Below are 57,367 nucleotides of genomic sequence, written 5' to 3'. Positions count from 1 at the left end.
CTGTCAGTGCCAGCATTTGGAACAAAGGTTACTTACTTCAAGTAAGTAACACAGTCTATAACAGCCACCAAACCTGAGGCTTCTGCTTTCGTCCTCTAGTGCAGTGTTAAGAGCCTGATATCAAGGAAACACTTGAGGTCCAACACTTTAGAGCCAGGCTCACCGAATTTCACTCCTTTTGTACCACTGCATAAATGAACCCAATTGCAGGAAATGAATAGTAGGTAGAAGTTGCCTAATTCCTGTTGAGTGACTGAGAAAACAGTCCTTCCTTCAATATAAGGGGTTGACTTAGCATGTAATGGGTTCCTTATCCTGGGATTTTTAAGCATGAGTGAAAATCACAGGGCTAGGATGTTGCAGAAAATTTAAATCTTACTGCCAGCCCACAGACCAACCAGGGCCGGCAAACACTTTAAGCCTAACTTTTAAAATTTTTCTTAATTTCAGATTAGTTGCTAACAATTTGAAAATTGCGAAATTGCACAAAAATCCAAAGACTAACACAGGCCTATAGTCAAATGGAGCTGAGTAGCCGCTTTCCTTGGCATTTAGAAAATTTTGTTCTAGTTGAAACAATCCCTACCAAATTACATCTTCCTTTTATATTGCCTACCTGATCCCTGTGGGCAACTTAGTTTATACCCTCTGCTGTGTGTATAAAACAAATAAAAGCAGAGTGGTTCCAAGTTAAAAGAGGACGGGGAGTGGGCAATGGTGACACAGTGGCAGAGTTCTTGCCTGTCATGCCTGAGACCCGGGTTTGATTCCTGGTGCCTACCCATGCCAAAAAAAAAAAGAGGATAGGGGCCCTGAGACCTCCCCTTCACCAGGGTCCTTGAGGCAGTTTAAAGGAGCCCTAGAGCTCCAATAAATGGTAAATTCACTCTTTGACCTACAGGACTCCTGGATTTTCCAGAGGCCCATACTTGGAGCTTCCATTGAAAGAATTCCTGGAGGTAGGATAAGTTATCAATATGATGAACTAGTACTTGATGCATGCATATATGTGTATGAGAGAAAGGATGTCACCTAAGTATCTTTTTTATGCAGCATCAGACATAACGTTTTGCTTGATAGGATTAATGCCTGCATTTCCACCAAAGCAGGAACTTAGGTCCACAATTGAAAAAAAAAAGATGTTATGACACCTACACATGCACAGGCTCTGATAAGTGCTTTCCTTTTCTAAATTTACACAAGATGACAATTGTTGACCCATACCTAAAATGCAGCAGGGCACATCAGTTCTCAACATTTTAACAGTGGATAATTCATGTGGCTTCTGAAATAGTGAGACACTGGAGGGAGGTTCGATCAGAATTGGGGAGATATATTGAGCTCCCACTTAAAGAGAGCCTGGGATCCAATTTGCTTTGACTAAGGTATCCTCTTCCTTTCTTCTCCAAGGTTTTGCATTTTCCCAGCCCTTAAGCATCCTTGCCTCCCTTGCCTATCTGACAGGCTTCCCCCATCCCCCACCCTGGTAACCTGCATTTCTTGTCTTCTACACAATTTTTTTTCTCTTTACACAGAATATATTTAATTCCATCATATGAACTAAGAGCAACTTTACCAACAGAAAATGTGACTGTAAGGGAAATACAATAAAAGATCAAGTACTTATCCTTGGAAAAAGTATACCAATTAAATATGTTCAGCATCTTCATTACTATTATTAGAATGCTACTTTGCCATCATCTTTCCCTTACTTGATACTGGGGTCTGTGTAGTTGGCATTTTCTGATCTTCAGGTATTGGATACAGAGGACATAAACATACCCTTGGCACCAAGACACCCAAGAAAAGCCAAGGTCCATCTGCAAATTTTCAGTGCCCATAAGTACATGTTATGTCACAATATACCAAGAGCCATCAGGATGGAGACAGATGAAGATCTCCAAGGATACATTTCTTCAAATCAGATACAAAGGTCACATTAGTAAATTCAAAGGGCCCCTACCCCTCGGGCCCTTCTTAACAAAACCCCAACTGATTGTCCAGAATGAGGGTTTTTATGGTGGACAGAAGAGAAAGGGACAAGATGAAGCCTAAATTGGAAGGAGATTTAAAGTATTTGTGATGGGGATAGTAATGTAATTTTTTAAATTTATACAAGCACTGTTGGCCAAAACATGTGCCATAGGGCAAGGCTTGAAATATTCATAATCTGCTGCCAAGATGCTTGAGGGCACTGAGAGGTCATCCATGAACCAACATAGTTTCTAACTTATCTCGGCTGTACCTAAACTCCAGGGGGCCAAGCTACTGAAATGGAGAAGAGAGTATTCTGAGAAGAATAGTAGGCATTCTATAGTTTTTTATGATACTGGCAGACACCTCAGGATAGATGGCAAAAGGTTACAAAAAGATTTAAAGAGTGCTGTAAGGTGAGGAATTTTACTTATTTCCTGAGTGATGTGACAGGGATGATTTTAGGAGCTGAGATGCCCTCATCTGAAGTCCAGAACTCAGACACCAGAACATAAAAGTTTGAACACACTACCCAGTTTTCCCCTGGGAAACCTCTCACAGGTTGAAGAAGGTCAAGGTTGAAGCCTCCCCTGGAATCCAAAGCATTTATTCCTATTGCCATGCTTTTTATACTTTTTACTTGACCGACTCCATCACTAGGAAGTGCAATCTTACGGTCCTAAGTGCCTGCTGCTAGGTGCTTGGTGCATATAGAGGGAATGAGCAAATACCTTGCCAAACCAGAAGGTCTGCAGCACCACTGCCTTGAGTTCAACACCAAGCCATATTTTGTACATCTACCCGGTGCCCCATATCTTGCTAATAACATTCACTGGGCACTTAAAACTGTGTGCCAAGCACTGGGTTAATTTGATTAAGCTGGTTGCATGCCTCTGCTGGGGCGGACACTCCTAACATCTCGAACCTACTCATTCACCACCTCCCCGTGAGGGGGAAGTGACTACCTAATGAAATTGACAGATAAAAGGAAAACCCTGCTTGAATCAGAGCTATCTGGCATGTCTTGCAGAGCTGCCTGTTCACAAGAGTGTTCCCCAGCATGAAGGAAGCCGAGTGGGGCAACTCTGTCCCTACAGAGGAGGCCTGTGGCTATCTGGTTCAGTCTGGGACTAAATGGGTATAATGCAGGGAAATAAAAGGAAACACATTTTTGTCCCTGATACTCCGTGATTCATTTATCAAAGATGTATATTTTACACATCTTAACATCTCTGAAATTGTGATGCATTTTCTGATCAGATGGTATAATACAGCTTTATTGCTTGCAATTTTGTTTTCTTCGTGTTGTATCTTATATTCACTGACATCTTAGATTCGAAGAAACATGGTAGGCAACCATTCTCCTTATCAAAAAGCTGGCATTTTGATATCCATCTGTTTCCAGTGAGTTAGTACTCAACTGGTTTTATGCATAGGAGGGGAGGAAGGTGTTATTTATTGCCAGCTCCACAATCCAATCCCGGGCACCAAGCACTTCCCATGACCTGGATGTGACAGTTGAATAAGGCACTTACCCCACTCCATGACCATGAAGGGGCCACTAGCAAGTGAAAAGAGAATGGGGGGGGGGTGCGTGTGGTGTGTGTGTGCACATGCCTGTGTTCCAGCCCAGACTGTCCCACACCTCACTCCATCTCTGTCTTATCCCACTCATTTTGTTACAGCCACATTCCACAAAAGATTCCCAGCCTCCATTCCTCAATCTTCTTATCTGGCTTGTGCTGCCCGCTATTAAGGTCACTGATGGCATCTGTCCTGATGGCCATTCATCTATCCTCTTCCCACTTAGCTCTGTAAATAGTTTGCTCCTATTTAACACCAAAACTCACACTTCCTTTGACTTTGATGACATGACTCCTTAATGGCTGTTTCTCCACTGCTCCTCGGATTGTCTCCTGCTCATCATGATGGAGTTTCCTGAAGCTCCACCCTCTTCTTCTCACTCCCCATTCTGGGTGCAGATGGCCCCCAGAGCTCTGTCTCTGGCCCACATGTCTTTCCAGACCAAGTGCCTCCTAGTGCCAACCCCAAAAGCGAAGTCAGTATCTCCTGCCACCCACCCAGCCCCGCCCCCTCACATCCCTACCCCACCTGCTCCTCATGTGTTCTCTCATCCAGTTCTTGCCTCCTCTGGAAAGCTTTCCTTGATTCACTCCTCCCAAGAATGAATGACACACTTCTCTGCACTCCCAGGGTCCTGACTGCATGACTGTCCTGATCACATTGCCCTAACATCTGTTACCTAAATGCGCCTCCCAAAGGACAGGGAACTCTCTGCAGGGCAGGGCCGGTGCCCCATTGTCTCTATGCAAAAAGATCTCTGACATTCACTCTGGAACTCCCTACCCTGGGGAGTGGGGGGCAGAACCCCTCCAACACAAGCTGCTTAAAGGTTAAGCAATTGTCCCTGAGAAAGGAACCATATCACAGACAAGATTTTATTTTCTCCTGTATATAGAACCCAAGAAATATAAAAACATCTCCAGAATTAGCCAAAGGAACCACCTCCCCAACCAGCCCCCTCCCTCCCTGTCTAGGCTTAGATGGGATGATGGATGTCCAGTGAACAAGTTGTATATAAAAATAGATCTGTAGAGGGCTCCCAGAGAGCTCCCAGCCGGCACCTGTGTAGGGCTGAGGCCTGGGACCCCCTGGGATTCTAGGACCTCGCTCCTCAATGGAGGGGAGATCTACCCTGGACACCGAAGTCCTGCCAACCCACCAGGGCCTCTGCAGAAATGCTGGGGCGAGACAGAGGGGATTGGGGACTGTAAGAGAATGAATGATGTAGTTGGAGATGGGAGTGAGGCTCCCTCCACCCAAGATGGAGATGCTGGCCCCCAGTCCACGTCCTTTCCAGGTTTTCCAAGAGGGAGGAGAGAACCTGGAGAACACCTGCAGGGGACCACTCTCCAAACCCTATAAAACGTGGAAGCAATATCTCAGTGTTCCCCCAGTACCCCAAAAGTAACCAAGTTGAAGCAGGTGCTCAGTAGATGGGGAAGCAGGGGGGAGGAGGGATTCCAAGGAGAGGAAAGGGCCAAAGGCACTGCTGTGAGTCACCATCCCCCCCCATGGGGTGCTCCCCAAGGATGTGCTGCACCTTCCAGCCTCCACCCTCTCTCTCAGCCCCTGTGCTTGGATACCTCTTGTCCTGGGCCCTCCATTTGGTTTGCTGAAAAGTCCACCCACTGTATGAAAAGAAACCCCCTGCACCTCCACCTACCCTCAGAACCTCCACACACCTTCAAGGCCCTGTTCAACTTGCACCTCAGCCAAGAAGCTTTTCCAGATACACACCCCCTACATACACCCTAAGTGTGTTACGTGGCCCTTCCAGGCCCCCTACATCCCCTAGGTCTCCCTGGACCCTTGGGATCCTGTTAGAAGACACCCTTCTATTAATTCTTGGTGTCTAGACCTATCCCCCTCCCAATCTGAGTCTTGCAAGGGCAGGCTCTGTGTTCCTGTCCTCCATCCCTCATCTCTTTCCTACACCATCCCACCTACTCCCAAACAGCCAAATCCAGAACAAGCATCTATCGGGGATGACTGGACTGACTGAGCCCCTGTGTCCCTATCCAGGCCCAGCTGCCTCCTGCTGTCCACTGAAAGGCCTGGCCCACGAGCACCACTGCTTCCAGGGAGCCGTTCTGGGTAAGGGAACTTCAGGGTCAGCTCAGTGGGACTTGTGCCAGGCTCTTCAGAAGCCAAAGGGAGCAGGCACTCCATCAGAGACAAGGGCTTGCTCTCCAGGGCTGGCCTCATCCCTGCATTGAGATTTTGGTAAGCTGAGTTTAACCCAAGCTCTGGGGCACTGGCTCCTCACTGGGCCCTGGTTTTCCCATCTGTATAGTGGGGGGTTGGACCAGCCTGTTAGAGAAAGAAGTTCTCGTTCTGAGAATCTCTTCTTCACCATCCCCAAAGGTTGGTGAACAAAGCTCTTGGGTCTCCAGGGAGAAAACATCTTCCTCTCAAGCTCTTCCCAGGATACCCTGGCCATTGAGTTTATAGAAGAAAGGCAAGTGGAAGACCTGGTGGGGTCCCTGGTGAGCTGCCAGGCCTTAAGTTACCTAGCTGGGATCCTTGCCTTCACTCTGAACTGTCAACCCAAGGTGGGGGGTGGGTAACAGAAATCAGCTCCTGGGTCTACGACCCTTGGAGTCCCACCCCTGAGCTCAGCACCACCTTTGCCCACCAAGGCCTCCAGGACCAGCGTCCAGGTGGACCCCAGCCCAGACATAGGAAACTGAGGACCTTGCCCCTCAGGCCCAGGCTCCAGCCTGGCCACCAGGCAACTGTGCTCACCACCAGGCCTAACGGGAGCCCCATAGGCCAATGGGTTTGTGGAGAAAAAGGGTACCCACTGGGGTGTGGAACACAGAAGAGCATGAGCTGGAGCAGTTGGAACCTACCATCTTCTCTCCCCAGCCCTGCCCCACCTCTGGCTCTGAGATCCTGAATTTCCCCTGCTGGTCAGGGGCCCTCCCAGGGATTTGAACCTGTATTCTAGAGGTACTCAAACTGGGGAGAATGGGAGGAGCAGGGAGTGAAATGGGGGGAAAGCTGTGGTCCCAAACCGGCTGTGTGCCCAGGCAGAGGAAGAGAACGCTCACTCCCACGTGGGTCCTGTGCAGCTTGCCAGGGTCCTTGGGCAGAGCTGGGTGTTTGGCCCCCCATCCAGGTCCTGGCCTGGCAGAGTAGGGGGCCCGCTCACACCTGTACCCCCTGGCCCTGCAGCTGGAGCACTCGTGCCCGCAGGGCGCTGATCCCGCTCAGCAGGGCCTCTCGGTGTTCAGCCGACGTGATGCCCAGGCTCACCAGGTCCCTGCAAACAAGGGCTGCTCAGACCCAGCCGGCTCGGCCCCGCCTTCTGCTCCTCCCGGGAGGGCCTCTCTGCAGGAGCCCTCCCTCCTCTTTTCCAGCCAGGGAAGGGCATAGGAGGAGGACATGGGATGTCTTGGGTCTACAGGGGGTTCCTCATACAGGCAGGGGCAGGGCCCCTGGGTTCCTCAGACTCACTGGGCAGTCATCGCGGCCACAGCCTCCAGGCTCCTGTAGTCGGCTGCAGCAAAGCTGTCCTTGTAGCGACCCAGGTCCAGGGCCTCCAGCCATGCGCCCACAGAGCCAAAGGAAGGGAAGGCGGAGAAGGTCCGGTCTGCCAGGGGCGTGGGGGGCCTGGGGGCGGGCAGAGGAGCTGTGCTCAGTCAACAACAGGGATCTGGTCCCCAGACCTGGTAGCTCTCCTGAGGAGAGGCCAGCTGAGAAGGAAGAGGAGAAGGGCAGGGAAACCAAGGCCCAGGGAAATACCTGCTCACACAGGGGCACTAGGCATCCTCAGAACAGGTGAGGGTTTCTAGAAAGTCAGTCAGGTGAGGAGTACCTGAGGCAGCTAACCTACGCCAGTTAAGGATACTGGGAGTATGTGGAACAGTCTGGGGGTAGGACATACCTAGGACAGGTGGGGGGACGACCCATAAGTGGTCCAACCAATGTTAATTCACTTATTTTATTTCTTGGAAGTACAAATTGGTTAGGACTATGATCACAGACATTTATCCATTTGTGGTCATTTGTCCCTGGGATATATGGGGCATTAGCCAGGACAAGCAAAAGTGACTAGGATGGATACGAGGCTGGATATATACCTAAGGCAGCTGGGAGTATGAGGTCTATATGGGACAATTAGGTAAGCGGTCATACTTGGATGGGGGGGGGCAGCCATTCATGGTCAGGTGAGAGGCTGGCTATACCTGGTTTGGTTGGGGACAGATGAGAATGTACCTGAGACAAATGAGGTGTCAGCTGTACCTGGGACAGGAAGTTGCAGCACACTGCGGGGATTCTGGGTCCTGCACCATCTTGCTCAGGATGCTGTGGATCTGGGAGAACCTGGGCCGCTCCCCTGGGTCCGCCTGCCAGCAGTCGAGCATCAGTCGGTGCAGGGGGGAGGGGCAATTCCTGGGAGGGGGCAGCCGGAAGCCGTCCTCCACGGCCTTGATCACCTGGGAGGCCGGCAGAAGGCCTACGTCCTCCACCAACTCCCACGCACACATATCCCACCCCCAGGAAGGCTCAGGCAGTGGCCGAAAAGGAGGGAGTGGCTAATGGAGGGGAAGCCGGCGGAGGAGAGAGACCTATAGCAAAGAGGTTAAGGGCCAGTGGGCAGAGGACATCAAGAAGCTGCAGTCCCAGGTTACTCACATCCTGGCCAGACATGTCCCAGTAGGGCCGCTCCCCAAAGGCCATCACCTCCCACATGACGACACCAAAGCTCCACACGTCACTGGCAGAGCTGAAGTGACCAAACTGAAGCGTCTCGGGGGCAGCCCACAGTGCTGGGCTCCGGCCACTCTGTGGACAGGCAGGAAGGTGAGGGCAGAAAGGAACTGAGTCACAGGCCAGTTTCCTGACCCCACAGAGCCCTGGATCCAGCCTCACCTGCCCTCCTCTCAGGCGATTCCTCCCGGCCCCCAGCCCATCGCTTCACACCTGAACACAGCACATGAGCTGAACACAAGGTGGTGGCCACACTGGCATATATTCCAGACCAACTGGGTGGAGGGTCAGGGTGGGGCCAGGGACGGCGACACGGCAGGGAGGGAGGGAGGGGTGCTCACCATGGTGGTGTAAACAGCCTCTGCTCGGTCCCGGGGGCCCCGCCCAAAGCCGGAGATCTTGCAGGCGAGGCCGCTGCTAACCAGCACGCGGCGGGCCGCCAGGCCCCGGTGAACGTAGCCCATCTCTGACAGGTATTTCATGGCCGATGCCAGCCCGGGCAGTAACCCCATGAGCTGCCCAGCCACCAGCTGCCCCTCGTGCCGCTGTTGAGGAGAAGAAGCCCAAGGCCCAGGCTGTGTACTCAGACCCCCTTGGTGCTGTGTGACCCTGGGGACTCACTTCACTCTCCCTGGGCTTCAGTATACCCTGGTGACCCACCAGGTCAACCTGGCCAGCAGGCACCTTCTTAAGCAATGATGCCAACTGCAAGCCCCACCAAAGAGAGAAGTGAGAAAGCAGGGTGACAGGGTCATCGGTAACCAACTCCAGGGCCCAGGCCACTCACCCTGAGGAAGCCGTCCAGGGCTCCGTGGCTCATATACTCTGTGACAATCATCAAGGTGTTTCCTGTGCCCAGGGAAGGGGGACACACACATGCTGGGTTGCGTGCTCACGTGCACGTGTCCCCCCTTACCCAGACCCCAGGCTGGGCCAAGACAGCCAGAGCCAAGGCCAAGCTTTCCTAATCTTTCCACCCCCCTGCCTGGTCCAGTGCCCTCTATGCCAAGGAGGACAAAGGTCAAGGTCAGGAACTGTAACAGGTTGCTAAGAAAGATCAGCCAAGGTCAATGATTTTCCGCCCCCATCAGCATGACACCCCAAGTCAGAAAGATCATGCGGAGTCCAAGTGGCCACTCCTGGTCAGAGGGGCCACCCTGAATCAGTAAAAGGATGTTGGGGCCCCTAGGCAGGGATCCATGCTGGGCAGTTTAGGGGTTCCCTTCCACTGCTGAGGGAAGCCACAGGAGCACCCCAGCTCCCACCCTGCCAAGTCCCGGGCTGGGCAGTGGGAAGTGGAACACTGGACCCCACCTCGGGTGACAACGCCCTCCAGCCGCACGATGTGGCTATGGTCAAACTGGCCCAGCGTGAGGGCCTCGGCCAGGAAGCTGAGCTTCTGCGCGTCCGAGCAGCCATCCCTCAGTGTGTGCACAGCCACAGAGAGCTCGTGGCGGCCGGGGAGCTGCAGGCAGCCGCAGCACAGCTCCCCGAACCGCCCTGTGGGGAAACAGCACCTCAGAAACCTCCCTGGAGGTGACCAGCCTGCCCAAGCCAAGCAGGATGAGCAGAGAAGAAAGAAAGCAGCTTCTGGGTCATGGGCTGGTTCTGGCCTGGGACTCGGCACTCCTGGGTTCAAATCCCAGTAAACTGAGTACCAGCAGTAGGAACATGGGCTTCCTCTCTATTTCCCTCTCTCCACCTGGACTTCCTCCTGCTGTGAAATGCCCTTTGAAATGCCTCTGTGAAACTGCTCCCTGCTTCACAGGGAAGTCTCAAAGCCTCAAAGAGAGGACACTGCACATGCCAGCACTTCAAAAGCCATTCAGCCCAGTGCCCGCAGGGGGTTGACCTTGTCATCCCTTGTGCTGCCAGTCCCTTTCTGGCTTCTGTCCATCAGGTCTGGCGTGGGCAAGCTCCTGGTGAGAGTTCCTGCCTTCTCTGAGCTCAGGGGTTGAGGGTTGGTAGACAGGAAGAAAGGAAGGCCGGGACCTGGCTCAGTGCCTGGGGGAGAGGGGGAGGCACTGGGAAGCTCCCACATCTACCGCATGTCAGGCACATGTCGCACCCCTTTTATAGGAGAGAAACGGAGGTTGGCCCTGGTCACACAGCTGGTCAATGGGAGAGCCAGGTCTAGAACCTCGGTTGTCTCATCCTGGGGCCTGGCCAGGGTTCCACTCCACAGCCCCAGTAAAGCCAGGGACTAAACTGCCAGTGGCAGTGCACAGGGGCCAACTCTGAAAGGAGAGGTCCTTGCAGAGAAGGACCCTTGCAGAGAAGGGAGTCACCTTGCAGAGAAGGAGAGGATAGGAAGGTATGGCCACAGACCCCCTGCCCCCATTCCCCTCCTTCCTTGCTGGGGGGGGGGGGGTGTTCTTTCCAAAAGGTGAGGCCTGGGCTTTGTGCAGAGGCAGGACGGGTCTGCAGATGTGGAGTGGAAGTGGGGCTTCAAGAGTGGGTGGAACTCGGGGGGAGGCAGGTTTTCCCTGATGGGGCCCCAGCTTCCAGGACGCCCAGCTTGCCTGCTCCAAGGCTTCTCTCCAGCGTAACGTTTTTCGCGTCCAGCTCCTTGGCAAACAGATGCACAGCCTGCAGTGGGTCCCCGCAGCTCTGGGGGTCCACGAATGTGCGGCGAGTCGGGACTTTGACTGAGAAGGCAGGGGGAGGGAGACAGGCTTGAGGAAAGGGGCATCCACCGTGGATGGGGCTAGCACAGTAGCAGAGACAAAAAGGCCTGGGGAGCAAGGTAAGGTCGGGGGTAGGGCCCACCCTGCTCCCAGTCAGACCCAGGCGACTCACAGTGGAAATAGAGCTCCTCCTCATCGTGGGCATCCCGACCTCCTTTGCCATAGCTGCAAGGCCTGGGGGAGGGGGTGGGGAGGGGGTGGGCAGGGGGAGGCAGGGTCACTCTTCAAGCCAGGCCACCCCAGCCCTTCCCATTTCACCAGCACTGAGCCTGGCACTTTTTGATTCAAAAGGACAAGATCTGTGCCTTAGGTGCTCCAGCCGCTTCCAGGCTAGCCTGGAAAACAAGCACTGATAGTTAACCACAAGCCCGTTCACAGGTGAAAGACGAAAGTGGTGGACTATGGGAACTTGACCTGGTTGGCGATCAAGGAAGGCTTCTTGAGACGGAGGCAGCTGTGCAACAGATTCATAAAGCCACAGGCTGGCAGGCGAGAAGGGAGTGGGGGAGTGTGGATGCTACGGCAGGGCCTTGCTGGCCTGAGATAAGAGGACTTTGGCTTTTATTCTAGGAGCAGAGGAGTGCCCCTTGGGAGTTTTAAGCAGAGGAGTGCCATGATTCAATTTGCATTTTAGAAAGATCAAGCTATGAAATGGAGGCTGCTGCTGCTGTCCCTGCAGGGGATGGTGATGGCTTAAACTTCCGTGGTGACTACTGATAGGGAGAGGACCGGACTTGAAGCTTGCTGACAGGCACAAGGGAGAGGAAGAAGTTAGGAATGACCACTGGGCTCTGGCTGGCCCAACAGAGTTTATGATGGTACCATTTACCAAGAGGGGAAAAGTCAGGTTTGGTGGCAATGATATGCTCACATTTTGACATTTGAGTTTGTAGGACCTCTGGGATAAGCAGGGAGGATTCATGAGAGAGTTAGCTGTACGTGTCAAGCTTGGAAGAGAGGTCTGCTCTGAAGTTACGAATTTGGGAGCCATTAGCATGGACCAAGGAGAGGATGGAGCCTGAAAAGAGGGCCTGGGAACACGTCTGAGGAATCCCATGTTTAGAGGTTGGGAAGAGGGAAAGGAAGCCATGGAAGAGACTATGCAAGAACTGCCAAACAAGTAGATGGAAAATTGGGGGTGGCATTGTCATGGGAAACAAAGAAAGGGAAAGAGCGGGGGATGGGGGTGTGTGAAGACTCAAGGAGGGAGACTTAAGGGAGGAATTTTCAAAAGGTAGGAGAAGCTTGATCGCATTTAGGTACCAACACGAAGGAGACCAAGGGCCAGAAAGGCCCCAGCATGGGCTCTGGATGGAGTCCAACCACACAGACCTGCTTCCCAACTCCTCCACTGGTAGCTGCAAGACTCTTTAATACAATGGGAATAAAGTCAGCCCCACCTGGTACCACTGTTGCAAGGGGCTTAGTAAGTTCTCAATAAATGTAAGCTCTTATGCCCAAGAGAAGGGGATATTATAAGTAATCGTGAAATGGTAAGAAAGAGTGGGATTCATGTCACCTGTGGAAGGGCTGATCTTGGCTTGGAGGAAGGGTACCACCTCTACAGAAGAAGGAGGAAGTGGATGGCCACAGAGGCAGACAAGTCTGTAGATTTGGTGGTGAGAAGTCAAGGGGCCCGTGGACTGATGAAGATGAAGAAGAGGTGTCACAGGGCTGTGAAAGGGAGATGGAGGGACAGGGTTTGCCAGCCAAGAGTAGAAGAGATGGTTTAAGTGTCTTAGAGGTTGAGTGGTCCAGGGCGACAGTCCACATCAGGATATGGGAGAGGGAGACCAAGGCAGAACAGAAAAGAAGGGCCATGGGGATGAGTAAGTCAAAGAATCCAAAGGCCAAGAGGTGGGGTATGTTGTCTTTTGGATACTGAAGCCATCCAGAGTGATGGCAGGAGCTCTGTGACCGAGGGGGAACATCCAGGAGTTGGGTAGTGATGAAGGGGATAGGGCTGAGTGAATGGAGGAGTGACAGCGGCAAATGGGAAAAGAAGATGAGAAGCTTCCCCGGGGCAACACACTCTAGTGAGAAGTGGGGTGAGCCTGCATGGACTGGAGAGTAGGGGCTGGAAGTGAGGAGACCATGGCACAGATCAAGTACCACAAGAATACGGAGAGGAGGGCACTGGTGAGAGAGATGTTAGAGAGTCTGCAAAGCTGAGACACCCATACTACAGAATCTCTCTAAACCCATCAGTACGAGACTGGGCTGATTCTCCCCACTTCAGTGCAGGTTGATTCTGGGCAAGTTTTGGAATCCAGCGCTGGCTTACTCCGTCTGCTGTAGCCCATGTGTTTTTGAGGTATTCCTGGGAAGCTGTTCCTGTCCTGTAGTCTCTGCTTCAGACTGACCCACAAGAAGAGACGCTCTTCGCTCATTATTCTCCCCTATCCTGCCTGTCTCCCAGAGACCCCAAGCTCAAAGTCAGGACAAGCTGCTCTTGGCTCCTCTCTGCTCCAACAGGTCCAGTATACGGACCTTTAAGCCCCATGAAAAAGGGACTCCTCACTCCATTCCTGCCCTCCTCACTCACCTGCTGTGGTAGCTTGGAGTCACATACCCCAGCAAAACCTGTTCTTAATCCACTCCTGTGAGCATGAACCCATGGTAAGTAAGACCTTTTGATGAAGTAACTTCAGTGAAAGTGCAGCCCAACTTAAGGAGGGGTGGGGGTCTTAATCCTATTACTGGAAGTCTTATAGACAAGGCCACAGAGAGAGAAGCCAGCAGCTGAATGTCAACACAACGCTGGAAGAGAGAGGAGAAGACATCGCCATGTGCATTGCCGTGTGATGGAAAACCAAGGTACCCCAAAGATTGCTGGCCAGCCAGAAGATACCGACTAACCCGGGGAGGAAGCTAGCCCTCTAGCCTCTGAGGCCATGAGTCACTGAATTCCTGCTGTTAATCCAGCCCACTGTATAGTATTTGTTTTAGCAGCCAAGAAACTAAGACACCTGTTTAAGCAAAGCTGGTTCCCAGATCGCCTGGAAAAGGTCCTCTCCCCCTTATTTCCTTTCAGTGCCTCACTCAAGGCCAAGCAGACAGTGTTAAATGAATACGCACTGCCCTGCCAGCCCACAGGCAATTCCAGGATGCTGAGATGTGGCTCCCCAGCCAGCCCATTTCTCCCCTTGGCTCCCCCCTTCAGCTCCCAGCCCATCTCATGCAGACTTGCCAACCTCCCCAGTCTGCTGACCTCAGGCTCAACCTGGAACCCACTGGGCTGCCTCTGCATGCAGCAGAGGGTGGCCCCTTGGGAGAACAGAGAATGAAGACCACGAGGACGCTAAAGGCTCTGCTGTATACAAAAAGGCTGGAATCTTCTGAGTGTAACTCAGGCTCTATTACCTCTGTTCCTCCTCCTACCCCCCTTCTCTGCCCACTCTCCTGCAAGCTCCTTTCTGTTGGGTGGCAGGGGGTGGGATGGGGGAGGTCCTGGCTCATGAATTCCCCTCCCTGTCCTCCCCCCTGCCCACACAAATTCACAGGCACAATTTCTGCCTTTCTTTCCTTTGCCTCTGCTCAAGGGTCTCAAGATCCCTTGGGGGCAGGGTCTGTGGACCTCTGGATATTGCAGGAGAATCCTAATCATGCTGGAGCAGCTGGAGCTTGATTCCATCTTCAGTGATGCCTTCTGACATTTAATGAGTTAGGGAGCTAAATCCCTTTCATCCTGGGGTGGCTGAGCTAGCTGCAGTGCTGGCTGCCGCCTGAGCAGTAAGTGGGGGCAGGGGTGGGGACAAGCGCGAATCTAAGCTGCAGTGTGCCTGCACGTGCAAACCTATATATATGCAAATGCATGTACAGAAACAGGTGCCAGTGAGCACCTGTTAATGTGCACGGGGACATGACCCACCAGGGGTCACCTACCTCCTCCAAATGGCCAGCACGCTCATCACAGAGCCCAGGACGAGGAGGGCCGAGATGGTCACCACAGTGACGACGACTGCAGGGCTCTGGTCCCTGGACCCTGAGGCAGCTGGGAGGAAAACCACGAGGTTGAGGCAGGCAGAGGACTGGGCTCCTGCATAAGACCCAGGACAGACTCTGTCCTTACCCTACAGCAGGAGTCCCAGCAGCAGGCAGACCAAGGCAGGCCCCACTGACCCACGGGCGCACCTGGAGTCCCAGGTCAGTATACTTCCACTGCAGCCCAGCTCTGAGAAGGACGAGCAGGGCTCCAGGCAGGCACGGCTGAGCCTCCCTTTTTGCCTTTTAGATGGGCTAGGTGTGAAGTGGCTCTGCAGGAGGAATGCACTCTGGTCTGTACTCCCACAATAATAATAAGAGCCAATATTTAATGCATAGTTAACTCATTTGAGCTACTACTATATGCCTTAAATATATGCTCTTGCTTCATCATTACCACAATCCAATAAAGAATTACTGTTTTCATTTTACAGCCGAGGAAACTGAAATAGAGAAAAGTTATGTCACGTCCTCAAGGTCATAAAGCTAATAAGCAGTGAACCCAAGATTTGAACCTGACTCCAAAGAGAGGGGCCCAGAGGACTCTAGGCTCTTGGCACCAGCCCACCAGTCATCTGTCTGTCAGTCTGTTCATCTGTCCATCCAGCCAATATGTTCACGATGCCCACCATGGTGCTAGAGCTAGGGAGACAGCGATGACACAGAGCCCCTGCCCAGGAAGAGCGCACAGATAGGGTGAAGACAGAAACACAAAACTGTAGAGTGAAAAGAGAAACAAGGAAATGAGCAGAGCTGAGCCAAGGCATGAAAGTTCTTCCTAAAGCCAGTGAGGAAGACTTCACAGAACAGCTGCCATGTGACTGGACCTGGAACTGAACAGGGTTTTTGATGATGCTTGCTGTCCACGCTGGGGCTGGAAAATGGCGAGTCAACCCGTGTGGCTGGAAAGCAGATTGTATGGAGGCAGAGAAGCAAGCCGTGAAGCTGGAGTGGGGGAGAAGGCAGGGAGAGAAGTGGGAAGGAAGCAGAACCTGGAGGGTCTTGAATGCTAGCTAGGCTTTATCCTGAGGGCAACAGGGAACCAGGGAGCAATGGGCAGAGTTCCTGCCAAGAGGAAATGGAAGGAGGATGTCTGCTGAGTTGGGGGCTGGGGCTGGAGGGGAGAGATGAAAATTTAGAGGAACTTGGGAGAGATGAAAATTTAGAGTAACTATTGAGAATAGGGAAAATCCTGACCAGCCCTGAAGACTGAATTGAGATTGGAAAAATATACTTCCAATAGGAATAGGAGGAAAAGAATGGCCCAAGTTTAGGGACTGGTAATGGTAGATGCAGCAAGATATTCAGGGAGTGAGGGCTGGCAGAGCTGGTGATTATTTCTAAAGTGAGAATCTGTGGTGGCAGAGTAGAGATGGGTATGGGGCCAGCAGGGGCTGAGGGCCTGGGAGATGAGGTAGGACCCAGAAGGCTAAATTTCTAGGATGTCACAGAGCAAGCGAAGAGGGACAGAAGAAGGGGAAGCGAGAGGTCAGTGAGACTAGGGTCAAAGAAGGGATTTCAGCATCCAAGTCTCCAGACCTAGAGAACAGGGTCCAGGCTGAGGCGGGTGAAGGACAGCAGAGAGGCCAAGGACTGCTGGAAATGGTGAGTAGAGATGAAAGTGACTGAGGCAGGCCGAGCCTCTGCGATGGCCCTCCTGGACCCTCACTCCTGGCAGCCACTCCCCTGGAGGGTGGGTGTCTCTAGTGAGAGCCTTCTAGTGAACAGACTATGGAAAAGCGGTGGGACCATGGCTGACGGCATTCCTGTCTTCACCATCACCAAGAAGAGAGTCCAGAGAGACTGCAGCTTCCCTCTCGGGCGCCACCTCACCCTCTCACCGGCTCATGTTCTCTGAAAAACAATCTCGCTGCCGTGATATGAGTCACCCTGTAAAGAGGCCCCTGGAGCCAGAAACTGTATTTCTCTAAGAACAGCCAGTGAGGACTAAGCAGGAAGCAGATCCTCCCCTAGTTAAATCTCGAGATGAACGCAGCCTAGAAGACGCCTTGGCTGCAGCCTGTGAGAGACCCTAAGCCAGAGGCACCCAGCTAAACTGCATCCAGATTCTTGACCCACAGAAACTATGAGGTAATAAATGTGTGTTGGTTTAAGTCACTAAATTTTGGAATCGTTGGTGACACAGCAATAGATAATGATAGCAGCAAAGCATGATCCTTCATTATGATCCCGATTTGGGGGTCACTGCTCACTGGGAGACCCCTTCCCCCCATAGCCAGGGCCGCAACAAGCCAGGCTGAGATCTGAGAAGTCTCTCCTAACTGGGAAGCACTAAATGAATGGAAAGCGTCAGTCCTTTTCAGCCAACGCCTCCCCAGCTCCTGCTGCTCCCCCTCCCTCCATACACACACTACTCCAGCCAAGCCCATGAGCCTTTCTTCAGATGGCTTCCTCTAATGGAAATTTTTTTCTCTACCCATCTGCACATATCCAAATGTACTCCTCACCCTTCAAGATACAGCTCTAATCTCCCCTTTTCAGCACCTGGCCGGGGTCTGGCACAAGCAGGCATTCAAGCAAGAAGTGCTGTCTTCCTTCCCAGAACTCAAACTCCCTCCACATTTTATCTTCACCTCCCTTCGGGCTCAGAGCTCTTACTATCTTGGATTAGAGTCATGTAGCAGGTTAGAAGGAATTATCATCTTGACAGCTGGTGCCAGAATGCCTCTTAGGGGGAACTGTCTTTGTTCGGGAAAATACTTTCATGAGCTGCTCACAGTAGATAGAGGTGAGATCCTGAGGGCTGGGTCAGCAGCAGGCAGAACAACAAAAGAGACAGCAAAACTGTGCTGCCCGCATCATGAAAGGGAACTTGGGGATGGATGGAGGACAAGGGGAACCAGAGGAGGAAAGTGACGCCAGGATTGGGGGGGAAGGGGGACAGCACAATACCATGAACAGGACAGAGGTGCTAAAGATCAGAATAGCTAATGTTCAGCTTCTGTTCTTTTTATAACAGCTTTACTGAGATAGAAGTCACACACCATACAATTCACCCATTTAAAGTGTACAATTCTCATTTTGCCCTGTTTTGTGTATTGCTGCAGTACAACCCTTGTTTATGTCCCTCAACCTTCTGCTTCACACTCGGAGGACTCATGGGAAAAGGGACAGTGTGCCTTGTTTGGGTCTATATCATGGCAGAGAGAAAGAAGAGAACAAGAATTAAGCAGTCAGGGCCAGAGGTGACTATGAGACCATAAGCCCCTTCCAGAAAAGTGGCAGGAACCTTGGAGAAGGCACAGATGGTTCCACGAGGCACAGGCTAGGTCCTAAGAGGCAGGGAGCCCCCGCTGAGTCATGGGCTATGGTGGCTCATGAGCACCGCCCCCCACCCCCCAGAAGCTCCTCCAGGACAGATACCCAATCTAATTCGTGTCAATATATGGGGACTAGTCAGAGGATTTCAAAATAACTAAGTAATCAGGTTGCAATTAAACCGTCTTGCAGGCTCCCTGAATTGGACTACGCACAGATAATTCCCTGGTCTCTGTATGTCTCCCTGGCCCAACCCACTTCAGGTTCCCTCTACCCAGGTCTCCCTCCACTTGCACATACCACTTACCCTCCCCTGGGGTCTGCACTTCAATGCTGGGGTGGAAGCTCTGGGCCTCCCATGAAGGCCCTGGGGAAGCTGCCCGGATCTGAAAGACGTAGCGGGTGGCCGGCTTCAGGTTGGTGACAGTGACTGCAGGGGCTCCTGTCTTCACCATGGAGTAAGTCTGCTCACTCTGACCCTGGGGAAGGAATGGAGAGATGAGGGCCAGACACAGTCTCCTAGGAGACCACTGGGGGAAGGAGCAGGGAGATGGGAGAAGAGAGTCCTTAGGCAGACATGGGCTGGGTAGGAGATCTTGATCCCAAATATCTTGGGAGGATTCCATGATTTGGTCCAGTGGATCCCCATGCCTCTCCCCACAAACTCCTGGCTCTGCCCCACAGATGGTGGTGTCTGCAGCTGAGACACACCCACCTCCAGGAGTGAGCTGCCCAGCGTCCTGGTGGGCCTGATGCCACAGAGGAAAGGATAAGAAAATGAGCCCCACACCTGCCCAGCCCCTGATGGCTTGAGATTTCCCAAGCCTCTCATCATCTGATTTTTTTATACATGTTTTGCAGGGCCTGGAAGACAGAAAGTATCATCTTGTTTATTTGTTTTGTTTTGTTTAGCAGACAAAGAAACTGGGCTTAGAGGATGAAGAGGCTCCAAGGTCCCCACCTGGAGAGTGGTAGCAGCAGCACTGTGTGAGCGCCTACCCATTGCCAGCTACCGTACTAGACCCTTTACAAGCCCTGCCTCCTTCAGTCCTCACAACAGTCCAAGAGAGCCAGTATTTGTATCCCCCTTTTATAGGTGAAGTTCAGAGAAGTGAAGCAACTTACCCAAAGTCATACATCTAGGAAGTATCAGGGTGATACCTTTTGAATTCCTTCCAGTCTGGTGCTTTTTCCTCTATATCATATTGTCCCCCAGCCCCACCCCAACACACCTGATATGGGCATATACTACAGATGTTCCCATCACTACTTCTCTGCCCACACCCTCTTATTAGAGCCCTTGCCCCATCCACAGCCCCCATTCTGGGGCCCCAGTTCTTTGGCCATGGCATTCAGGAATAGGAACAGACTTTGGTGCAGGCAGGGCCAATCAGAATCTCCCTTCAGGGTATTGGAACAAGCTATTGGAAGAAAGAGAGGCAATGGCTGCAGTGCTATGGGGGTAGATTGGGCAGCAGGGGAGAAAGGAGCAAAGCTGTCAACCTGGGGCAGCCATGATGTGCTCTGAGCAAGCAGTTCTGCAAAGGATGGCGCTGGTACGCAGAGAAATATGAAGTTGAAAAGCTCTATGGCTCCAGAGAGGTGACCCACTGGGTGCCATGAGATTTCCCTGAAGCCTTGCACACATAACCTCCTTTGTATTTGCTCCTCTTTTAAAAAAAGTTTTTGTTCCCTGCAAATCCAGGCTCTCTTAAAGGCCTGATATTCTATGCCTGGGAAAAAGAAGGCAAGGCTGACAGATGAGGATATAGTGAGTTGGGGAACGGGAACAGCCACCCAGCTCAGTCTTGGGGCTCAGTCTATGCTCTGATTCCCAAGCGTCAATTCTGTCAGCCCTTTTTAAGCACCTACTGCATGCCTAGCCTAAGCTCCTTCCCAGTATCCTTCACTGCCATTTCCTAAATGTCTTTCCTGGACACTCTTCTCGTATTCCCGTCCTAGGTCATCTTCTCCAGAGCTCTGGCTTCAGCTATCATTTCTAACTTGGCCCCTCTCCCTCCCTCCCTCCCCTTCTCCCCCCACGCCCCATCCTGTCCTGCAGTCCAAACCTGTCCCTTGAGCTCAGACCTGCAAGTCCACGTGGATATCCCACGGGCTCCTTGGATGCCCCAGGAACAAAACCCAGTTAGTTCTTCCTCCTCAATGGTTCTCCATCTCAGCTGGTGGCACCCCCATCCTCTAGGTCACACGGGTTATTCTGCTGGCAGGGACTCAGCAGTTCCTCCCCCTCCCTATTCACCCTCTGCTCGTTTCCTCTTCACTCACAGGCTCACCAGACTTCTAGTACTCAAGACCTACTGTCTGATTCAGCAAAGAAGTCCCACATGTCACTGGGAATGAGTGAAGTTCTGACACATGTAATGCTGAAGTTAAAAGAGGTTTCACTTTAATGAATATAATCTGCACCAAGGTGGGAAATCAAACATCAGGTTACCTGTCAGCTTTAAACACAATAAATTCATGGGAAAGAGTTAGTAGATTGCGATGTAATTCCGTTTGTCAAATCATCGTTGAACTGTAGCCATAGATTATGGACATAAGAGACCGGCAAAAATTAATGAAAGTATTCCATGAGAATCAATCAGCCATATGGAGTTTACAACAAGGAGTTCTGGATATTTTTTTATTATTTACAAGTTGCATGCTATATATCCTCTATATCAGAAACGTTTATAATAATAATTTATATACTTATTTTCCTGGACAGCTGGTTGTTAAACATCTACCAGCATACCACTGAGTCCCAACACACCACAGACCTAACAATGCGGTCACATAGTCACACATTTTTGTAAAATTCAAAAAAAATAAGATGTTTTTGTATTCTTTCCCTTGATGAAGGTTCTGCAAAATGTGTGTATAAGATTCAGCCACATCAAACCTAGATTAGCCCCAGAGAAAGCCAACCGTACGCGAGGCAGAGTGGCGAAAACGGAGATGCTGATGGGTGATGAAAGCAAAGGAGAAGAGAAGAGCAAGCAGCATCAACACACAGAGAGAAGGCCTGGAAGAGCCGCATTGGAGCCTGGTGGGTCCATGCAGAAAAAAAAGAAGGCAGGACTTTTGCTGGGAGGAGGGTGTGGAGAAAAGGAAGCCCCCTGGTGAGTAACCCAGGAACCAGGTCCCTCCCAGGCCTGGACTTACCTTCTCATAGTAGCGGATCTCGTATTCGGTGCCATTGGCCCCAGGGGCTCCAGCAGGGATGGGCTCTCGCCAGGAGAGGGACACACTCTGGGGCTCCACTCGATCTCTGCGGATCTCATCCTCTTCCCAGGGAGCTGAAAGTAAGTAACTGGGATTACTGTCTGTGGGACAAGACTAAGTGGGTGGAAAGGGTGAGGCGTATGGGGACGGGGCTAAGGGGGGGACTATGGTGGCCTGGGGCAGTGCTAAGGGCTATGGGTGGGGCCAGAGGAGCTCAAAGTTTGGGCCTACGGGGCTGAGGTGAGGGTCTCCGGGAGTGGGGACAGAGTCTTTGTGAGACCAGAACTGAGGGAAGCCCCTCTCCCATGGCTCTCTCCTTCCATGGCTCCTACCGGGAGAAGTGCCAGCCTCCTGCTACTAGCCCATCCCGTGGGCCCCAGCTTCTCTCCTGGTGGTTGGATCTAATTCTCCCGGATCTTTCCACACTCACTTTCTGTGGTCTAGTTGAAATAGGAGAGGATTTAGAGGCAGGGAGACCAGTTACTTGACAATTTTAATGGTCTGGTCAAGAGGTGATAATGCCTGACATAACTCAGGGACCAACAGGAACTGGGAGGAAAGGTTATGATTTCAGATGTGAGTCAGAGGCGTTTCCAAGAAAAGATGCCTGAAAGGCAGGTGGTTAAGGGTTCCGGGAGTTGGATACTGGGGAGCCATCAGAAGGTGCCTGGATAAGATTGCCAGGGGAAGCTGCAAAGAAAGATAGTGGAAAAGCTTTCAGGAAATAAGCCCAAGAAACACCAATATCTAAGACACAGGCAAAGGAAGAGAAGCCTGGAAAGGAGGGGCCAGAGAAGTAAGAGGAAAATCAGGGGTAAACCCAGTCATAGAAGGCCAGGGAAGAGAGCATTTAGGGAGGCTCCTTCTGGACCCTTGCCGTTAAAAGTCCATGGGCAAGTGATTTCCTCTCTGAGCCTCAATTTCCTCATGTGTAAAATGGAAACACTAATGACACCTCATGGGCTTGCTGTGAGACTGTGATGAAATAATACATGTGATGAGCTTGGCACGATAACTTGAACACAGAGCAAGCACGTAATACGAGTCGACCTGCAAGAGGAAGCAGTGCTCGGCAGTGCTATATGCTAAGACACAGGTAAGAAAATGGTTCAAAGTGCCCAGGGGTTTGGACAATGTGGAAATTTCCAGGGACTTGATGGCATGGGTCAAGAAAGTGGAGACAGAACATATATAGCTCAGTCTTTAAAAGATATCTGAATGAGTGGCTCCCAGTTTTAAATGGTATCCACCTAGCAGACCCTTCCTCCAGTCTCCCAAATTCCAGTTAAAGCATAGGGATACAAAAATATCACCATAAACTAGTCCTGACAGCTGACTGCCAGAATGGTGGGTAGAGAGGCTATTTCTACCTATGATAAGGCCCATGGAACTAGATTGAAGGTCCAATTGTATGAACCCCCAGGCTATGAGGCCCACAGAGTGACATTGCCTTCCATCCTAAAAATAACTTGAAAGATCCTTCATCCTCCCTCACCTTCTAGCCCTGAAAAAACGCAAAGTCTTTGTCAACTAGACAATGCAAATCATTCTACTGCATGGTTGCTTTTTGAGGCATAGTACTCTTCCCTCTCCCTGGGCATGTCTCTCGCCTAAATGTACTCAGAGACAGCAGTTCCCAGGAAAGACCCGGACACAAAGGGGGAGGTGACTGATGAAGCATCCTGGGAGATGGTATAGTCTCTATAGATATTGATGGGAGCACAGATAGAAAGAAGCTTGGACTGTCCTCCCCCTGCCGCCCCATTTTTCTTGAACTTCACTCACTGAAAGCATCACAGGATAGAGAGATAGGAGAGGGTTCCATTTCAACCTGTCAGAAATACATTAGATGAATGCCTGATAAATCCTGAGAATGGAGCTAAAAACTGAGCCCAAGCACATGTTCTCCAGCTATAGGAGAATCAGCCAGCAAACAGGTAAGGCCAAGAGTGAAGCAGACACTATTGGAAACCTACCCGATATTCCCCTTCCCTGTTGACTTAGCCCAGTTTTGATTCAGGGTCAACTCTCTTCCTCAGATGACTCAGGCAAATTCTGATGTTTTAAGACATTTGTGCACATCATCCCCCTTGCCAGTGATTGGTTTAGGGGTGAGTTTATAATCTAGTTATGTCCAACAAAAGAAGTCTGCTGGGGGTGAGGGGAGTTTTAGGAAAGGGTTCTTGTGCTCAGAAAGCTACCTACAAGAAAAAAGTTCTTTTCTGCCTCTGGATAATCTGGATGTGATGTCTGGAGCTGCTACAGCCACCTTGCTACCATGAGGGAGTCACCCTATGCATTAAGGATGGCAGAATGGAAAGAAGAGAACCTGGGTTGTGATGAGCTGCTGAATTAACCAGCTCTATTTCTAGTCTTCTTATGTGAGTTAAGTCATCCTTTTAGTTCAAGCCTTGAGATTTATTATTTGTAGCTGAACACAAACTTAAACACAAACTATCTCCTTGTTTAAGAACAAGTAAGCATAAAACACCAAGAAAGAGGGTATATGAAAAAATATTTTCATATTTTTTTAAATATATTTTTTGAATGAGGCAACGGGAATGTTAATCTGAAGACTCAGAAGGAGCAAGATGTTTAAAAGTGATTTACTATGACAGAGTAACAAGAAGACTGTTTGGCATCTTATGTAAGATAAAGGAAAACAGCGCCGCCACAAAATAGGATCAGAGGCCATAAGAAATAGCAGGTAGAGAAGAAAAAGAAACAAGATGAGGTGAGATAAAAATGGAGAAGGTGAAAAAGGCTTCTAGGGACACTAAAAGCATTAACAAAATTAAAATATTCAAAATTCAGTACAAATTGTGGCAGTTTGGAGCTATATATACCCCAGAAAAACAGGTTCTTAGACTTAATTCCTTCCTTGAGTATGAATCCTCAACTCCGTCAAGACGGGTCTTAATCCTATTACTAGATCCTTTATAAGGATCTAGTCTAATAAAATTTAGACAGAGAGAAAGCCAAGGGAAGCCAGAAGCTGAAGGTCAAAGGAACCCAGAAGAGAAGGGAGAGGCCAGGAGAGGCTGTTGTGGGCACTGCCATGTGCATTGCCATGTGACAGAGGAGCCCAGGACCACCAGAATACCAGTCTTCAGGGAGAAGGCACCATCTCGATTCTCCATTTATATTTTTTCTTGGCCTCAAAACCATGATCCATTAAATTCTCATTCTAGAAGCCAATCCATTGCATTTTTGTTTGAGCAGCCAAGGAATGTAAAACACAAACACAAGGAATTTTAACAAAACCACAGGCAGAATAGTAGAATTAAACCCTTCTCAGTACTTGGAACATTGAGTAGATAGAATGCAAGCAATAGAAGAATTGAATAATATAATTTATATATAGATATAAGGCTAGAGAGAGAGATCGAGAATTAAACTACAAAAAAAATGACAAAATAAAAACAAAAACTGTTTTAAAGGAATCACAGACATTTAAAATGTTTATCGTATCTTAGACCTACAAAGGAAACTGTAATAATTACCAAAATAGTAAAAATTGTACAGACCTCTTTCTCTAACAATGAGGTGGTAAATTCAAAAACAGAAAGATGAATAAAATAAAGATCAAGTCACCTGGAAATGAAAACACATGCTAAAAAACAATGAGCCAAAACTACAATTCTAGAAGAATACACAGGTATAAATCTTGGTAACCTTGGATCAGATAATGGGCTCTTGGCTATGACACCAAAAGTACAAGCAATGAAATAAAAAGATCTAAATTGGACTTCATCAAAATTAAAAACTTTTGTACTTCAAAGAACACTATCAAGAAAGTGAAAACACAACCCACAGAATTGGAGAAAATATCGTCAGATCATATGTCAGATAAGGATTTAGTATTCAGAATATATAAATAATTCTTATAACTCAACAATAAAAAGACCAATAACTCATTTTTTTAACAAGCAAAGGACTTGAATAGACATTTTTCTAAAGAAGATAAACAAATGTTATTGACTCTGGACATTAGACATGATGCCCAATGGATGGAGGTAGCTGAAGGATATACTGACTGAGAAGTAGAATGGCGAGCTGTGGTGTATGCATATGATGGAATATTGTGCAGCTACAGAAAGGAGTAAAGTCATGAGGCAGGCAATGAGGTGAATGAACCTTGGGGACAAAATAAGCCAGACAGAAGAACAAATATTATATGGTTTATTTTAGAAAATACCTGTCAGGAAATTTGGGCCTAGACTGTAAGCTCTTATGGCAGTCACATTTAGTCTGGAGCTGTAAATGTTATTTCTAGATTCTGAGATGCTGTGCTATATGTATATACCTGGTATCTCCCTGGAACTTTGGCTACCTGTGTGACACCTAAGACTCAGAGTTGGAGTTCTTCCGCTCTGAAAGTCAGCATTGCTCCATACAACAACTCTTAAAGAAACCTAAAAAGAGATCAGCCTTCAATTATAGACAAGAAGTCAACTTGGTCAGGACTAAGGTAAATTAGAATATAGGGGTAAGGATGATATTGTCTGTAGTTTAGAACTCCACCTACTGTATGACACCAAAGGAAGAGAGGTTTATGTTGTCCAAAATCTAAATTTTCTACAGTACATAATCTAACTCAACCTGTTTGGATAGCTTATTTAAAAAACCAAACACATGGAGCCCAGAATGGGAATGAGGGCTTGTAATTCTGTATAGCTTAATGTAATACTCGGATACATCCCAGAGTATGTCAGACAGATTAAAATGTATTGGCAAAGTCCCTCAAGGGATGGGAAAAAATATGGAATTATTAAGCTTTACCACTGGGGAAATCCCTGATACTGTTTCAACCATCAGGGACTCCAAAGTCAGCAAGCCAAGCCCTTGATCTGGAGGCTTGCTCTTGCAAAGCTCATTTCTATAGTGAAGTAAAGCCTACCTATAGTTATACCAAAGAGTTACTTCCAGAAAACCTCTTTTGCTACTCAGATGTAGTCTCTCTCTCTCTCTCTCTCTCTCTCTCTCTAAGCCCAACTCTGCAAGGAAAATCATTACCCTCTGTTCTTGTTTGCTAGCTGCCGAATGCAACACACGAGAGATGGATTGGCTTTTAATAAAAGGGGATTTATTTTGTTAGCTCTTCAGAGGAAAGACAGCTAACTTTCCACTGAGGTTCTTTCTTACGTGGAAGGCACAGGATGGTCTCTGCTAGTCTTCTATCCAGGCCCCTGGGTTCCAACAACTTTCCCCCGGGGTGACTTCTTTCTGCATCTCCAAAGGCCTGGGCTGAGCTGCAAATGCTGAGATGAGGAATGCCGGGCTGCTTAGCTGTGCTACATTGCGCTCTCTCATTTAAGCACCAGCCAATGAAGTCAAACGTCACTCATTGCAGCAGACATGCCTCCTAGTCGACTGCAGATGTAATTAGCAACAGATGAGGTTCACATACCATTGGCTTATGTCCGCAGCAACAAGACTAGGTATGCTCACCTGGCCAAGCTGACAACTGAATCTAACTAATACACCCTCCACCCTACATGGGATATGACATCCAGGGGTGAAAGCCTCCCTGGCTACCTAATTTAAATTGTATGGTCAGTTTAGTTGGACACCATAAGTACATGGAATCTTGAACAGGGCGTGAGATTTTGTTGGTTTGTCCAGGTTAGTGTCATGTCCCGAAATATCCGAGAGTAATTTGGGCAGTGAATACAGAAATATTTGCAAAGTCCCATTGGGGGGCGGGGGGGCTGGGGAGAAAGGAGGAAATATTTAACGTCCCCATTTGGAGAATTTCTGATATTCCCACATGCAGTCAGACAACCAAATCAATAGGCTGAGCCCTCAATCTTGGCGTTTGCCCCTATGAAACTTATTTCTGCAAAGGATAGGCTAAGACTACTTAAAATTATGCCTAAGAGCCACCCCCCAGGAACCTCTTTTGTTGCTCAGATATGGCCACTCCCTCTAGGCCAATTTGATAGGTGAACTCACTGACCTTCCCCCTACATGGGACATGACTTCCAGGAGTGTAAATCTCCCTGGCAACATGTGACAGAACTCCTGGGATAAGTCGAGACCCAGCATCAAGGGACTGAGAAAACCTTTTTGAGCAAAAGGGGGTATAGAGAAATGAGGCAAAATAAAGTTTCAGTGGCCGAGAGATTTCAAATAGAGTCAAGAGGTTATCCTAGAGGATATTCTTACACATTATACAGATATCCCTTTTTGGTTTATGGTGTACTGGAGTGGCTGGAGGGAAGTACACGAAACTGTTGAGCTCTGTTCCAGTGGCTTTGATTCTTGAAGACAACTATATAAAGATATAACTTTTACAGTGTGAATGCGTAATTGTAAAAACCTTGTGTCTGATGCTCCTTTTATCCAGAGTATTGTTAGATAAGTAAAAAAAAATAAAGATAATAAATAAATAAATAATAGGGGGGATAAGGGATAAATTAATTGGGTAGATGGAAATACTAGTGGTCAATGAGAGGGAGGGGTAAACGGTATAGTTTATATGAGTTTTTTCCTTTCTTCCTTTTTCTTGAGTGATGAAAATATTCTTAAAAATGATCATGGTGATGAATACACAACTATGTGATGATATTGTAAGCCACTGATTGTACACCATGTATGGAATGTATGTGTGTGGAGATTTCTCAATAAAAATATTTTAAAAATAAAGAAAAGAAAGTCTCGCTGGCAACATGGGATATGACTCCCAGAGATGAGCCTGGCTCTAGCACCATGGGCTCGACAATGCCTTCCTGACCAAAAGGGGGAAAAAGAAATGTAACAAAATAAGGTATCAGTGGCTAAAAGAGTTCAAATAGAGTCGAGAGGCTATTCTGGGGGCTACTCTTATGCAAGCTTCAGCTAGATAGTGCTAATTACCATGGTTTGCCAAACCCCAACCAAAACCATTCCTATTAACTCTAAAGGACACCTTGGGCTCTAGCCGAGGTTCTACAAAAGTTTCACATACTAAGATTACTTTCCAGAAACCTACAAACTCCAGATGGGTTTCTAGAACAGGTAAGTCTTGAAACCCAGAGGGGCCAGCCTCTCCAGACATCAACTAGTTCCATCCCCCTATCCCACATTATTGACACCCTTCTCCAACAAGAAAAGTCAGAATGGGCAAAGCCCAAATACCCCTCATTATTGGGAGAAAGATCAAAGGGAAATGAGGATTTATTACAGGAAAGACAGAATTTAACAAATGAGTACAACTGCTAAATCATTATATTGATATTTAGTCTCCAATATCTTGGAGCAACTAGAAGGAAAAACCTGAAATTGTGGAACTGTAACCCATGCCAAAGTCTGAAATCAGTTCTATAACTGCTTGTTACAATATACTTTGAAATGTATTGCTTTTTGTATATGTTTTATTTCACAATAAAACATGTTTTTTATAAAAAGAAGATCTATAAATGGCCCTAAGCACATGAAAAGATGGTCTCCATTGTCAGTAATTAGGAAACTACAAATCAAAACCACCATGAGGTACCACTTCACACCTGCTAGGGTGGCTATAATAATAACAAACAAAACAGACAATAACAAGATGCGGAGAAACTGGAACCCTCGCACATTGCTGATCCAATTGCAAAACAGTGCAGGTGCTTTTTTTTTTTTAATAGTTTGACAATTGCTTAAAAAGTTAAAAAAAATTCCATATGACCCAGATATTCCACTCCTAAGTATATACCCAAGAGAAATAAAAACATTTCATGCAAAAAATTGTACATGAATGTACATAGCAGCATTATTCATAATAGCCATAAAATGGAAATATCCCAATGTCCATCAGCTAATGTATGGAAAAACAAAATGTGATATATACATTTTGTTAAGTCATTGTATATTGTTAAGTCATAAAAAGGAATTGTTCTAGTTTCCCAGCTCTAAGTACAAGTATCATGCAATGGGTTGGCTTAAACAATGGGAATTTATTGACTCATGGTTTTGAGGCTAGGAGAAAATTGAAGTATCAGCAAGGTGATGCTTTCTTCCTGAAGAACATGGCATTCTGGGGTTGGCTGTCAGCAATCCTTAGTCCTTGGCTTTTCTGTCACAGAGCAATGCATATGGTAGCCTCTCCTGGCTTCTCGGTGCCACTGACTTCTGGCTTTTGGATGCTCTTTCCTTTTTTTCCTGACTTTTCACTTTGCTTATAAAAGAATCCAGTAATCTCTTTAAAACCCAACCTGATTCATTTGGGCCACTACTTACTTGAAGTAACATCTTGCAGAGATCTTATTTACAATGGATCCACATCCACCAAAAATGGATTAAGTTTAAGAACATGTTTCTTTGGTACATAGCTCCAAGTCACTACGATCCACCCTCTCGACTCAAAAAAGACATGTTCTTCCCACATGCAAAATACATTTATTCCATGACAACATTCCAAAAACCTTAATGTCATTTCAGTAAAAATGCTAAGTACAAAGTCTCATCAAAATCGGATATGGTTGCGGTTTGTCCTGGGGCACAACTCTTCTGTCTGTGGACCTATGAAAACTAGAATACAAGTTATCTGCATCTAATATACAATGGTGGTACAGGCATTGGACAGACATTTTCATTCCAAAAGGGAGAAACTGGAAAGAAAACAGGGGTCACAGGTCCCAAACAATTCCAAAACTCAGCAGGCAAACTCCATTAGATTTTAAGGTCTAAGAGTCATCTTTGGATCAATACTTTGTTCTCCAGGCCTGAAGACTGGAGCACCCCTTCCAAGGGCTTGCATAAGAGCCATGCTCTCGCTGAACACTGGGATGAAGGACCCATCCTCTCCAAGCATCAGAATGGAGATCAGTATCTCCACTAATGCCTCAACACACGTCCCACCCTCTCAGAGCACTTGGGTGGTGGACAAACTTCCAAGAAACAGTGGGCACAGGCCCACCATCTCTGAGTACTGGAGTGGCAGTGATATCCCTGAAAAATAGGGCACAAGCCCAACCCTACCTAAACGCCAGCATGAAACTGCCCTTTCAACACACCTGGATGGGTCCATTCTCTTGGCCCAAGGATATCTCTTCTGTCTAGACCTTGGCTTCTCTGACTCTGCCCTTGAAGTTATTCTTCCTTCAATCTGTCTCTTCTTAATCCCTTTCAGTTCAGGCTGGCAGTGCTTCTGTTCATACACAGTTCTCAAAAAACTTCTCAACTTTGCATGCAGTTCACAGAGGTCCAAACCACCAGACAATAAAACTTTTCACAGATTCTTCCTGCATAACTGCATTTCCAATCCTCAACTCCAATAAAATGGCTGCCTGGAGTCATGTTCCATTAAACACTCACAGAGAGCCCTGTCCTCTGGAGAGACACTTTCTGAAAGCCCGGGGAAGTCCCTACTGCAGCCACTTCTGGCCCTAGCCTCAGAGCACACTATATAGAAAGGCTCCAAATTTTCCAAACCATCATTTGCTAGATTTTTTGTGATTAAAGGCTCAATTCTCAGCTTATCTTTCATTTTGCATTTTGCTATAAACTTCAAGGAGAAATCAGGCTGCACCTTCACACTTAGCTTGGAAATCTACTCAGCTAAATAGCCAAATTCATCACCTTCAAGTTTTGCCTTCCAGCCAACATCAGAACTCAGTTTTGCCAAATTCTCTGCCACTTTATAACAGTGACTTTCTTCCAGGTTCCAAAAACACATTCATCATTTCCTTCTAAGGACTCATGAGAAGTACTTTTAACATCCATATTTCTTCCACCAATCTCATCAAAGCAATGTAGGACTCTTTTATCAAGCACCTCACAATCCTTCCAGTCTCTACTCACCTAATTCCAAAGCCATTTCCACATTTTAGGTATTTGTAATGAGAGCATCTTACTTCACAGTACAAAAAGCTCTTTCAGTTTCCTGGCTGCTAAACATAAATACGATGCAATTGGTTGGTTCAAACAACAGGAATTAACTGGCTCACAGTTTTGAGGCTGGGAGAAGTCCAAACTTGAGGCATCAGCAAGGTGATGCTTTCTCCCTGAAGACCATGGCATTCTGTGGCTGGCTGATAGCGGTCCTGGGTTCTTGGCTTTTCTGTCATATGGCAACTCACATGGTGTCCTCTTCTGGAAGTTCCATTGACTTCCAGATTCCAGACTCTCCCTCTGGCTTTTTCCCTCTCTGACTTTCACTCTGCTTATAAAAGACTCTAGTAATCTGGATTAAAGCCCAACCTGATTCACTGGGCCACACCTTAATTGAAATAGCATCTGGAAGAGATTTTATTTACAATGTGTCCACACCCACAGGTATAGATTAAGCTTAAGAACATATTTTTTCTGGGGTATAGTGCTCCAAGCCACCACAGGAATGAAGTACTGATACATGCTACAATGAGTATTAACCTTGAAACATATATTAAGTGAAAGAAGTCATATACAGAAGTCCCACATTTACTAAGATTCCTTTTTTATGAAAAGCCAAGTGTGCTGGCTTACACTATCATGTACCCCAGAAAAGTCATGTTCATCTAATCCATTTTTGTGGGTACAGACCTGTTGTGATTTTGGGGGATTAGGATGTTTCCATGGAGGTGTGACCCATTGTTTTAGTTTGCTACACCTGCCAAAATGCAATACACCAGAGATGGATGGGCTTTTATAAAGGGGATTTATTTAGTTACAAATTTACAGTTCCTTGGAGGAAAGGCAGCTAGCTTTCGGCTGGCTTTCATCTGGGTTTCTCTGTCACACGGAAGGCACACAGTGACCTCTGCTGGTCTTCTCTCTTGACCTCTGGTTCAAATGACTTTCCCTGGGGCATTTTTTTCTACTTCTCCAGACTTCTGGGTGTGTGTCTGTGCTGGCTCTGAGCACAGAGCTATGCTGGGCTGCACTAAACTACTTCTCTCTCTTCTGATTCTCCTTTTAAGACTCCAGCCAATCAAAGTAAACGTCAATCATTGCAGAAGGCACTCCCCTTAGCCAACTGCAGATGTAATCGACCACAGATGAATTTCAATGCTGTCCACAGCAACAGAACAACTGGGTACCATTATATGGCCAAGTTGACACCTAAACCTAACTATTATACCCACCCAATTCAAGGTAGGTCTTAATCTTTTCCTGGGTCCCTTTATGAGAGAAAACCGAGAGACTTTAGAGAAGCTAAAAGAGAAAAGAAAATGCCCAGGAGAAGCCAAGACCCACAGGAACTGAGAGAGCCACTTTGAAACCAATCCAGGAGAGAAGGGCCAACAGACATCTCCATATGTCTTCCCACATGACAGAGGAACCCCAGGTATCATTGGCCCATCTTCAGAGTCAAGGTATCTTTCTCTGATACCTTAATTTGGATATTTTTCATGGTCTTAGAACAGTAAATTTATAACCTAATAATTCCCCTTTGTAAAAGCCAATCTATTTCTGATATATTTCATTCTGGCAGCGTTAGCAAATCAAAACCACCTATATAGACATATTCACACAGGCAGAAAGATTAGTGGTTGCCAAAGGCAGGAGGTAGTAGGGGGTTGGGCAGGGAGTGAATACTAATGGGTATAGGGTTGCTTTTGGAGGCGATGAAAATGTTCTAGAATTAGATAGTGGTGATAGTTGCACAACCATGTGAATATTTGAAAAACCACTGAATCATACACTTTAAAAGGGTGAATTTTATGATATGTGAATTATATTTCAAGAAAAGCCTACAATACTAACAATAGTGACAATATTATATACAAACTTATTGGATGTGGCCAAAGCTGTACTCCAAGGAAAATTCATAGGTTCACAAAAGTCAAAGAAAGATTAAGCACGGATTCGTAATGTGACTGTGTGGTTGTGAAAACCTTGTATCTGATGCTCCTTTTATCTACAGTATGGACAGATGAATAAAACATATGGATTAAAAATAAATAAATAATAGGGGGAACAAATGCTAAAATTAAATATATATATATATATTGGGTAGATGGAAATACTAGTGGTCAATGAGAGGGAGGGATAAAGGGTATGGTATGTTTGAGTTTTTTCTTTTTGTTTTTTTTTTTTCTGGAGTAATGCAAGTGTTCTGAAAAAATGATCACGGTGATGAATATACAACTATGTGATGATATCATGAGCCACTGATTGTACACCATGTATGAAATGTTTGTTAAGAATGTATGTGCTTGTCCATTAACACCAGCTTACAACCTCTCCTCTGTCTCCACCACACCCCTAGCAGGGATAGTCTGCCAAAGTTAAAGGTACCACATCATCTTATGCTGGTGGGACCTGCAGGCAGACAAGCGCCATACACTGGGCAGGATAAGAAAAACAGAGCCCAGAGTCTCCACAGGAACGTCTTTCAACCTGCTGGGTCTCACCCTCAGGGAAAACCGACACAGGTGACTCTATCCTCCTGACAGGAGGCCAGTTTGGTTTGGGAAAATCCAGCTGGGGTCTATAATACCTAAGTAGACCCTCCTAAGGGTGGGGAGAAAAAGGCACCATACAAGCAGGCAAGAAACAAGAAAATAAGAACTAAAAATTCTCCTCTGTTAAACAAAACCTAAGCTAGAGGTACAGAAAAAGCTGAACTGAATGTCAAAGAACAGATAGACAACAAATTCATCCAGCAAGAAAACCCTAGGTAAAAGAAGTGAAAGCAACCTCTAGAATAAACTAATCAAGGAAATTAAATGCCTAGACACCAGCAAAAAATAACAAATCACACTAGGAAAACTGAAGATATGGCCCAGTCAAAGGAACAAACCAACAATTCAAATGAGATACAGGACTTGAAACAATTAATTCAGAAAATACGAACAGACATGGAAAACCTCATCAAAATCCAATCAATGAATTGAGGGAGGATATAAAGAAGGCAAGGAACGAACAAAAAGAAGAAATCAAAAGTCTGAAAAAAACAAATCACAGAACTTATGGGAATGAAAGGCACAGTAGAAGAGATGAAAAAACAATGGAAACCTACAATGGTAGATTTCGATAGGCAGAAGATGGGATTAGTGAATTGGAGGATAGAACATCTGAAATCCAACAAGCAAAAGAAAATATAGGGAAAAGAATGGAAAAATATGTGCAGGGACTCAGGGAATTGAATGACAACATGAAGCGCACGAATATATGTGTTGTGGGTGTCCCAGAAGGAGAAGAGAAGGGAAAAGGAGGAGAAAAACTAATGGAGGAAATTATCACTGAAAATTTCCCAACTCTTATGAAAGACTTAAAATTACAGATCCTAGAAGTGCAGCGTACCCCAAAGAGAACAGATCCAAATAGACGTACTCCAAGACACTTACTAATCAGAATGTCAGAGGTCAAAGAGAGAGAGAGAATCTTGAAAGCAGCAAGAGAAAAGCAATCCATCACATACAAGGAAAGCCCAATAAGACTATGCGTAGATTTCTCAGCAGAAACCATGGAGGCGAGAAGACAGTGGGAGGATATATTTAAATTATTAAAAGAGAAAAACTGCCAACCAAGAATTCTATATCCAACAAAACTGTCCTTCAAAAATGAGGGAGAAATTAAAACATTTTCAGGTAAAAAATCACTGAGAGAATGTGTGACCAAAAGACCAGCTCTGCAAGAAATACTAAAGGGAGCACTAGAGACAGATACAAAAAGACAGAAGAGAGAGGTGTAGAGAAGAGTACAGAAATGAAGACTATGAGTAAAGGTAAAAAGAAGAGAAATTAGATATTACATATAAAATCCAAGAGGCAAAATGGTAGAAGAAAGTACTACCCATACAGTAATAACACTAAATGTTAATGGATTAAACTCCCCAATCAAAAGACATAGACTGGAAGAATGGATTAAAAAACAGGACCCATCTATGTGCTGTCTCTACTCAAAGGACATGAGGGCAAGGACACAAATGGACATGTGCACACAAATGGTTATAACAGCATTATTTGCAATTACCAAGAGATAGAAACAGCCAAAATGTCCATCAACAGATGAGTGGATAAACAAACTGTGGTATATACATACGATGGAATATTATGCAGCTGTAAGACAGAATAAAGTTATGAAGTATGTAACAACATGGATGGACCTTAAGGACATTATGCTGACTGAGATTAGCCAAAAACAAAAGGACAAATACTGTATGGCTTTACTGATATGAACTGACATTAGTAAATAAACTTGGAATATTTCATTGGTAACAGAGACCACCAGGAGATAGAAATAGGGTAAGATATTGGGTAAAGGAGCTGAAGGGATACAGATTGTGCAATAGGACTGAATATAAAAACTCAGAAATGGACAGCACAATACTACCTAACTGTAATACAACTATGTTAAAACACTGAATGAAGCTGAATGTGAGAATGATAGAGGGAGGAGGCCTGGGGACATAAATGAAATCAGAAAGAAAGACAGACGATAAAGATTGAGATGGTATAATCTAGGAATGCCTAGAGAGTATAATAATAGTGACTAAAGGCACAAATTTAAAAAATGTTTTTGCATGAGGAAGAACAAAGGAATGTCATTACTGCAGGGTGCTGAAAATAGATGGTAATTAATATTTTAAAATTTCAACTTATGTGTGAGACTAAAGCAAAAAATGTTTATTTGGTACAAAATTTACATTTTGACTAGTGCATTTCCTAATATAACTTATGTAGATAGCTTGGTTGAACAACATAAGTACATGGAACCTTGGGTAGGACATGAGATTTTGTTGGTTTGTCCAGGTGATGCCCTGATGAATCCCAGAGTGATTTGATCAGTGAATGGAAAAGTATTTGCAAAGTCCCCTTCAGGGAATGGTGAGGTTGGGGGAAAATTCACCCTCCCCAAGTTGAATTTTTGATATTCTCACAAGCAGTGTGGACAACCAAAGCTATAGGCTGAGCCCCCAGTCTTTGGATTTGTTCATATGAAACTTAACCCCACAAAGGATAGATCAAGCCTGCTTAAAATTAGGCCTAGGAGTCATCCCCAGGAGAACCTCTTTTGTTGCTCAGATGTGGCTTCTCTCTCCAGCCAACACAACAAGCAAACTCACCACCCTCCTAGAATGAGCTGAGACCTAGCATCAAGGGATTGAGAAAACCTTCTTGACCAAGAGGGGGAAGAGTGAAATGAGACAAAGTGTCAACAGCTGAGAGATTCCAAACAGAGTCCAGAGGTTATCCTGGAGGTTATTCTTACACATTAAGTAGATATCACCTTGTTATCCAAGATGTAATGGAGAGGCTGGAGGGAACTGCCTGAAAATATAGAGCTGTGTTCCTGTAGCCATGTGTTCTAGTTTGCTGGCTGCCAGAAGACAACACACCAGAGATGGATTGGCTTTTAATAAAAGGGGATTTATTTTGTTGGTTCTTCAGAGGAAAGGCAGCTAACTTTCCACTGAGGTTCTTTCTTATGTGGAAGGCACAGGATGGTCTCTGCTGGCCTTCTCTCCAGGCCCCTGGGTTCCAACAACTTTCCCTGGGGTGACTTCTTTCTGCATCTCCAAAGGCCTGGGCTGAGCTGCAAGTGCTGAGATGAGGAATGCTGAGCTGCTTAGCTGTGCTACATTGCGTTCTCTCATTTAAGCACCAGCCAATGAAGTCAAACGTCACTCATTGCAGCAGACACGCCTTCTAGCTGACTGCAGATGTAATTAGCAACAGATGAGGTTCACGTACCATTGGCTTGTGTCCGCAGCAACAGAACTAGGTATGCTCACCCGGCCAAGTTGACAACTGAATCTAACTAACACACCATGTTTCTTGATGATGATTGTATAACGATATAGCTTTCACAATGTGACTGTGTGATTGTGAAAACCTTGTGTCTGATGCTCCTTTTATCTACCTTGTCGACAGAAGAGTAGAACATATGGAATAAAAATAAATAATAGGGGGAATAAATGTTAAAATAAATTTAGCTTGGAATGCTAATGATGGATGTAAGGGAGGGGTAGAGGGTATGGTATGTATAATTTTTTTTTCTGTTTTCGTTATATTTTTCTGCTGTCTTTTTATTTCTTTTTCTGAATTGATGCCTTCCTGACCAAAAGGGGGGAAAGAAGTGTAACAAAATAAGGTATCAGTGGCTAAGAAAATTCAAATGGAGTCAAGAGGCTATTCTAGAGGCTACTCTTATGCAAGCTTCAGCTAGATATTGCTAATTACCATGGTGTGCCAAACCCCAACCAAAACCATTCCTGTTAACCCAAAAGACCACCTAGGGCTCTATTCGAGATTCTACAAAAGTTTCATGTACTAAGATTACTTTCTAGAAACCTACAACTTCCAGATGGGTTTCTAGGCCAGATAAGTCCTAAAACCCAGAGGGCCCAGCCTTTCTAAGAACACCAACTTCTTCCATCCCCTTATCCCATATTATTGAAGAATATGAAGAAGTTAGAATGGGCAGAGCCCAAATACCCCTAAAGACTGGGGGAAGGATCAAAGGGGAAGGAGGAGTTATAACAGAGAAGACAGAATTTAACAAATGAGTATGACTGCTGAATCATTACTTTGATATTTCTTTTAGTCTCCAGTGCCTTGGAGGAGCTCAAAGGAAAAATCTGAAATTGTGGAACTGTAACCCATACCAAACTCTGAAATCAATACTATAACTACTTTTACAATGTACTTTGAAATTTATTGCATCTTTGAATATTTATTTCACAATAAAAAATGTTTAAAAAAAGATCATTGAAAGATTTTCTAGAAAAGCACAACTAACAAAAACTGACCTGAGAAGAAGTATGATTATGGAAAAACTGAGTAAATCATCCAATATCCCCGTCCCCAAAAAAGTGCAGAGCCCAGAAAGTTTCTCATGCAAAGTTTTTCATAACTTCAAAGAATATATAATCGTGCTAATTAAACTGTTTCAGAGCAGAGAAAAAAATTCTTCCTGATGCTTTTTACAAAGTCAGCATTACCACAGCACCAAAACTTGATGAGGAACACACTAAAAAATACTAGACCAACCTCACTTATAAATGTAGATGGAAAAATTTTAAACAAATAGAAGCAAATGAATTCAGCTAAATATTAAAAGTATAATATATTCATATTCAGTAGGATATATTCCAGGAATGCAGAGATAGTTTGCACTAAAAAAATCACTAATGGAATTCATCATACTGTAGGACAAAAGAGAAAAAATATGAGCTCATCTTGAAAGATGTTTAAGAAGCATTGAAAAAATTAATATCCATTCCTGGTTTAAAAATTTTTTCAGTGAAAAGTGGAAATAGTACATGGCCTAGGGATTAAAAGAACAAGGCTGAGGTGGCAGACAGGCCTGGATCCAAAGGCCAGCCTTTCTACTTAGTGACATGGGACAATTCGCATGGCTTCTTGGACCTCAGTTTCATCATTTGAAAGATTAATATCATTCTGCTTAAGTAAATTAATGTAGAAAATCCTATTGCACAGTCACTAGACAGAGCAGTACTCAATCAATGGAAACTTAGTGCTTTTATTAATAAAATGGAAATAGGAAATTATTTCCTTAACACGATTTTTAAATCCATCTGTATCTGAACAACAGGTAAGAGTGTTAATAGGAAATAGCAGATAATTATCTGTATGACATATTTTATACAAAAGGTGTCTTACAGTACATAGCTAGAGATAAGGGTATAGAGATAGGCAGAAAAAGGTCTGGACAAACATACTCTAGGTATTAATAGTTTATCTCTGGCTAATAGGATTATAGATTTTTTTTCTTTTTCTATATTGAATTTTCAAAATGTAAATCCAATAGCATTACTATCTCACCATAGAGAAAGTAAAGAACAGATCTGTTGCTTCAGAAAACTTTCCCCCAAAAGCAGAGGAAATAATAAAAGAAAAAACATTAAAGAAAGTGAGAAGATTTAAGACTCAGAAAATAGATGTACAACCTAAGGCTTAGAGATATTCTTAAGAGATTTGGGGACAATCAGAAGTTCTAATCATAGTGATAATGAAGAAATCTTTTTCATGGAATAAGAAAAAGTTGTGCAGATCAAAAGGTTTACTGATACGCAAATAAGCTCAATGAAAAGAGATCCAAATTGCACAAAATTTTAGTTTTCATCAGTAGGATAAGGAATTATCCAAAGATCTATCAAAAGAAAAAAAAAGCTATTTACAAAAGAATGAAAATGACCCTGGCCTCAGACTTCTCCTCTGCAATACAAACTTCCAGAAGAAAAGGAAGTAGGGTCATAGATCATTTATCTTTCCTGGGTATTAGCAAGTGAAAGGTCTTAGATATGGAAAGACTCCGAAACCATACCACTCATCCTTCTTGCAAATACCACTCCCCAGAGTACTCCAGCTGAGGGAGAGACAAATCAAAAGTTAATTTCAAGAATAAAGAGGCTGTAGTATAAATGTGTGGTAGGTATATACTTCTCTATTTCCCAGACTCAGAAATATGACTGTTAGGTGCTGATAAACAGGTTCTACTGCCACTATAGCCTGACTCTTCCTTGCTCTTTCCCAGGAAGAGGAAAGAGGGGGGGACCTTTGCAGCAAAATCCTTGTGGAGGTGGAAGAATGGAGTCACGGCCGCACCACGGGACCCTTCTTTCTGAGACAGAAGAGAAGGAAGGCATGATTCTGCGTCCTGCTGAAATTTTTTGGAAAGGGAGGTGGGGGGGGGTTGCAAAAGATTAAGGCACTTTCCACCTCTTTTTCCCTGGCAAATTAGAGGCGATGCAAACCACATACTGGGTTCGGGCAAAGGTTTTCTGCAAGTCAGGAAAAGGCGCAGCGCCAATCGGCTCCCGCACATTCACTGAAACGCTCACATCCTCTCTGGCTGAGAGGCAAGGAGTCACCGGAGCCCCCCAATCATTCCCCCGTGGATTGCGGGGAGGAGGCTGACCCTAGGTGGGAATGACCGCGGTCAGGAACTTTTGTGATTATTCGGTCCACTAGAGAGACGCTGCGAGCTGGTTTTGAGGCGGGACAAATGCGCACAGTGGAGTTTATTTGGGGTGGCTGCGGGGGGCGGGAACGCTCCGGATAGGACCGAGAGAGGCGGCGCGGGACGCGGAAGGGAGTGAGTCGCGGCAGGGCGGGGCGTGCCCCCGGCGCGCGGGGCGGCCTTACCCCCGGGCCCGGTGGAGACGGTGACCTGCGCGTAGGTGGCTCCCGCGGCGGCCGCCGGGCCCGAGACGCCGTTGAGCGCGGCCACGCGCACGGTGTAGCGCGCCCCGGGCCGCAGGTGCAGCAGCGTGGCGGCGCGCTCCCGCAGCCCGGCCTGGCGGGGCACGAAAGCCACGCGCGGCCCGCACGGCTCGCACGCGCTCGCCGGACCCTCGCGGCCGCAGCGCAGGCACAGCAGCGAGTACGTGACGTCCGAGCGGCCGCCCGAGTCTGCCGGCGGCAGCCAGCGGAGGCGCAGCGCCAGCGGCGAGCGGCTCAGGCTGTACTGCAGGTCCCGCGGCGCCGACGGCGGCCCTGCGGCGGCACAGGGGGGCGTGAGCCCGGGCGCGGCCGGCGGGGCGAGCGGGGAGAGGGACGCGGGCGGGGAGGGGGACGCGGGCGGGGAGGGGGACGCGGGCGGGGAGGCGGCGAGGTGGGGGCTGGAACTGAGCGGCGGCAGTGGCGGGAGCTGGGTGAGGATTCACACCCCCCTCCCCCGTCACCTCACCCCTTTATCTGGGCTTTCCCGGGGCCCCAGTTCTTCCAATCCCAGGTCCCGGCCTCCACCCTCAGAAGTTCATTCCCCACCCCACCCCCACCGCCACTCCGCCGTCGGGTCGCGGGTCCCCACGCCCGCCCTCATGCTCCCATTGCAGAGACCACGCCCACCTCGGCTTCATCCTCACGGAGCTGCCCCTCCCCCCACCGCAACCATCTCACCCCCGCCATCCCCACTCCACCCCCGGCCTTTAGCCTGGAGCGGGACTCACGGGTGCAGGACGCCGAGGGCGGGTCGGTCGGCGAACGCGCATAGCTGTCCTGGCACACGCAGAACGTGGAGGCGTTTTCCAGCGCCCGGCTGTGCTCTGGGCAAGGCGAGCAGAGGGGCCGCCGAGGGGACACCTTGTAAAACCCTGGGGGACAGGCTGCGGGGATGGGCCACGTGAGAAGAAGTAGGCTCCCTCCCAGTTCTTCTCTCCTCTGCTTTCCTTCCTGCCCTCCTTAGAGAGGGGATCATCTTCTCCAATTGTGGTGGGGAAAGAAATCCGGGGGGGGGGGGGGGACTTTGCTTCTCCACAACTGCCCCATGTGGTGGCATCTCGTTACTGAACAACCCAATAACACCTAACCAATAAAACTTAGTGTGTGCCAGCGACACTGGGATGTTTACTTCTATTAAATCACTTAATCCTCACACCAATCTGTGAGGTGTGTACTTTATTCCCATTTTTTCAATGAGGAAACTAAGGCTCAGAGAGGTTAAGTTTCCTGCCCAATGTTCCACAGCTGAGGTTGGAATCCATTGATGAGATCCGAACCCCAGGAGACTGGTTTCAGCGTCCACTCCTCACCACTCCCTACTGCCCTAATACACTTTGATAGAAAATGAGCCCAGCTGACACACAGGTGCCTCCAAAGTCTGTTCCATGGTTTCCCAGGGATGGACACACACACACACACACACACACACACACACACACACACACACTCCACTTACACAGGGACACTCCAAGAGAGACACGCATTGCTTTCAAAGATCACCATCCCACCACCACCATCTTTTGCAAGTTGGTGCACCATAAATCCCCAGCTCACACCCTTGCTTTCAGTTTGAAAGTGGAGCCAGCCAGGTGGAGTGGAGAGGATGGAGAGAGGAGAGTGAAAGTTCCCTGGTTCTAGTCTTGACATCCACCAGGTACTTTGCCTCACTCAGTTCCCTTGGTCCACCCAAAACATGGGTCAGGTGGCCTGTGACAACTCAGTTGATCTGAGTTTCTGTAGAACACCTACCACAAAAGTTGTTGGAGGATTAACTGAGAAAATGCACCAACTGTTTAGCCCAGTACAGACCACATTTAAACAGTAATGGTAGTAATTATTGTTCCTCCCTCACAGACCTGAAATGGAAACTGCTAAACACCCACTTACAATTTTTTTCGCCAGCTGGGCCCAGGAGGGAGGCAGTGGCTCCTGGTTCCTCCTCTCAAGGCTTGAATAATTCTCACCATGTTCATGGACCCCTGCCAGAACTCTTCTGTCCTCCCCTCTAGCTTAGCTAGTGGTGGAAGGGTGGCTGCTCTCCAGCAGGGTGGAATCAACAAAAGGAATGCAGACTAGACCTCAGGAAGAACTTTCGACCTGTCTGGAAGATGAGGGGAGGGGACCGAGGATTTCCACTATCTGGAAGGCTTAGGCTTGGGAGGGTCCATCTTGCCCTGAGTCCTGGGCGACACAATTTGGGGGAGGCCCTGAGCACCCTAGGAGCCTTTAGAAGTCTCTGCCTTCAGAACAAAGCATAAGGTCAGCAGACATAGTCTGGTGAACAGTCGTGACTGGGGTGGCTATCAGAAGGCCTGAGTCCCAGTGTTAGCTCTGCCACTCCTTGCACCTCTCTGACCACAAGGAACATCAGCCAAATGGGAATAATTACCAGGGCCTGTCCACCTGTGTTGTGGAGGAAGCGCTCTGTTTGCAGGTACTTACTATAATAGTAGGGAAAGAATGCTGGAGGCTGCCTTCCCCTGTATGGGGGCGGGGAGGGGATGTCCGCTGTCCTAGAAATGGGCGGCCCCATCAGGTACTGCAGTGGTTATCTCTACTTCGAGAGACTCTTTTTAAGGGGGGTTGTGTTGGGGGACAGACTCAAGAAATGACTCCTGACTGCAGGAATAAAGACACGTCTTTATCAAGGTCAGAGTCAGAATTTCAGAGCTCATCTAGTTCAACTCCTATGAGCCAGTTTCTCCTGCAGCTTTCCTAGCAGGAGCCACCCAGTCTTTGCTGGTGCAAATGAGGAGCTCAGCTTCTAGAGGCAGCTTTGGCTGAAGAGTCCTGGGAGCTAGAAAGTGTTTCCTGATGTGGTGCTCGGATCAGTCTTCCTGTCGATAATCCCCCTCACCCTACACCATCCCAGGGCCTTGCTGTGCTCTTTGGAATCTCAGGGAACATCTGCTTAGGTCCCTCTGTTCCAGGACAGTCTCGAAGAGATTTGAAAACACAGGCCATAAGCCCTGATTCCCACCCCATGCCCCAGTTCTTTCAATAGTTCCTCCCGTGGCTGGGAGAGGAGAAATGGGAATTAGGCTCACTAAAGAGAGAAAAAGGGGGAAAGCAAATCTTAGTTCTTATGCCCTTGTCCACATCCATCTACCTTTAAAGACGGGTGTGATCTTTGCTGGAGAAGGCACTTGGAAAGCCTTAACTTTGTAAAGACAAATCTGACCATTTCACTTCCTAAAACTCTCCAGCAGATTCCCACTGCCACTTGTCCTACCCATGCCATGCTGAACTCTTCCTTTCACACCCTTGGGTATTGTCCTATCATGTCTTATACCCCTTCTTTTCTGGCAAACTCTTATACTTCCTTCAGACCCCAATCCAAATAATATCTCCCCTGTGAAGCTTCCTTGGTGTCTTCCACAGCTCCCCAATGCCCAAGGCAGAGCTGATGCCATTACAAGTGGCCTTTATCCCACATCAGCCCTAGGGGAGGGAAGTCAGTACAGCTAAGAAATGGGACAGGGCTCCAGAGGAACTCACATTTCCCAAAGTGTGGATCCAAATGTTCTCCTCCATTCTCTGATCCATTTGTTCTACAACTATTTTTTTAGTATCTACTTTGAGCTAGGTGATGTTCTAGGCTTTAGAGAGACATCAGTGAATAAGATGGAGAAGGATCCAATGGTCTAATGTTAAGATGCCCTCCCCCCCCAACATCACCGGAAGAAGAGAGTTGATGATTCCCTCAAAATCTGGCCATCAAACCCACAAATACCTCCATCCACATCCATTTTCTCTCACCTCCTTCTCTCCAGACCTAGAGAAAGGGAAGGCCAGCCTTTCTATCTTAATTCTGGATCCCTCCCCTTCACCACCATAAAGAGTACATTCCATCAGTCATGGTTCCTCCTGTATCTTACATCCTCCTTCGCCAGGCTCTTTCTGGTGATGTATCAATGGGGTGGAACAGTAAAAGTGGTCCCTTTCAGGTACAGGCAATGAAGTAGTGCACTGTCCACAAAGTATTTATGAACAATAATAAAATTGGCTTAAAAATAAAATTTAATAAAAGTTGGCTTGCTTTTATTAGCAACATCTGCCAGCAATTTTAATGGACATCAATGAGAAAATACTTCTCACCACCAGGGCAGACTGCTTCCACTACCTCTCACTTGGTATCCCAAATAAAAACCATCTTTAATCTCATGTCCTTTTTGAACTATCAACCGTCTTCCCCTTCAAATGCAGGCTTTTAGAAAGTTGTTTACACTCCCTAATTCTAGCCGCTAAACGTACCTCATCCCAACCTACTGCAACCTGGTCTCTCTCCCCACGTACTTCAGAACTCATGCTCTTTCTCCTGCACTACTGTACCATCTTAATTCCCTTATCTCCTGGGCCCCTAATCCTTTCCCCTCCAGGCCTTTCATTGCAATTGCAGCTCAAGAGATCTTTTGAAAATACAAATCTGAACATGTCAAATTCCTGCTTCAAATCCTCCTTACTGATCTAAAGCATAAAGTCCAAGCTCTCTATTCAAATGTTCAAGGCCCTTCATGATTTTCCCCTGTCCCCTTTCCAGTCCCATCGCTCTTCATAGCCCCATGTGTCCTTGCTCCAGTCATACTGACTTACTTACTGAGCCCCTAACATGTTATCTTTTGTCCTGCCTCCATGCTTCTGTGCACAATCCCTTAACTCAGAATGCTCTCGACTTTCTGGGAAAAAAAAAAGGTATTCTCACCTTCTCTGGGAAGCCCTATCCATGCTTAGAGTTAGGTTCTTCCTTCTCCGGGCTCCCTTATCTCTATTCACACGTATCTCGTGCTCCGGTAACCATCCATTCACCCAATACATCTCCACTGAGCATCTCCCACATACCAGAGCCTGTCATAAGCACTGAAGCTGCAGAGACTAAGATCCAGTGCCTGAGCTCAAGAAATTCCCAGTCTAGTGGTGGAAACACACTTCAGTAGATAACTGCAATACCTAGAAGGTAGTGCAGAAATAGAAATTGCAGCAGGTGCTGGAGAGTAGAGGTGGAGCCTAAGATCAACCTGGAGAGCTCAGGAAGGTTCATGCCTCTGAGTGCCTTACTGAACTGCAAGTACCCCCCAAGGAAGAAATGGCAACATTTACATAAATAAAACAAGCCCTCAGTAAATGCAGATGGTATGTCTTCAATTCATGTTGAATGAATGATCGAGTAAAGAAATGAGAGCAAGTTTAGTTACTTCCTCCTCTGTCTTCCCACCACTCTGTCTATCCCTCTGATATCAAATATCACCCTCTTGTGACTTTTACATTTTTACATCTCTCCATCTAGACTGTGAGCGTCTCAAGAGCTGGGACTCTGTCTGATTCATTTGTTGTCCTAGCACTCAGAAAAGGTCCTGACTTAGAGAAAGCATCACTTGATCATTAAATGGATATACCCATGACCCCATCCTTACCCTCAATCCCCAGAACCACACAAATAGGGAAAAGAAGGTTCCTGGGGACTCACAGACTCAAGAATCCAACAGCATGGAGGGTCTCCTCCAGGGGGGCATGATGAATCCAGTTCAATCAGAGTTGAGCGATCTTATTAGTCATCTGGTACACCTCCCAATCTCTCTGGAATCCCCTCTTCCAGCCTCTGATGTGGATATTGTCAGTGATAGGGAGCTCATTATCTATAATGGAACCAGTCCTCCTGCCCCACAGCTTAGGTAGCTGTGGAGTTCTTATGTATGGGGAAGCAGCATGGTGTAGTAGGACTTGAGAGGTGGGCACATCTGGATTCAAATTCTGGTTCCCATGGCCTAACTTTGCAGGTGAGGCATTAACTTCTCTGAGCCTGTTTCCTCATCTGTGAAACAGAGATAATAATAGCTTGGTTTATTGCTGTGAAAATAAGGAGAAGGTCCCTGTGAGGCGTCAATCACAGTATCCCTAATATCCCCTACATGGAGCCAAATTCACCTCCTACTGACTTCCCTCATTGGCTCTCTGGAAGCTCCACAAAGGGTTAGGACTCCAGGCTCCAGAACCCAGGCTTCTCTTCTCCCCCCTCCTGCCTCTTTCATCTACTGCACAATCAATGCCAACTGCCACCTGCGCTACACTCCCACCTCACACCCACCAGTCGGCCTGATACCTTCACAGATGTCGCCGCGCTCCTGGAATCCCGCACTGCAGCTGCAGCGACCCAGGGGCACCAGCCACTCGCCATCAGCGCCGCAGTGCATGCGCGGGGGGCTGCCCGGCTCCCCTTCCGAGTGCGCCACGCACGTTCCAGTCACCTCCACCAGGGTGGAGAAGGCGCCCTCGGCCGCGGTGGCTGGGAACGCTGCCAGACCCCGCACGGTGGCGCGGCACTGCTTGTAGTAGACGCGCACCGAAACCAGCGCCACGCATGCGCCCACATCCTGAAAAGCCAGGTGGAACCCCCGGCGGCTGAGAGGGCCGATCTCGCGCACCTCGGTGTTCAGCTTCATCTTGCGCTCGCCCAGGTCGCCCTGCGTGAAGCTCTCGTCTGCCGCGATCGTGTCGATCTTGCGGGGTCGGCTGCTGCCCGGGCGGGGACGACCGCGGCCCAGATCGGCCTCTGTTTCCAGGTAGTAGACGTTGAACGTCTCCTTGCAGGTGCCCGCGGCGCCGGGAATGCTGCTGCAGTCGCGCAGTGTGAACTGCAGCTCCACGAAGATGCGCTGCCCGCGGCCGCGGCTGATCCAACCGGTCTGCAACCAGTTGTCCTGATTGGGCTCCAGCACGTTGCACACCTGGTATGTGCGGATGGGCCGGTCACGTTCGTCCACACCGCTGATCTCCTCCCACTGGGGAGAAGAGCAAAGATGAGGCCAGCTCAGAACCAAGGAGCCCCCAGAAGGTCTAGCCCTAGCGGTGACTCGGGCTGAAAAACCCCCCTCCTTCCCATCATTACACCTGCTCCTGCTGCCGTCCCACCGCTCCCCAACTCCTTACTAAACGCACCTCTGAAATGATACGATGAAAAGATACAGAACTGGGAAAAACTGAAGACCACCGAACCCAATCCTTAATTTCATAGATGGGGAAACTGAGGCCCAAGAGTGGTTTGACTAGGTATGCAAACAGAATTAGTGGCCGAGCTAGGAATGGCACCTGGTGTCTCCTGACTCTCCACCCAGTGCTTTTTCTGCTACCCCAAAATGCTTTCAGATAGCCAGGTTACCACAGCCACACCCCAAATTCTCAAGCCTTTTAGGATTCCAAGCCCTGCGTTTTCTGCCAATCCATCAATCAACTCCTTGGCAGATTTACTGTGCACAGGGCATTGTCCACCATTGGCTCCATCCAGATTCCACGTTTCTGTTCCTAGAGTCAGTCAGTTCTCACTTATCCTGTTTTTATTTTGGACTGTCTGTCCGAAGAGTCAATGTTTTAAATCGGCCACCCTGGCTTGAAGCCAATGCTACCGGAGGCCACATACTCTGAGGAGGCCCTTGATCTGTTATGACCATGGAGAGCAAAAGAGACTGAGTCCTTCGACACCAGAGGATCCCTCAGACAGGGAGGGGCAGATTTTCACTTACCCCATCACTCGGCAGTGCAGTCCAGCCCAGTTCGGCTTGAGAGGCTTTAGAATCCAGGAGGATTACTAGAGAGGGTAGAAGAGAGATGTCAGAAGGCCAAACAGTCAGTGTAGCAGGAAAGTGGACTCCTTTGGTGAGGTCGCTGTAAATCTGCTAACTAAGAAGATGGAGAATGTGGTGACGAACTCAAAGTTTTTACAGCTCCATAAATCCTTAGGAGTCTGAGTAGCTCAAGTTCATAAAAAGGCAACCACAATTATTAGGGAGCAAATCTGTATTAGTTTACTGTGGCTGCTTTAGCAAATTAAACAAGTTGAAAATAACAAAAATTTATTTCTTATAGTTCTTGAGGTCAGAATTCTGAAATCACTTTCACTGGGCTAAAGTCAAGGTGTTTATAGTTTATGGTATATTGGGATGGCTGGAGGGAAGTACTGGAAGCTGTTGAACTGTGTTCTAGCAGCCTTGATTCTCTAAGATGATTCTATAATGATACAGCATTTACAATGTGACCGTGTGATTGTGAAAACCTTGTGGTTGATGCTCCCTTTATCCAGGATATGGACAGATAAGTAAAAAAAAACAAGGACAAAATACAAATAAATAATAGGGGAGACAAGGGGTAACAATAATTGGGTAGACTGAAATACTAGTGATCAATGAGAGGGAGGGGTAAGTGTATGGGGTGTATGCATTTTTTATTCTCATTTCTTTGTCTGGAGTGATGCAAATGTTCTAAAAATGATTGTGGTGATGAATACACAACTATGTGAAAATTAAAAATATGTAGTATGATTTATTTTTAAAAGAGCTATCAATAATAGTAACAAATGTTCCACACCATGCAAGATGCTAGTGGTGGAGTGGTATATGGGAATCCTGTATTTTATGCATGATCATTTTGTAAGCTCACAACTTCTCTAGATAAATAAATATTTAATAATATAGTTAAGGTGTTGGACATACTGGTTCTTTCTGGAGGTTATGAGGGGAGAATCCATTTCCTTGCCTTCTTCAGCTACTAGTGGCCTCCTGTATTCTTTGGCTTCTGGCCCCTTCCTCCATCTTCAAAGTGCATCACTCCAACCTCTGCTTCCATCATCACATTACCTTCTCCTCTGACTCTTTAATCTTTCTATAAGGACCATTATGTTGACATCAGGCCCACCTGGCTAATACAGGATAATCTCCTTATGTTAAAACCTTCAATCTAATTACATCAGTAAAATCCTTTTTGCCATATAAGGTAACATTCACAGGTTCCAGGGGAAAAGGACAGAGACACACTGGGGGGAGGGACAGTAGTCAGTTTCCTACAGAGTCCATGACAAGTTCCCAATTCCCTTAAAATTGGGAATTCTGTAATGCCCAACCTAACCAGGTACCATAAATTATATGACTGTTAAGAAGAAGGAGAATATGAATGTACCAGAGGATTCCTTATCTACCTCCCAAATTCACTCAGACTCAGGGACACTTCTGAGGTCTGAGGTCAACAGGGATGAGGGTATTTGAACCTTTTTAATTTGACTTCCAGGGTCTCTGGGGAAAATGAGATGGAGAGTCCCTACCAGCAACAGGAGAAATAAAAATACCTTATCTCCTTGGCCAGCCTCTTTCTCAGGGGCTGTAGCCTCCATCGCCTTTGAAAGTATGCCAGGGGCCCTTTTGTATGCAAATACACGACCCCTCCCACACCAGAGGGGCTAGCAGTCACTTCCTTCCCCCCCCCCCCCCCCGGGAAGCATCACATCAGCAGTCTGTATTCTGCTCTCAGCATCACCACAGAGAAGCATTGGTTTGGAAGCACAGCTGGCAGTCCAGAGATAGGAGCCTGGGCCATCCCAAAATCTCATATGGAAGTTTACTCATATGGAGCTTAAGTAAGGAGATGGACTGCCAAAGTAAGGATCTCTAAGAGGGGATTGGCTCCAGAGGCGTCAGCGACAGCAGCCAGGACTGCAGACAACGTCCTGATTTCAGCACAACCGACTGCACATCCGAATTGCATATTGGAAGGCATCAGCGAGCCTGCACCCGGACCAACCCGTGGTCAATAGCTCAGATTCCAGCTCCTTAGGATTTAGCTCCGAGAACTGCACCTGGATATGACGCCTTTGGATTCAGCTGAGCATGCAGCTTCCCCAAATCCAGTATCAGAGGCAAGGGGCGGGCTCGGGTGCCGTTGTCAGCCCCAAACCTGGCACTACGGACCAAGCCGGTATTCCACGCTTCGGCTTCAGCACTGCGGACAGCGCCCGCACCAGCATCTCCCGCAGCTTGGGGACCCAGTCATTTCCTTCGCTACTCAGACTCTTTGCCGTCCCCTCATACTTCGATTTCACCTCTGCATCTCCCCGTCTCCTCCGCTCTCTCATCTCCCCGCCCCCATACCTCCCACCTCCTATCATTCAGCCTGTCCGTCTCTCCGGCCCCTGAACTGCCGCCTCTACCTCCCGCGGTTCTTGGTCTCTTTTTCCCCCAGCCTCTCAGGTCTTCAACCCCCGGGCTCCCTAACACCCCTCACTGCCCCGTTGCTTGACCACCTTTTTCTCTCCAGTTCTTTGCTTCTTGCTTGCTTCAAACCCTATCTATCTACGCTTATCCAATGACTCCTTCCCCCTGCACCCCAGCTCCCCGATCCTCCAGCCCCCTATCTTTCGGTATCCCAGGCTTCGAGCACAGCCACCGGTCTCCTCACCTTCCTCGGCGGTCCCGGGCAGCCCGGGCCCCAGAAGCAGCACGAGATAGAGCGGCATCAGGCAGACGAGCAGGCGTAGCAGATGTGGGCCGGCGCCAGTCTCCATGGTCCGCAGACCGAGCTGTCAGTGCGGCGGCGGCGGCTCGAGCCGCACCAGCCCCAGCACGGCTGAGCAGTGCCCCCAGACCTCAGCGCCGACTGGGGGCGGGGTCTCGCCAGTCACCATCATCCATGGGGACCAATCACTAGGCACCACCGCGGGATGGCTCCCAATCCCCGCCAGCAGAGGGTGGGGAGGTGGAGTTTCATAGGCCAGGGGTGGAACACTGAACTGCAGAGGGGCAAAGAAGGGGTCCCGCCAGTCTTCAAACGGTGGGGGTGGGGCGGCAATGAGTGCTCGTAGGGCTCCTAGGAAGGAGGATGTGCTAGTTCAGTGGCCCAGAGCGCTAAATCTTAGCTCCCCATTCCTGAGAAGTAGGTGATGTGGGCGTGGCTTGAAGAGTGGCGAACCTGGCACAGACACTTGCAGCCTCTGAGCTAGCCAGGAAGCTCCCTTGTCTCCAGACGGGAGTCGTCGGACTTGCAGGGTGTTTCTAAGCCTGTTATTCTGACGCCAAGCTCTAGGGAGCTCCTCTATTTCTCAGCCCTTCGCTCCTTCCTATGTCTTCCATTCCTGGGGTCTCATGGCTCTATCCCGCCCTCTTCTCTACCCGCCGTCGTCACGCGCGCACACACAGACGCGCACACACACACAGCTGCAGGAGGGCGGGGCCGAACCCGATCCGGGAGCTGCTCGAGAAAGGAGAGAGAAGTGGGAGACCGCGTCCCACCCTACTATGCATCGCCTCGGAGACTGGCGAAACCATGTGGACGCCGGGATGGGGACGGTGGTAGATTTTGCATGAACCATCGATTTCTCGGGTTCTTGCTCCTGCTGCCAGGACACAGGCAGCATTCCCTTACTCCCCCCCCCCCCCGCCTCCCCGGTCTTCTCAAAGTCTGGGGTTCCCCCCTTTAGACATCTCACTTCACCACCCCAGGAGACTCTTGAGGAACCCAACGAGGTGGAGACTCCGAGGCCTCTGCAAGCGGGTTGGCGTTCAGCCGGCGCTGAAGAAACCGCAAGGAAATGTGGAATACGACCTCTATGTAGTGAAGGTCATTTGTGCGCAAGCTGAGGATTTAAGGCGTTGGTGGTGGGAGATACTGGTCCTCCAGGGCAAGGGAGGGACTATGAGAGCAACCATCCAGGTTGAACTTGAGGGAAGAAAGCTCCACCTACCTTGTGGTATTTCAGAGCTCTTTTTTGGGGGGCCCACCCTTCTCCTTTAGAGGCTACAGGGTCCTGAGAAACCTTGAGAATAAGTGTGATTCCTGTGTCTACATGGCCTGTGTAGTTTTAATGTCTGTACATTGTGCATATATATATTTTTCAGCTTCCACCCAACACTTACTGCGTACCATATTCTAATTAATTGCTCTGTTCCAGCCACAGTCCTTATTTCCTTAAGCACAGAGTGTAATGAAAATTCCTGGCATCATAGAGCACTTGACCATTTACAAACACTTTCACCTGTCATTGGTGTGTGTATGTATGTGTATATGCACACTTGCTCTCTCACAGATACACTTGCTGGACAATAGCAGTAAGAGGTGGGAGGTGTTAGTGTCTTTTGTCCATTTAAAGAAAGGTTGTCAGACGAGGCTTGGGCTCAGAAACCCCAGGATATTAGACCCAGCAGAGGAAGCAAAAGGGGGTGTGGCGTCTAACTGGTCTTTGGATGCTTGTGGAGGCCTCTGAAATGAGATCTACCTGAAGAAGGGCTCTTACTGCCCCCACCTCCTTCCTATCGTTATTCTCCTCATACTCTATTCTTCCCCTCCCCCTCCCCCCAGCGCTGGGAGATGGTATTTTTAGAAGCTGCTTAGAGACTCAGGACTCCTTTCATTTCAGAATTAGTCCTCACTCCACCACGCATCATTCCCCTCTTTAAAAACAGATCCAATTCTCTTGGCAGTCTCTAAGGTATCAACTATGGCTTCTCACCTGAGCTTCAGAGACTTCTGCCCAAGGGGTTCTGACCCTGAGCAGTGGTAAGGCAAGATGTAGACTCGCTCTGAGCCTTGTGAGGGTCATTCATGAGCAAGCAGATGGGGGGGATTATCTGGGGAAACCTACATAGAATGCCTCAGGGAAACCCTGGCTGTCAGGAACCTGATTCTCCACCCTCTTTCACCATAAACGCCTTAGGCACCTTAAGGAAATCACCAGACTGAAACCATAGAGATGGGACAAAGAAAAGGAAGAGAAGGGGTGAGATAATCCTTCTCTTTCTTCCTCTGAATAACTCATTTGTAATAAAATAAGACCACAGAAGCACCGGTGTATGCAGATATATGCAAATTGGCGAGATCTGACTGCACTCTACCAGGAGGCTGTGGAATAGACAAGTCAGTGAAGACATTTGGTAGAGCTTTAGAAGGGAACCAAGCCATCGTCCATTGCGACCTTTAAATAAGTGCCAGGGACCACTTAACCAAGGGCCAGGATTAGACGTCTCCCTGGAAGAGCGGGCAGGGCCCTAGTCTTGGTGCTGAACTCTCAATTGGAAGGTCATGTCTGCGCTGGTTTGTGTCCGTGTGTTGAACCCACCAGATCCAACTGAACTAGGAGCTTCTCAGTGGCTGCAGCCTGATCCCCAGCTAAGGTTCATTGTCCACTCCTCCTTCCTAGAGCCCAGATCCAGCTATTCGAATCTCTAGGATCCAAGCAGCCTTCATTCCTTAGAGTAGGTACGGAGGGGCCTGGGACCCACATGGACTCTCCTTCTCCTCCCAGAACCCCACTGATGCAAAATGCAAAAGTGTCTATATACACCCGACTATCTTCTAGGGTGGTGGGAGCAATACATGTTGGGCCCAATAAGATGAATTTAATCCCCAAATGATAAGTGGTTTTCTAGGGGGCAGACCCAAATTTGCTGCAACTTCAATCTTCAAGTTATTGAAAGTTACACACACAGAGGTTGAAAATTCTATCTCTTCCTATTGTGCAAATACAGAAAGTGAATCAAGCCTGGATGAATATGGAAGATTGACTCCTCCACGGAGAAGACTAAGATTATACCAAAGAAATCAGGGCCAATCCCTGTTCTCAAGAAAGAGGACAGAGAGGGACCCAAGGGTAGTTGGGAGTCCTAATGCTCAAAGGGACATCTCCAATTTTTCTCTTTTCTCCCCTATTCCATCTCCCCCTTTCTGTCCTAAAATAAAAAAAAGAACATACCAGATTAGGATTCATTTCTAGGAGAATAGACTCACAGACAACAATAAGATAGACATTATAAACAAAAATTTAAACTGAATTTTTCTTAGATAAAGGAATACAAGCAATTAATTTACTAAGCTGAGAGGGTGGGCCATGGTGGCACAGCAAACAGAGTTCTCCCCTGCCATACCAGAGACCCGGGTTCGATTCCCGGTGCCTGCCCATGCCAAAAAATAAATAAATAAATAAGCTGAGAAAACTTTTAAAGTGATTAAATACAACTACTTAGTCTTCACGAGTCTCCACTTCTTCCCTTGTAAAATGGGAATGAAGATACTTTTCAGAGTTATTGTGCAGTCAGAATATAATTTATCTATGGCCCAGCACGGTGCCTGGCACATGGTTCTGAGATGTATTCTCACTCAACTTTGTTTATTAAGGTACAAAGAAGAAGAAAGGATAAAAGAGGGTTTAGTGGTGACCCAGGAAAAACAAGAGAAATAGGGAGACAATCATAAAAAAGAAAAGACAGAGTGAGGGATAAGGAAAGAGACAGCTGGCTGACATGAATGCGGTTAGAAAGTGCAGGAATCTGAAGGAAACGTGCTTGAAAGGACAGGAGTGTCATCGTGGCAGGCTGGCTGACCAGCTGCTAAGTGGCCCCAGAGGTGGCATGTACCTTGGTGAATTCATCATGGCCTAGGCTCATAAAACTGACTTGAACAACAATAAGAGAGAACCATTATGCCGGGGGATTGGGAAGAAAACCTGCCAACCTGCCTCCTCCTCTGGTACGAGTTAAAGATCCAGTGTATTAATTTATGATGAGAAATGGAAATGCCAAGGGGATGAGACGGCTCACATTGTCATGTCCAGCACATTCTTCCCCTCTAGGAAAATGTGCACAGGAAGCCAATTTTTGATGTGCAGGCTGCTGTGAGAATGTGTGGAGAGGGAGTTGGGTGGTTTAAATATTTGATGGCAGCAGGCTCTGGATAGCCTTGTGTCTCCAAATCCCCAGAAAGGATAAACCTGCCACTGGCACTTGAGTGACTGTACTTGGGGCCAGAGGATAGGATCTGCCAACATATGCTTCTCTGATTCTCCTTTTTTTCTCGTTCCATTTCTAAGCAGCCCATTTTTAGACTGAAGCACTCCTTTTAAATCTAAATCACCAATATAATATAAACTAATAAAAATGTTGTAAGCAAAACAAAAGTAGCAGAAGATGTGTCAACACTGTCTGTGAAGAGTTTTCAGTTGTACCTAGCTGAAAACCCAATTAAATTAGTTTTTAAAAGAGAGTTTATTGGTTCACATACCTGAATGGGATTGATCTGTGTAGAACAGCATTGGGCGTGTGGTAGAGTTAGCAAATCGCCAAACCTGTATATGCTAAAAAGGAATCCAATTGAAACCCAAGAACTGAAAAACACAATAACTGAACTTAACACAATACATAGGTTTAGCAGCTAATTCTAGCATTAGTGAGCTGGAAGATAGGTATGTATAAAATATACAGACTGAAGTATGGAGAGAAAGAAAAGAATAGGAAATAGAGATAAGAGAGGAAGAGACGTGGGATATAATGAAAGGTGTAACATACATGGAATTAGAGTCCTAGAAGAAGAGAGAGAGAATGAGGTAGATGCAATATTTGAAGAGATAGTTGAAAATTTTCCAAAGCTAATGAAAGACATCAAGACACATATTCAAGAAGTGCTATCAGACTGCTGCAGCCTCTGCGAGCTGGGAAAGGGGGAGCGTGAGTAAGCAAAGGACTCAGTCTGGGTAAAGTGCTGCTGCCACGCAGGGCCGGTGGTGGTGTGGGCCGAATAAAAGTAGGAAGGAGCAAGATTCACCCTAAGCAGGGAAAAGTGGAAAAAGTTCGAGAGAGAGACAAGACTCAGTAGAACAGGAGTGCTACTGCCTAAAAGCAGGAGCTCCAGAGTTTGAAATTACCACTGAAAAATACTGAAATGTAGGGCCCTGCGAATTTCCTCATAAGAAAACCAGAGACAGTGTGGCTTATTAAGCATGACCCTTGGAAGAGCATTGTGTAAGTTATTTGCAGGAATACAAATTGAGGCCCTTCAGTTGAATTGATCCTCACTCTTTTTTTTTGTTTTTCCCCCTTAGTCTTCATCTTGCTTCTTTACTTCTAATTTGACCCGCTTACCAAATATGATTGACTCATGCAAATGAATTAAACCATCACAGCTTTTTCTCTTCTGTTTCTCAGTGCTACTCTTAATTTGGATATTTCAACCTGAACCATTCAAATAGGTTTGACATACCCATACTGCTTTTCCAAGCTTTTTCATGCCACATGACTTCATAATCTGCAGTTGCTCAGATTATTCTGTGAACTCACCTCCGTTAAGACACTTACCATGTATGAGCTTCAGAGCCTTAAAAAAAAGTGGGGAATGTGGACCTGTGTAGGACAGAGTAGCCAGAAGATTTGGGAAACAGTCTTAACAGAGAAAATGTCACTGATTTAATACACTATTTCAAGTGTGAGGATGGTTGTTATAATACAATCCTGGCTGGCTGTTGTCCAGCCTCTCAGCAAACAAGGGAGCAATTGGCTAACATTGCAGAACTCCTCTTGGTTAGAAAGACAGTGGCATTTGGCAGCACAGGTTTTCTCATAAGGAAGCTGAGGTCCCGGAGTACAGTACACGGAAAGGTCGAGTGGTATAATGGGAAGTATTTGAGTCTGGTGGTTAGAAAACAAAAATGCCAGTTCCTGCTTTGCCGTAAATATCACCACATGCAGGTCTCTTAACTTCTCAAGAGAAGTTAGAAGTCCATGCAACTTCTTGACCTTGTTCCCTCACCTCTAAAACAACTTTGTGAGTTTAAGACTTGGCCATTTTTAACTGTATGGGATAGATTAGGCATGAGCCCTTTTGAAAGAAATTCCCTGGCAAGATACATAGCAAGTTATATCTTTCAATGTCACAATGTATTGTTAAAGGTTATAATGCTGCCCTATGACCCTTACCTTTTTCCAGAAATTTCTATGCCTTTGACTGAAGTGTATTGTTACATTTTTTTTCTTTTCTTTCTCAAGCAAAAAGTTTAAATTGCACTTGTTGCTTATCTATGCATATCCTGTAAATAAATGTTCCTGCCTAGTCCTTTCTGCTGATCTAATTTATAGCATGCCATTAAGGGATGAGCCATAAATGGGTCCATGGGTAACTAGGGGTTGGAAAATGATATGGAGATTGACAGAAGGAACTGGGGTTTTTTTTGTTTTTTTTTTACTAATTAAAAAAATTAACTAACACAACATTTAGATATCATTCCATTCTACATACACAATCAGTAATTCTTAATATCACATA

At 47.3% G+C, this 57,367-nt stretch overlaps 1 protein-coding gene across 1 annotated transcript; it reads right to left on the bottom strand.

Moving 5' to 3' along the window:
- Positions 1-6,708: 6,708 nt before the first annotated feature.
- On the bottom strand, positions 6,709-50,849 carry EPHA10 (EPH receptor A10). The gene is made up of 17 exons (XM_077137146.1): positions 50,744-50,849; positions 48,043-48,107; positions 46,626-47,304; positions 41,257-41,412; positions 40,451-40,801; positions 21,390-21,523; positions 18,532-18,703; positions 14,847-14,955; positions 11,074-11,135; positions 10,797-10,922; positions 9,589-9,774; positions 9,062-9,123; positions 8,616-8,819; positions 8,200-8,349; positions 7,807-8,000; positions 7,018-7,173; positions 6,709-6,823 (listed from the first exon to the last, which is right to left on the bottom strand). The coding sequence occupies exons 1-17, from the start codon at positions 50,847-50,849 to the stop codon at positions 6,709-6,711; spliced, it is 3,027 nt and encodes a 1,008-aa protein (XP_076993261.1).
- Between the last annotated feature and the right edge of the window lie 6,518 nt (positions 50,850-57,367).

The sequence above is a fragment of the Tamandua tetradactyla genome, chromosome 2, assembly GCF_023851605.1.
Source record: "Tamandua tetradactyla isolate mTamTet1 chromosome 2, mTamTet1.pri, whole genome shotgun sequence".
Lineage (NCBI taxonomy): Eukaryota > Metazoa > Chordata > Mammalia > Pilosa > Myrmecophagidae > Tamandua > Tamandua tetradactyla.
The sequence above is the reverse complement of the archived record's forward strand: the minus strand, read 5'-3'. Positions and strand labels throughout refer to the sequence as shown.

Excerpts from the sequence above, each read along its gene's own strand:
- EPHA10 (XM_077137146.1), bottom strand. The coding sequence starts at position 50,849 with ATGGAGACTGGCGCCGGCCCACATCTGCTACGCCTGCTCGTCTGCCTG. Across the intron at positions 14,956-18,531 it reads AGTGCAGACCCCAGGGGAGG|CTGCCTCAGGGTCCAGGGAC; the intron begins GTAAGTGGTATG and ends TTTTCCTCCCAG. Across the intron at positions 9,124-9,588 it reads GGAGGGCGTTGTCACCCGAG|GAAACACCTTGATGATTGTC; the intron begins GTGGGGTCCAGT and ends CCCTGGGCACAG.